We start from the raw sequence: 72089 nt of genomic DNA, 5'->3' as shown, positions 1-72089 counted from the left end.
GGAAATCAACTTCATAGCATAAACACGTTCGGATCTTCAACAAAGTACTTCAAAAGCAGAAAATATCCAAAAGCAAACAAGATCCAACGTAAGGAAAACGAGAAATTTAAAACTACGAAAGCAATGTAAAAGTGTTTTGCCACTCCGGGCGATGAGACTCTAAACTACGATCTTGCTGGCTGGAATGGACGATGACTGGAATTCTGGGAACATCTGAACGTCAAGTGATCATGGCTACGGCGAGGCAAGAAGCGGGACACGGCTGAAAGACTGAAACTACCGAGAAAACTTTCTACCTAAAGATGGTGGTGAATGAGTGAATGTGTATATGTCTCATCTTCCTCTCCAATTTGGCTTCCTTTTATAGGGAGGCTACCCTTGATTTTAGGGTAAATCCTTGTTGCAATTTGACTTCTTTGCCCTTAATTGTGGGTAATCCGTCCCAGCTATCCGTCTTCTCCATCTCAAGCCGTTTTAGCACGAATACTGATCAGTATGAGATCATGCTGGCGCCTCCTTCACCTGAACATTCCGAAACTTCCCTACTGGCTAGAATGCTTAACCTGCACACTTTAAACAACTGTTTTGCAAATATAATCAATTAAGCACATCATACTGACCCGTAACCAAGGCCTAGAATACGACTTATCATTTAGCAACTGGGGAGAAAGTCTCGTCGTAATCAATTCCATACACTTGAGTGTATCCTTTGGCCACCAATCGCGCCTTGTATCTCTCGATTGATCCATCTGCACGCCTTTTGATGGTGAAAACCCACCTACATCCGACTGGTTTCTTCCCTTCTGGTAGATTACATTTCTCCCACGTTCTATTCTTGATCAGGGCATCAACTTCCTTATTCATGGCTTCCCTCCAATGTTTGTGCTTAACAGCTTCTTGAAAAGATTGAGGAATTTCTTCTTCTTCATACAGGGCCGCCTCAAATGCTCGGGCCATTTCTGTGAGGTGCTTTTGAGCTATGTTTGCTATTGAATATTTTGTCTTTCTTCCTTTCCAATCTGGAGAGTACCTTTTGGGAGGGATTCCCCTTGTACTTCTGTGTGGTAGTTCATACCGCTTTTCATTGTCCCCTTCTTGGCTTATCCTGTCAGTGTTAGTGATTTCTAATGGAACTGTGTTGAGTTCAACAGAATCGTTTACCTCAGGATTTGAAGACGGAGTTGATGGTTGGGTGATGTCTCCAAACTCTGCGGCCTTACTAGTGGATTTTGATAGCTCCTCGTTGGCCTGGCTTGTTTCCCCGAATGGAACAATTTCTGTGCCAAGAATGGGTTCCTCTTCCCTTGACTCATCTCCCCCTTGCTCGGTTTCCCTTGGTATAGGTTCCGGATGATGGATTGTGTCCTTTGGGATATATAGCCAATTTAGTGGGTCGTTAATTGGACTATGTGGTTGACTCTTCCCCTGACCGCTAGATTGGCTATAGTAGTATTCACCCTCAACAAAATCACAGTTCATTGTAGTATACATGTGCTTAGTTATATGGTCATAACACCGGTAACCTTTCTGATTGACCCCATACCCGAGAAAAACACATTTAACGGCACAAGGAGAGAATTTGGTACGGTCATGTTTTGGGATGTGGACAAAGACTGAACAACCAAAGACTTTCGGATCAAGGGTGAGGTGTGTTGGTTTCTGTATGGCTTCATGGTTGATAAAAGTATCAATGGGAGTTTTGAAGTTGAGTATACCTGTTGGAAGACGGTTCATAAGGTACACCGAGGTGGCTATGGCTTCTGGCCAAAAGGATGCGGGGATTTTTTACTCTATGAGGAGAGCCCTGGTGATCTCTAGAATATACCTATTTTTTCGTCCTGCTACCCCATTCTGTTCAGGTGTATATGCACAAGAAGTTTGGTGGATAAGCCCTTTGTCAAGAAAGAAGGTTTTCATGTTGACATTTATATATTCCCCTCCATTGTCGGACCGTAAGACTTGGATATTTTGTCTATACTGGGTTTGGACCATACTGTAGAATTGGGTCAATTTTTCAAAAACCTCAGACTTATTTTTCAAGAAATAGACCCAAGTCATATGAGAAAAGTCATCGATAAACAGGAGAAAATAACGAAGACCTTGACCCCCAGTGATTGGAGCAGGACCCCAAACGTCAGAGTGAATCAGAGAAAACGGGGTAGACACTCGAGTATTATTCAATTTAAAAGAATGACGACGGCTTTTGGCCAAATGACAAGTTTCACAATCAAGAGAGTGCACACTAGAGACCATCGCAGGGAACATTAATATCAGATATCCTAAAGAAGGGTGCCCTAACCGACGATGTAAAAGCCAAGCCTTTGTCGTAGTTGCTTCACGGGTTAGTAACGCCGCACTTTGTTGAGCTATCTCATCCACATAGTATAGTCCGCGTCCTTCAGTGCCACGCCCTACTATCATCCCCGTCTTGGTATCCTGTAATACGCAAAAACAGGATTGCATCAGTAATTTGCAGTTTAATTCTTTTGTCACATGACTGACGGATAATAATTTGTGGGAGAAAGTTGGGACAAAGAGGCAGTTAGAGAGCCGAAGAGTTGGAGAAATATTGATAGTGCCTGCCCCCTCGACTCGAGCTAAATCCCCCGCGGCTGTTTGGACATAGGTTTTAGTCGGTTTGGACATTGTGAAGAAGTCATTTGGATCGAAGGAGATCATGTCAGTAGCTCCACAATAAAAAATCCATTGGTTCTCCTTTTGTTTGTCTATGGTGGATGAGGTAAAGGCTAAGGCTTTAAAAGAGTTGTGACACGGGATATTAGGGTGAAATAACTGATCGGGAAAATTTCTGGATTTTTCTGGGGTATTTTTATGATTTTAGAAGGTGTTGGGGTGAATTTGGGGTATTGTGGTGGTTTTGGGGTTAAATTGGGATTTTGTGGATTTTTGGGGGTGAATTCGGGTAGGGTTGCAAATTCGGGGGTTGGGGGGAGGATTTAGAAGAGTTTAGGGGAGGGAATTTAGTTTTAGGTGGGTTATGGGGGGACATTCAAGTTGTTTTGAATTGGGGGTGTAAATCGGTCTCCACCCACGAACCCTAATTCCATTCCCAATTTCATCCGCCTCCATCTTCTCTCCAGCCCTCAATTCCGCCTTCCTTCCTGTCGATGTTCCGTCGGTGACGGTGAAACTCGGCGCCGGGTTACCTTCTGACCAGACCCTTCCAACCGAGACGGAAGCGACGGCTTTCTCCTCGCCGCCGTTTCCCGCTGAAAGGACCTCAGGGCGCTTAGGTGTCGTTCAAGCAAGGATATATCCTACTGGTCAGGATAGAGATCCTAACTAAGCCTAGACCCTGGTTTCAAAAATTCCTCAACCCACTTCTACTGATCAGTATAGTGGTGGTAAGGGTCGAATCCCACAGAGATGGTGCGTTAAAACTATTGTGGTGATATTCTGGATGGTTTGGTTAGCTACCACGCTCGGGTTGAGTCTCTACCTAGGCAAGAACTTAAAGGTAATTTCCTACTGACTGGAATGAGGAAAGAAGTGTAGGGGTGCAGCTGTGTACGTGGAAATAGGGGGACATTTTTATAACAGAAAATATTTGGAAGGTACGAGATTCTATTTTGGGCTAGACAGAATATTCAGAGGGTAGTGGTAGTCATGGTGACTAGGCTGACAGATCTGCAGGTTATAACTAAAAGTAAAGGACAAAAAGCAAAAATCATCTAAAAAGCAAAGTGGTCCCCAACATTAGACATGGACATCATCTTCTTCAACAACACAAACTAAAATCAGAAAATGCTTCCAGATTCAACACGGAAACACAGTTTATCAATTCGCGAACACTGATCCACAAATAAGAACACCAAATCTGAAATCAAAACACAGAAAATGCAACTCCGCGTACTGGTAAGCAAGAAAACGAAAACGAACTCAAACAAGACTTCACATGCAGCGATTCACTCACGATCAATAGTTCCACATTTAACTAAAGGAATTTTGACGGAAACAAAGAAAGGAAAGTTTCAGCACTTAAACACCAAGGAACCTTAGATCTAAGCTAACTAGGCGGAATAGGAAAGAAAAGAAATCAACACCATAACTGAAACGGAAATCAACTTCATATCATAAACACGTTCGGATCTTCCACAAGTACTTCAAAAACAGAAAATATCCAAAAGCAAACAAAGGTCCAACGTAAGGAAAGCAAGTAAATTAAACTACGAAAGCGAATAAAAGTTTTTTGCCACTCCGGGCGATGATATCTCTAACTACGGTTCTGCTGGCTGGAACGGACGATCTGGAACTCCGGGAACATCTAGATCTTCAAGTGACCATGGCAGTGGCGAGGAAAGAGATTCAGGACTGGGCTGAAGGACTGAACTCCGAGAGAATTCTACCTAAGAGTGATGATGTCCCAAGCTAAGCTACCTTTTTCTCTCCAAGTGGCTTCCTTTTATAGGGAGGCTTACCCTTGATTTTTAGGGTAAGACCTTGCGGTGAAATGACTTCTTTGCCCTTAATTGTGATTGAGCAGTCCCAGCTATCCTCCTTCTCCATCTCGATCCATTTTTGCATGTATACTGGTCAGTACGTAATCGTCCTGACGCCCTTTTCACTTGAAGTGTCTGAAACTCTGCCTACTGGTTAGAACGCTTACCCTGCACGCTTAAGCAACTAGTTTTGCAGATATAATTCAATTATGCACATCATACTGACCCGTAACCTAGGCCTAGAATACGACTTATCACCCGCCGCGACAAAATCTTGGCAACCGCCGCCGCTGCCGTGTTGGACTGACCGATGTTGCCCGCCGAGTTCTCGGCGTTGGTAGCTCGGTCTCCAACCGTCACCGCTGCCGTTGCTCTGCTCCCTCCGCTCCGATTCCGGTTTTGTCTGTTTTTCTTCATGTCTTCCCACCAATCGGGGAATCCGTGGAGGTGGAAGCAGGTATCCGCCGTGTGCTTCTTCCTACCACAGTGGCTGCACGTCATTCTGTTCTTGTCGGTCGGAGCAGAAGATTTGGGTGGCGGTGGTGGTCGGTTTCGGTTGATTGCTGCTAATCCGGCACCTATACCGGATTCTTGTGCATCGTCTGCGGGTTTGTAGACCCGCTCATTAGCCGACTCGCGTCTCACCAGTCCGTATGCACTTTGTACAGTGGGCAGTGGATCTTTGTTTAAGATCTTTCTCTTTAATGTATCGTATCTTTCATCCAATGCCCATAGAAATTGATATAATCTATGCCTCTGAGTGTTGTTGTTGTATTTCTGAATAGTTGATGGAGTATCCATCGGATTTGGATCCATTTCGTCGATGGAAATCCAGAGCTTCTGTAACTTATTCCATAAGTTCTCGAGGCTCATATTCACCTGCTTCATGTTGTATGCTTGCCTGTGCAGGTCTGAAACTTGGAATGGATCGGTTCCACTTCCGTATGTAATGGCCAGACCCTGCCATAGGTCTCGGGCCGTTGCATATTGTGATACATCATTGACGAGATTGGACTCGATGTTGTTTATGATCCAGTTGAAGCAACAATGATCTCTTTGCTTCCATTTCGGGTAACCGGGATCACTAGTTGGAGGAGGATCTGTAACTCCATCGATGTGAGACGACAGGCCCTTCCCTCCGATTGCGTGTTCCATTAGGGTTGTCCATAGGGAGTAATTGTCTCCATTCAGTTTGCTTTGGAGATGTACCTCCCCCAATGATTCAAGATGATTTGAGGGTGGAGGGAGTGTTCTTGAGCTTTTGGTGGTATACTGATTTGCCTAAGGAGTTCGGCCAATTGGGCAGCGAACTCTCCTGAGAAATTCATCAGTGGCTGGTTGGTGTTTGTAGCTTCTGAGTCAGATTCTGATGGTTTTTTTTTACTGATTTTGCAGGTTTAAAAAGGGCCGGGAAAGGTATATCTGGGGCGGTGATGAGAATTTTCTGAGTCCCACACCGTTGCAACCTGCTCTGATACCATCTTAAAGATGGTAATCGAGAGAGGTGTTGTATTGAAGATAGACCATGGTGGCAAAGATAGAGGAATAGCTAGGATTGTATTTTTTGTTGTGTATTGTTTGATACAAGTTATTCCCTTTTATAGGGAGATTACAACTCTTAGGAACTCCCACTATTTAATTGTATGCCTAGGTAAACACTACCTAATAAATGTAATGTAATTACCAAGTGGTTGGTACTTGGTACTAGCCGTTTTTCTCATCTTGGTATTTGACAGCACATTTGTTCCTCCCTTTTGATCACCCTGATGTAATCGCAGGACAGGGAACAGTAGGCATGGAAGTTGTGCGACAGATGAAAGGACCCATAGAGGCAATATTTGTACCTTTTGGTGGTGGTGGACTTATAGCTGGCATTGCTGCCTACGTGAAAAGGGTCTCACCCGAAGTCAAAATTATTGGAGTTGAACCTTTTGATGCCCGTAACCTAGGCCTAGAATACGACTTATCAAACTGCTCACACTTACCACATGCTTGTCCTCAAGCGTGAAGAACAAACAAAAAGGAATAAGTCGAATTCTAGCCTGGTTACTCCCCTGACCGACTCTACCTAAACTAGACTCTATACTACAACGACGCAAAGAAAAACACTTGGTCAAACACAGAAAAAACACACAAACACAAATAAAACTAAAACACAAAGATTGGGCTATATTTTCAAACATCCCTTACCTCGGGATCTGGTGCAATCCGGCCTTAGACAGCCTTGAACTTCTGCCACCCCCCATTCCTTCCTGGTCAGTATATCCGCTTGTCAAGATCGCCCAAACTCTCGGCCAAACACTAGATTCACTCGGTCTCTCATACCTCACCAGAAATGTTGGGACCACATTCTCTCAATATGCTCAACCACACTTGCTTCGGACTTGGATCTCACGTGCAGCTACTGAAGGGCTTACAGGCTTGTAATGGGGCTATTGGGTTGTAGTGTTTTGGGGTAGATGTTCCTAAGGCTCTAAGTTTCAACATTTCTATTTTATTGATGTGGGGGGAACTGTGTGCATTAGGCTTCTGATCAGTTGCTTCTTAGCTGGCGCTTCTGGCTTGGGTTTCCAACTGGTTAGTATCATCTTGTGGCTTTGCCACCCTTATTCCTTCTCTTTTTTTTTGTGTGGTCAAGTTTCTGACCATTTTTCTCCACATTCTTCTCTCTCTCTCTTTTTTTTTCTTTTTCCTTTGTGGCTTCGCCACCCTTACACCTTCTTCTCTCCCCTTTTTTTTTTCTCTTTTTGTGGACCCGGGATAACTCCCTGGTCGATTTTCTTCCGAACTTTCTTGCCCAGTTGGAGTCTGCTCTCTTTCACATCTCTCTGGCCAGTAAGCTTCATTCGCCTCATGCCTTGCACACACACAGCCCCAACGGTTAGGGGTATTTATCTGGGTAAAAGAGTTGGGAAAAGAGGTTCTAAGGGTGGGTTTTTTTTTGGGGGGGGGGGTTTCCTACTGCCTTCAGTGTTTGCTACCCGTGGTCACTTCATCCTAGGCAAATTGTGGCAGCCTCTCCTTTTTTTTCAATATTTGTGGAAAGTGGTTCCACTTTAAGCTTATAACTCACATTTGAAGAGGGCTTTCGCGTTTGGCTCTAAGTATGGGCTTTTCTCTCATACTCACATCATCTATCCTGACTAGGAGGTACTAAGGAGGGTGGTTTCGGTTTCCCAGCATGTCTTATTTCCCTCAGTTCCCTTCACCGTCAGCTCAAGACGGTTGAGTTTTAAGCCCAATCAACACACAAATTAAAAAAAACTAAACTTAACAGGACACTAACACAAGCACGAACACAAAAACTACACATATACACATATACACATACTCATCATACTGGTCATTGCGTCCTCCCTCCCACTTCACAAGTGTCTGCCCTCAGATAAGGCTGTGAAGTGGAAAAGGTAATGGCCAGTATGATGGACACATAGACAAACAGACAAAAACAACAAAATAAAACTAAAACTTCTCACACTTAGACTTGGAATAGGCTAAGTGGGAGAAGTTTGAAAACCTAAACAGCAACCAACAAAACACATATATACAAAACTCCTCACACTTAGGCCGTGCAACGGACTAAGTGTGAGTCAACATGCGTACGAAACAAGAAAAAAAGAAAAAAAAAACAAAAACAAAAACATGCTAACACCAACAAAAACTTAAAAACAAACAGAAAGCTAAAAAAAACTAACTTGTCAGGGTGGGGGGTGGTCTAGCGAAGTCTCCTGCTCCTCCGTGGGGCAGGTGGTGTAGGCTGCTTTTCCAGGGTTTCCTCTTCCGTTCCAGTGTGATCCTCATTTTCCTTCGCCGGTTCCTCGGCCTCTGCCGGCACCTCCGCGTTCTCTTCCTCGGGCTCTTCTATCATTGTTTCTGGTGGGTGGGTCTCATCGTCCTGGCCTCCATGGCCGCTTGTTCCTGTAGCTGGTTCCTTCTTCCGGCTGGTCACTTCTTTCAACAACACATCTATCACGGATGCCATCCGGTCCATCTCCGTGATCAATCGATGGTTTTCCTCTCCCAAAGTAGTCACTAACGTCTCCATAGCGTCTTGCTTTCGAGCCAATGTCCTCTGCTCTGCAGATCTTTCCAACATCCGTTCCACTACTCCCGCTAGCTTGACCATCTCTGCCTTCAACTGCTTATTCTCCTCTCTAACTTCGTCCATTTCCTTCTCCATTCTGGCTTGACGCTGTTCCTGGTCTGATGCCAATCCGATCATTTCTGCCCTTATCTGTCTGCTTCCCTCCGCTATCTCCTCCACAGCTTTTTCCATCCCCTCTTGCCTCTGGTCGTGTGCCGGTGCTTCATGAGCTGCTGCCAACCGAGCAGTGGGTGTAGCTTCCTCTCCCATCGCGTAGAAGTGTGGCACGCCTTGCCTCATGTATACCGCATTCGTCCGGACGAATAAAGGGGTATCAAACAATCCTGGGGCGTCCACCATCGTCAAGGGGGTTAAGTCTTCGTCCTCTGAAACGGTGGTGTTGTTTTTCACAAAGATTCCTAATATATGGCATAGGGAAATATTCCGTGCTGGGTGGGTAGCGATGAGGTGACATGTGTATGCAGTCCAGAACCTTAAATGCAACTTCTTGCCTCTCTTGGCACACCACATAAGATACAATTCCGTCATCGATGTCCGGACTGCCGAATTCGACTGTCCTAAAAGGTTGTAACCCAAGAAGAGTTGAACCAGACGTAGATTAGGATCGTTAAGATGGATAGATCGGGAGATAGTGGACTGAAACTGTCCTGCCCCGGCGTGAGTAAGCTCTTCCCAAGCTACCTGGGGCTCAAAGTCCACATGCCTGCGGGGAATCTCCCGCTCCCTATCTCTCCACTCGGGCCCTATGGCCTCCTCCAAACTGCATATTCCTAGCCGAACAGTCCATTCAATCAAATTCATCCTAATCTCACCTCCAAATACTCTGAAACTGATACACTCTACATCCAAATCCGTCGTGACCTTGAATCGAAAGGTCGCGAAAAATTCTTTGGCCAAATCGACCGGAACATTCAAATTCTCATTTCTTAACAGCCATTCAAAACCCAACTCTTGCATAAGGGTGAGAAAAGATTCCCGAACCTTCAGTTCATCTAATGAGGGGAGATGAATTACCTTTCCACACTTAACCTTCTTGCCTTTTGCGTTCTTGGTGCGATAGATGGATTGGAGCTCCTTGGAGTCAAAAAATTTCATCTCCTCCACCACGTCATCTGTGAGCTCCACCGTCCAACGCTTATATCGGAGTGGTTCTGCAGGTGGATGCAATAGTTCCCGATGATCGTTAGGGAGTTGCTGCTCCTTGTACTCCTCATCTTCCATGGTCGTATCGCTATCGGATTCAGATTCTTCACTGATCTCATATTCACTGTCACTCTGTGTTTGCCGGTTTGATGGGGTCCTCGGGTCAGCCTCCGTGATCACTATGCATGTGTTCACGGTGCGCGGTTTTTTTGTACTCGGCTTGTTCTTCACAACGGCTTTTCCTTTCCTTTTTCTTTCCATCTGGTACCTGGCTTCCTCCTCAGCTTGGAGTAAGGCCTCGTCCTTCTCAGATCCAGCAGACCTTCCTGACTCTGATGTGAGGTTCAGTCCCCCAGCCATTCCTTCCGTTGTCGTGCCCGGTTCGTTCTGTACTGGAGACACCCCTGTGTCTTCCTGATCAGTAGCTTGAACAAGTTCACTTTCAGCCTCTTTCGGAGTGGCTCGCTCTTCCTCGCTTGCGATCTCTATGGGGTCCTCCGCCGTGTTCGGTTTGGCCCTGCTGGAGGCCCACTTACCTAAACAACGTTGCGATACCCTCTGCGGCTTGGGCGAGTCTGCCTTGGGGTCTGCTTTCACTACCAGTTTTCGCCTGACCGGAATCGGCTTTACAACCTGAGGTGCCACTGGGGTGGGTGCCTCTACTTCCGGCTCTGCTGTCTCTGTTCCTGCATCCTTGGCTTCCGTAGACGCAGTACCTTCCTCTTCTACTTGTACTTTATCATCCCCGGCTTTCACTTGGGGGTCTACTGGTTCTTTTTATTTACTCGGTACCTCTCCTTCCCCTCCTACCAACTGGAAAGGTCGGCCTTCCAGTATGGTTCCTGATGTGGCTTTCTCCCTGTTTCCTACTGCCCCCAATGCGAGGTCTAGACCCTCAGCCATTGGTGCAGTGTCCTCTTCTCTCCGGTTGACCCTGTTCAGAATCGAGTCAAATTCTTCGTCTGTCATGAGGCCTTGTTTTCTGGCCGATTCATTTAAATCTATTTCCGGCCTTCTCACTTCTTGAAATACCGGCTCCTCCTCGGGCGTCCTCTTTGTACCTTCGCTCCCCTCCGGAGTCGTCATGCCTTGGCTCGACTTTTTCTTACGCTCCTCCGAGTCGGAGTCGTAATGTGCGGCGATAGCGTCGAGTTCTGCCGATTCCGGTACTGAATCTGCTGCATGACTTACCGGCGCAGGCGGAGCTTCGCTGGATGTGGTTCCGACGCCCCTCGTTTGACCAAAACCAGTCAATGCCGCCGTCCAGTCCCTAGTTGGGTCCTGTTGGCGAAGAAATGCCATCATGGCATCCAAGGAAACCATGGGAGATGGCTGAGCGACGGGTGCTGGTGGGGTTGGCTGTGGTCGTGCCTCCGGGGTTTCTCGGCGGCTGGGTTTGTTTTTCTTGGCGAATGCCTTCTTACCCATGAGCGGAAATTACGATCTGGAAAGTAGGGTTGGGGGACGGCGGAGATGAAAAGGGATTTTTTCGAGAGAGAGTGTAATTGCAAAATGAGGGTTTGTGAGGGGAAAAGGTAAAGCGGTATGGTTATGTGGGAGAGAGAATGCAGTTCCAGGTGGTTGTAACCGGTTATCATGGGTAGCCGGTCGCGACGTTTCAGACGGGAAGGGCGGTTGAGGTTTCTGGCCTCTGATTGGTCCGCGCGTCTTTTCCCTCTGCTCACGCGCCATTTTTCCTGCTGCCACCCTGCAAAAGCTGCACAAGCTTTAATTCAAATTTTCGTCCTCTCCATAATTCCTCCTATACTTGCCTAAAAAGGGAACTAATTTAAATGGGCACTTAAATATAATTTTGAAATAGCACCAGATAAGTAATCCCTTGGTCAATGTGCACTTCAAATTAAAATTAAGGCCCGAAAATATTTTTAGATTTTTTTTAGGAATTATCTAGCGTGCAAAGATTAATTACGTATTTACAATATTTACAACTTCCTTAGGCAATTTGGAATTCAACTTGGCCAGTAATATGCAAACTATTTTCAAAGGGAAACTGGCCGCGCGGAACTCCAAATTCCTATCTTACTGATCAGTATGAAACCGATGGAAGTGGCTGTAGTGGAATTTCATCCACCACATCCACCTCGCTATTATCCCTGAATATTTTCAACCTATGCCCATTTACTATGAAAGGTTCAGAGTTAGAGAAACTCCCTGAAATTTCTACTGCCCCATTAGATCGGAGCGCAGTTATGATGTAAGGTCCTGTCCACTTGGACTTGAGTTTCCCTGGCATAAGCTTCAATCTTGACTGGAAGAGTAGTACTTTCTGGCCAACATGGAGCTCCTTAGTTCTCAGATTTCGATCATGCCATAATTTAGTTAGTTCTTTGTACCACATGGCGGAGTCGAATGACTCCAATCTAAGTTCCTCAAGCTCCTGCAGTTGCAGCTTCCTTTCCTCTTCACAGGCTGTAGCATCCATATTCACTTTCTGTACTGCCCAGTATGCTCGATGCTCGATTCCAACTGGTAAATGGCACATCTTCCCAAAAACAATCCGGTAAGGGGACATGCCTATGGGGGTCTTGTAGGCTGTTCGATACGCCCAGAGAGCATCCTCTAACCTTACACTCCAATCCTTCCTAGAAGTGTTCACCGTCTTCTCCAAAATTTTCTTTATCTCGCGGTTAGAGATTTCTGCTTGACCATTTGCTTGCGGATGGTAAGGGCTGGATAGTCTATGGTGCACACCGTATTTCTTCATCAAGGCTTCAATTGTGCGATTACAGAAGTGTGTACCTTGATCGGATATGATTGCCCTGGGTACACCGAATCAGCTGAAGATATGACTCTTTAATAACTTGGCCACTTCCTTGGCTTCACACGTGCCTGTGGCCTTGGCTTCTACCCATTTGGAGACGTAGTCTACAGCAACTAGGATATACAGATTCCCATAGGATGAAGGAAAAGGTCCCATGAAATCCATTCCCCATATGTCGAATAGCTCGCAAACTATTACGGGTACCTGCGGCATTTCATCCCGGGCAGATATTCCACCGGTCAGTTGGCAACGTTCACAGCTCCTGTAGAACTCGTACGCATCTTTGTTGAGGGTTGGCCAATAAAAGCCGCTATCCAAAATCTTCCTTGCCGTCTTCTTGGACCCAAAATGTCCTCCGCATGCTAATGAATGGCAGTGGGTTAAAACATCCCGCTGCTCCCAGTCAGGAATGCACCTCCTTATCACTTGATCGGAACCTACTCTCCACAGATAGGGGTCGTCCCAAAAGTAGTATTTCGCTTCACTCTTGATCTTCATTCTTTGGGCTTTGGTAACACTCGACACTTCTGGAAGCTCTCCAGTCACTTGGTAGTTGGCCAGGTCCGCATACCATGGCTCCTGCCCTACCTTCTCTTTTCCTTTTGTTGTATCATTCTGACCAGTAAGTTTCAACACTTCTTCCCAATCAATTTTTCTGGGCACAAAAATCACCTCACACAAATGTTCCTCTGGAAATTTATCGTGCACTTCGTCACCGTTTCCATCTTGCACTATTCTGCTCAAATGGTCTGCCACCTTGTTCTCGACTCCTCGCTTATCTTCTACCTCCCAGTCGAATTCTTGTAACAAGAGTACCCATCGGATCAAGCGTGGTTTGGATTCCTTCTTGGCAATTAGATACTTAATCGCCGCATGGTCAGTATACACTATTACTTTGGATCCCAACAAATATGGCCTGAACTTCTCGAAAGAATACACCACTGCCAGCATCTCCTTTTCAGTGGTATCGTAATTCCGCTGGGCTTGATTTAAAGTCTTGGACGCATAAAAAATTACGTACCTCTTCCCGTCGATCTTCCGACCCAGCACGGCTCCTACCGCAAAATCGCTGGCGTCGCACATTACTTCGAAAGGATGGTTCCAGTCAGGAGCCCTTATGATAGGTGCGGATGTCAACTTTTCCTTGAGAAGGTTGAAAGCAGCCTTGCATTGCTCATCAAAGATGAATTCCACGTCATTCTGAAGTAATCTAGTAAGGGGCTGGGCGATCTTGGAGAAATCCTTGATAAATCTTCGATAAAATCCGGCGTGCCCCAGAAAACCCCTTATTCCCTTCTGATCAGTAGGGTATGGTAATTTGGATATAACATCTACCTTGGCTCGATCTACTTGGATACCTCTTTCTGAGACCACGTGTCCTAAAACTATCCCTTCGGTGACCATAAAATGACACTTTTCAAAGTTCAAAACCAAACTCTTTGCTTGACATCTTTCCAAAACTATATACAAATGGTGAAGGCAAGAGTCGAACTAATCTCCGTAAACCATGAAATCGTCCATGAATATCTCTATGCAATCCTCAATCAAATCAGAAAATATGCTCATCATACATCGTTAAAACGTACCTGGAGCGTTGCACAGGCCGAAAGGCATGCGACGGTATGCATAGGTTCCAAACGGGCAAGTGAAAGTGGTCTTCTCCTGGTCCTCAGGATCTACGTAAATTTGGAAATACCCGCTGTACCCATCTAGAAAGCAGAAAAACTTCTTCCCAGCTAATCTCTCCAACATTTGGTCGATGAACGGCAGGGGAAAATGGTCCTTCCTGGTCGCATTGTTCAGCTTACGGTAATCGATGCACATTCGCCAACCCGTGACTAGCCTCGTTGGGATCAGCTCATTCCTCTCATTCTGAACTACTTGGATGCCCGACTTCTTTGGGACCATGTGGATCGGGCTGACCCACTCACTATCCGGTACTGAATAGATAATCCCTAGCGACAACAACTTCAAGATCTCCTTCAATATCTCTTCTCGCATGTTAGGGTTTACCTTCCTTTGAGAATCTCGATGTGCCTTCGCTCCTTCCTCCAACCTAATGTGGTGCATGCAGACATCGGAGCTAATTCCCACTAAATCTGTAAGACTCCAACCAATCGCCTTCTTGTTCTTGCTCAGCACGGTCAGTAGCCTAGCCTCTTGTTCCTTCGTAAGGCTGCTACTGATGATCACTGAATATGAGTTCTCCTCTAAAAGGAAGGCATACTTCAAATTCGGTGGCAACTTCTTCAGCTCAACTTGAGGTGGAAGTGTGTCTTCTGGTAGAGGGTTTTTCTCAATCTCTCCTTCTTTTTCTAAATCTCCCCCCGATGGTTCTTCTATACTGGCTGGTAGCTGAACCCCTGTGGCTCCAATGAACTCCGATTTCAGACAGAATTCCTTGATTGCTACTTCTATTTCTTCATCAGTCAACCCTTGGCTACTGATCAGATCACACCATGCAGCAGCTTCGACGTCAGCCTGCTCATAAACATCTAACGCTTGGAGTTTCTCCTGCAATAGTTCGGTCTCAATAAAATCTTGGACAAGGGGGTCAATCACATCAACATAACACAAATTCTCAGAATCAATCGGTTTCTTCATGGCTTCATTGATATCAAAAGTGAATTTCTCTCCATAAAATCAATGCAAATTGTACCCTCGGCCATGTCCACTATTGTCTTAGCCGTTCTATAAAATGGCCTTCCTAACAACACTCCACTAGATTCCCTAGCTTCATGCTCACTCATTTTGATCACATAAAAATCAGCAGGATAGGTAAAATTATGCACTCTTACTAACACGTTTTCTAAAACTCCTTCAGGACTTATGCACGACCTATCAGCCAGTTGGATCAACACCCTAGTATTCGACAATCTAACTCCCTTCAATTGGTTATAGATAAACAACGGCATGACATTTATGGATGCCCCCAAATCACACATTGCATGTTTGACCTTCACATCTCCTATAGCTATAGGCAGAGTGAACATACCTGGATCGACTCTCTTGGGTGGCAACTTCTCTTGCACTATTGCTGACGCTATCCCTTCCACCATAATCTTGCCATCCTTCTGGGCTCTCCCGGCTATGAAGTCCTTTATGAATTTCCCCAGAGGGGGTAGCTTCACGGCTTGGAGGAATGGTATGGTGACATCCAACTTCCCAAAAATCGACAAGTAGTCAACCGGGTTTTCTTTCTTCCTCTTTGTAACAAATCGGAATGGGAATGGTTTCTCCCCTTTTTTCTCCTCTACTGGTTTCTCTTGGGTAGTTCCTGGGTCTGGGCCTCCATTCTGGGCTCTACCTCTTGAGGAGGTTCCTTCCTGGTCAGTAGGGTGTCGGGTTCACCTCGTACACTTGGTGTATCATCCAAGAAGAATGGATCTTTCATCCGAGGCATAGTTCTCCCTAATTCTTCCGCTGAAATGGTATCACCTCTTATCTTCGTTCCATTGGATTCTCCACTAGGTTGTCTTGGTTGAGGCGCGTCATAAGTGGTTCTTGACCTCAACGTAACCGTACTCACATTTTCCTTTTCGGGCATTTGGACTGTAGATGGGAGTTTCCCTGCATTTCCCTTCAAATCACCCACCGAACTGGCCAGTTGAGCTAACTGCCTATTCATCATATCCATGTTCGCCTTATGTTCCTTCTGGGCGTTTTGCATCCCCTGCACGACCTCATTATGGGATTGCAATTCTCCTTTGATGCTCTGTTGTGACGCTAGCATTTCACCCATCATGTCCTCAACGGATCTCCTTGACCTGTTCGAGTTTTGGAAATGACTTGGCCCTTGGTGTTGATAGTTCTGGGAGTTTTGCTGGCCTTGATTAGGCGGGTATTGGTTATACTAGGCAGGAGGGTTGTACTGATCTTGAGGATATTGATTCTGGTGCTGGCCTTGAAATTGATTTTGGTTCTGATGGTTTTGGGGTCCTGGGTTTGGCTGATTTTGGAAGTTTTGGAAGTTTCTCTGGTGGGGTGGCACATAGACAGGGTTCGGGTTCTGGTTTTGTGGGTTTTGGTTTTGGGAATGTTGGTTTCTTCCTGACCAGTTGGGCTGGTAGTCTGGGTTTGCTGGTCCACGGTTAGGGTTTTGGTTCGGATGAGGGTTATACTGATTCTGACCTTGGTTCTGATTTTGGCTCCCGTCACCCCATCGGAAGTTTGGATGATCCCTCCATGGTGCATCCCGTTGCCTACCTTGAATCCAATGCCCACTAGAATTGAAGTACCCCGCAGCATTAACTTGCTCCATATTCCCGAAATCATTAGGCTGATCATAGTTCGGTCCTTGATTTCCCTGCTCTGCACCCTTGTAATTCCCAGCTGGGGGAGGTCGTGGAGTGCTCTTCTCGATCGCCCTCAGAAGTGACTTCTTCAACTCATCCATTTTCTGCTCCAGTGTATTTTCCTGATCAGTAACCGAGGCAACAGCAGCCCGCTCTCGGTTGTATCCTTCCCTTGAATGGTCATACTCTTTCTTTGCATTCAGCAGCTTTCTTAGGACTCTCTTTGCTTCGCTAACCCGCAATTGCGTGAAGCTTCCTCCTGACGATGAATTTGCCAGGTCCTTGGTTACCGCGTTCATGCCCTCGTAGAAAGTATGATGTACTTCAATGTCCGCCATGCGATGGTTGGGACATGATTCCAAAAGACCCATGTATCTTGCCCAATAATCACTCAAGGGCTCATCATACCCTTGCTTCACATTAGTTATTTCCCTCTTCAGCGCGCTTGTCTTGGATGACGGAAAAAACTCGCCCAGAAATGCTGACTTGAAATCGGCCCAAGTCTCAATAGAGTTGGGGGCAGGCGCATGAACCAGGTGTTAGCTTCCCCCTTGAGCACAAATGGCAAAGCCTTCAGCCTATAATCATCCTCAATTGCTCATGCTGGTCTCCTCTGCGCCCTACAAATTTTGCAAAACTCATGAAGAAACTCATACGGCCCTTCGTAGCTCTTCCCGCAGTACGTAGGCAGGATCGCGATCACATGAGGCTTCACATCGCAGGCGGTTTGCCCTGGAGTAACGACTATGGCTTGCGGGGGTTCTCCTTCAGTGTGCGCATTCAGCGTCCCGATCTCCGGGTCCTCATCTCCCTGGTTGGCCATTTCCCTTGGGTTGCCTTCCAACCGTGGTATCTCTTCTGGTATCGGTCCCTCTATGGTGCCCTTCTCTTCGTCACTACTCGTGCCTAGGTCAGACAAGGTGGTCGACAGGCCAGAACGAGTGGTTACGAGTATAGATCCTCGCTGAAGTATCTTCGGTCTCCCCTGGTCAGGAGCCGAACTGCTTCTCATAAACTCAAATGAAAAGAAAAGAAAAAGAAGATTATGCACAATATATACGCCAAAGTATCACACACAAAAGTAACTAGTAACGCCATCCATCCCGGGCAACGGCGCCATTTGAAAGGGACCTCAGGGCGCTTAGGTGTCGTTCAAGCAAGGATATATCCTACTGGTCAGGATAGAGATCCTAACTAAGCCTAGACCCTGGTTTCAAAAATTCCTCAACCCACTTCTACTGATCAGTATAGTGGTGGTAAGGGTCGAATCCCACAGAGATGGTGCGTTAAAACTATTGTGGTGATATTCTGGATGGTTTGGTTAGCTACCACGCTCGGGTTGAGTCTCTACCTAGGCAAGAACTTAAAGGTAATTTCCTACTGACTGGAATGAGGAAAGAAGTGTAGGGGTGCAGCTGTGTACGTGGAAATAGGGGGACATTTTTATAACAGAAAATATTTGGAAGGTACGAGATTCTATTTTGGGCTAGACAGAATATTCAGAGGGTAGTGGTAGTCATGGTGACTAGGCTGACAGATCTGCAGGTTATAACTAAAAGTAAAGGACAAAAAGCAAAAAGCATCTAAAAAGCAATGTGGTCCCCAACATTAGACATGGACATCATCTTCTTCAACAACACAAACTAAAATCAGAAAATGCTTCCAGATTCAACACGGAAACACAGTTTATCAATTCGCGAACACAGATCCACAAATAAGAACACCAAATCTGAAATCAAAACACAGAAAATGCAACTCCGCGTACTGGTAAGCAGGAAAACGAAAACGAACTCAAACAAGACTTCACATGCAGCGATTCACTCACGATCAATAGTTCCACATTTAACTAAAGGAATTTTGACGGAAACAAAGAAAGGAAAGTTTCAGCACTTAAACACCAAGGAACCTTAGATCTAAGCTAACTAGGCGGAATAGGAAGGAAAAGAAATCAACACCATAACTGAAACGGAAATCAACTTCATATCATAAACACGTTCGGATCTTCCATAAGTACTTCAAAAACAGAAAATATCCAAAAGCAAACAAAGATCCAACGTAAGGAAAGCAAGTAAATTAAACTACGAAAGCGAATAAAAGTGTTTTGCCACTCCGGGCGATGATATCTCTAACTACGGTTCTGCTGGCTGGAACGGACGATCTGGAACTCCGGGAACATCTAGATCTTCACGTGACCATGGCAGTGGCGAGGAACGAGATTCAGGACTGGGCTGAAGGACTGAACTCCGAGAGAATTCTACCTAAGAGTGATGATGATGAATTCCTCCCAAGCTAAGCTACCTTTTTCTCTCCAAGTGGCTTCCTTTTATAGGGAGGCTTACCCTTGATTTTTAGGGTAAGACCTTGCGGTGAAATGACTTCTTTGCCCTTAATTGTGATTGAGCAGTCCCAGCTATCCTCCTTCTCCATCTCGAGCCATTTTTGCATGTATACTGGTCAGTACGTAATCGTCCTGACGCCCTTTTCACTTGAAGTGTCTGAAACTCTGCCTACTGGTTAGAACGCTTACCCTGCACGCTTAAGCAACTAGTTTTGCAGATATAATTCAATTATGCACATCATACTGACCCGTAACCTAGGCCTAGAATACGACTTATCACTCGCCGCGACAAAATCGTGGCAACCGCCGCCGCTGCCGTTCCCTGCCGTGTTGGACTGACCGATGTTGCCCGCCGAGTTCTCGGCGTTGGTAGCTCGGTCTCCAACCGTCACCGCCGCCGTTGCTCTGCTCCCTCCGCTCCGATTCCGGTTTTGTCTGTTTTTCTTCATGTCTTCCCACCAATCGGGGAATCCGTGGAGGTGGAAGCAGGTATCCGCCGTGTGCTTCTTCCTACCACAGTGGCTGCACGTCATTCTGTTCTTGTCGGTCGGAGCAGAGGATTTGGGTGGCGGTGGTGGTCGGTTTCGGTTGATTGCTGCTAATCCGACACCTATACCGGATTCTTGTGCATCGTCTGCGGGTTTGTAGACCCGCTCATTAGCCGACTCGCGTCTCACCAGTCCGTAAGCACTTTGTACAGTGGGCAGTGGATCTTTGTTTAAGATCTTTCTCTTTAATGTATCGTATCTTTCATCCAATGCCCATAGAAATTGATATAATCTATGCCTCTGAGTGTTGTTGTTGTATTTCTGAATAGTTGATGGAGTATCCATCGGATTTGGATCCATTTCGTCGATGGAAATCCAGAGCTTCTGGAACTTATTCCATAAGTTCTCGAGGCTCATATTCGCCTGCTTCATGTTGTATGCTTGCCTGTGCAGGTCTGAAACTTGGAATGGATCGGTTCCACTTCCGTATGTAATGGCCAGACCCTGCCATAGGTCTCGGGCCGTTGCATATTGTGATACATCATTGACGAGATTGGACTCGATGTTGTTTATGATCCAGTTGAAGCAACAATGATCTCTTTGCTTCCATTTCGGGTAACCGGGATCACTAGTTGGAGGAGGATCTGTAACTCCATCGATGTGAGACGACAGGCCCTTCCCTCCGATTGCGTGTTCCATTAGGGTTGTCCATAGGGAGTAATTGTCTCCATTCAGTTTGCTTTGGAGATGTACCTCCCCCAATGATTCAAGATGATTTGAGGGTGGAGGGAGTGTTCTTGAGCTTTTGGTGGTATACTGATTTGCCTAAGGAGTTCGGCCAATTGGGCAGCGAACTCTCCTGAGAAATTCATCAGTGGCTGGTTGGTGTTTGTAGCTTCTGAGTCAGATTCTGACATGGTTTTTTTTACTGATTTTGCAGGTTTAAAAAGGGCCGGGAAAGGTATATCTGGGGCGGTGATGAGAATTTTCTGAGTCCCACACCGTTGCAACCTGCTCTGATACCATTTTAAAGATGGTAATCGAGAGAGGTGTTGTATTGAAGATAGACCATGGTGGCAAAGATAGAGGAATAGCTAGGATTGTATTTTTTGTTGTGTATTGTTTGATACAAGTTATTCCCTTTTATAGGGAGATTACAACTCTTAGGAACTCCCACTATTTAATTGTATGCCTAGGTAAACACTACCTAATAAATGTAATGTAATTACCAAGTGGTTGGTACTTGGTACTAGCCGTTTTTCTCATCTTGGTATTTGACACTTCTCATCTTGGTATTTGACAGCACATTTGTTCCTCCCTTTTGATCACCCTGATGTAATCGCAGGACAGGGAACAGTAGGCATGGAAGTTGTGCGACAGATGAAAGGACCCATAGAGGCAATATTTGTACCTGTTGGTGGTGGTGGACTTATAGCTGGCATTGCTGCCTACGTGAAAAGGGTCTCTCCCGAAGTCAAAATTATTGGAGTTGAACCTTTTGATGCCAATGCAATGGCATTATCGTTGCACCATGGCCGGAGAGTAGTGTTGGATCATGTGGGAGGTTTTGCTGACGGTGTAGCAGTCAAGGCAGTCGGTGAGGAGAGTTTTCGTCTTTGCAAGGAACTGGTAGATGGAATAGTTCTTGTTAGCCTTGATGCTATTTGTGCATCAATAAAGGTCACCCTACTAATTTTAAGGACAATCAACATCATATATATTGTAGCCAATATTATTTTCTGATGAGTGTTCTTATTTTTTGTATGTAACAGGACATGTTTGAGGAGAAAATGAGTATTTTAGAACCTGCAGGTGCCCTTTCCCTGGCTGGAGCTGAGGCTTATTGCAAGTACTATGGACTCAAGGGTGCTAATGTAGTAGCTGTGACGAGTGGTGCTAACATGACTTTTAATAGACTCAGATTGGTAACCGAGCTAGCAGATGTCGGTAGACACCGTGAAGCTGTATTGGCAACTTACATGCCAGAGGAACCAGGATGCTTTAACCGGTTCTGTGAGCTTGTGCGATTTTCTCAACGATCTTAGTTGTCATTCCTTCATAAACGATAAATCCCCGTTTTATTCTGTGATATTTTTTATTGAAGGTCGGACTTATGAATATCACTGAACTCAAATACAGATTCAATCCAGATAAAGAAAAGGCTCTAGTACTATACAGGCAAGGCAATACATGCATTTCACGTGTTTTCGAAAAAACAACAAATATTTTTGGTATACTTATTATGTTAACCCTTTTCTCTTTTATACAGTGTTGGTCATCACACCGAAGCAGAACTTGGTGCAATGGTGGAAAGACTAAAATCGTCGCAACTACATACTATTAATCTCACAAAGAATGACTTGGTGAAAGATCATTTGCGACATCTGGTATGGACTCATATTTCCAATATTTGGTGAAATATCTCACTCTTCTTTAACTTCACTTGAGTGGTTCAACAACAAGTTAGCTATTCTGTTTTCCTACAACTTCACTTAAGTTCCTGTTTGGCTTAACCTTTACTACTAGCGGCCTTCAAAAATATTGATTATATGTCTTGCTTGGTTACTTAACCTATCTGTGTGTGATTCATTTTGCAGATGGGCGGCCGATCAAATGTCAGCTTTGTTTTCCCTGAGAGGCCAGGAGCCATAGTGAAGTTCTTAGACGCTTTTAGTCCACGTTGGAATATTAGTCTCTTCCATTACCGCGGACAGGGTGTCATCCCAAGCTTTTCTTGATAGAATAGATTTTGGACTTTCCATTTCCGAAAACTTACCAATCTGTTCCATCTTTAGGGGGAAACTGGTGCTAATGTGTTGGTTGGCATCCAAGTCTCTGATGCTGAGATGGGAGAGTTTCGGGAGTGTGCACATAGTCTTGGTTACGAGTATGAAACGGAAACTGAAAACGAAGCTTTCCAGCTTCTGATGCGGTGAATATACAAGCGACTTATCTTGTGAGGTTTATAAGTTGTCGAAAATGTGTTTCCATTATCATGTATTTTATGTGACCGTGCAAGCATCAAGATATGACTCAAGTTCCATTTCTACTGAAAAGACCTTTTATATGTACATGAACTGTTTATAGTTCAATGATTATAAAGAGTATGAGGCGACTTGTTTATTGTGTATCAAAATATGACAATGCAATGAGTGATGCTCTCACATTGTGATCTATAACTAATTAACTAAATCAAATTAATAGTTTAAGCTCTTCTGTTGTAGTAATGTGTATTCGATTTCCTCACCTCCCTGCTGAGCATGTCGATATGCTACACTTTGGCAATAGTAGAAAACAAATACATATAATCCAGTTTACAATTGTGATTTACACATGGCAGAGTCTCCAACTCAAAATTTGATTTAATTATGATCTCTATATTCCTGATCAAGTGAAAGAAAATAAAATCGCCTTCAGATCACATATGTATTGCCTTCAGAAAGAGATGCATACAATATGGTGAAATTGATCAAATATGTGGTTGATGGAGTTGTACATTGATTCTTCTAAGCCACGCCGAATGCAGAATCATGTGAAACACATCATAGCGTTTAGGAGGGAAGTTAACCTCGAAATGGCGCCTCACTCTCACACCATTCCTCTGCATCTCTCGAGGTACAGCCATCAAAATCTTCTTCAACTTTGCAATCTCCTTCACCTCAACCTCAACTGCAAACTTAGTCCAGTCCAAAACGTCGTCGAACGGCTTGGCGTAGTGGTCCTTGAGCAGCACCGGTAAGCAGCCCATGTAGATGGCCTCCACCATTCTCGGACTGGCCACCTCCCACCCGCTCGGGCAGATGCAGTACTTGCTCCTCCTGAACATGCCGTCGTAGTAGGACATGTTCTCGGGGAGATACTAGTGGACTTGAACCTCGGGGTCCTTGTCCCTCCACTGCTCCATCAGGACCTGCCTGATGTAGCCGTGGACCCCTCCCTCCGATCAGCCCGTCCGTCCCCGGCTTGAACCCCTCCGAGGTGTTGGCGTTGCAGAGGACCCTGATCGAGTTCTTGTATAGATTTTCCACACCAATAGAAATTTTCGGCTGTCTGCAGGTTACAAATTTCATGTCACAACTCTATTCAATTTAAGAGAGTTAGAAGGAAGATGAATTTAGTTACCCAATCATGGAAGCCGACGATGAAGTGGTCGCGGCCGAGGGAGCGGTTCCAAGGGATCCCAAGCGCGGTTGTGCACGACGTAAGCGTAGTTGGGACCGGATGTTAGGATCGTCGACGGCAACATTAGTTTGATATTGTCCGTTTTGGGTCAAGCCCGCACGGATTTGTTTTTGGGTCACTCTCAAAAGGCCTCAAACTAAGCCTCAAACTAATTAGGGTTGGACATGAATTATATACGCCTTCCAACTTCCCTCACTCATCCAATGTGGATAGGTTTGTAACTCAACAAACATCCCCTCAAACCGAGACCACATTGGGAACGCAGTCGACACAAACATGGGTCGTTCCAACCCTGGCCCCTGGGTCATCCTGGGCCCGACTCTAACCCGAGTCCTTCAGGGCCCAACCCTAACCGGGGCTCATCCAGGCACAACCTATAGCCACCTGGGTTCTGATACCACTTGTTAGGATCGTCGACTGCAACATTAGTTTGATATTGTCCGCTTTGGGTCAAGCCCGCACGGATTTGTTTTTGGGTCACTCCCAAAAGACCTCAAACTAATTTGGGTCACTCATCCGACGTAGGATAGGTTTGTAATCCAACACTGGAAGCTGATCGGGAGGAAAAAAAGGTGGGCCCCACCCTGAGAGGGTCCGTGGTTCGGAAGCTGCTGATTTCGATTTGATGAAGAATGATGCCGAGGATGCCGATGGGGGTCTCCCTCCTCGTATACGTAAATCTTCAACGTTATCTCCATTTCCAAGTAGCTCCTGCAGTTGCACCATGTTTTTCAATACTATCATTTGTTGAATAGGGAGAATATATTTTCTAGTATATTGAACCGGTAGGAATGTACATGCCTTAATAGGCAGAGATAACCTTTACATATGGTAAGATACAATCTTGATTTACCCTAGCTATAATTGGGAAGGAATCATTGTAATTGATATTGTAATTTTTACATTAATTTCGTGAATATTTGTATATCTTCCAACACTCCCCCTCAAGTTAAGTAATGGGACTTCCCATTCTTAACTTGCCCAATACTTCATTGAAGCTTCTTGCATCCACCGCTTTTGTAAGGATATCGGCTAGCTGATCCTTCGACCGGACATATGGGAGATCTATCACTCTTTCTTCTATGTTCTCCTTGATGAAATGACGATCCACTTCAACATGCTTCGTTCGATCGTGTTGTACCGGATTTTCAGATATACTGATAGCTGTTTTATTGTCACAAAACAATTTACACGGCTCTTTTGTTATTAAGCCGAGTTCTGTCAGTAATTTCTTTAACCACAATATCTCTGTTATCCCACTCTTAATCCCACGGAATTCTGCTTCTGCACTTGATAGAGCTACCACCTTCTGTTTTTTGCTTCTCCACGTCACCAGATTACCCCCAACGAAGGTAAAATACCCAGCAGTAGATCTCCGATCATTCGGATTTCCTGCCCAATCTGCATCCGTGAAACCATGTACCTCCAAGTTCCCATGATTTTCGAACAGAATCCCGTGCCATGGTGTTCCCTTCAAATAGCGCACAATTCTCAAGGCTGCTTCCCAGTGATCAACTTGAGGTTTGTGCATGAATTGACTGACTACTCCCACGGCGTATGCAATATCGGGTCTCGTGTGGGAGAGATAAATGAGCTTACCCACCAGTCGCTGGTATCTTGTTTGATGTGTGAGTTCAGCTCCTTCGGTCAGTCGTAGGCCGTGGTTCTGCATCATCGGGGTCTCTGCAGGCTTGCAGTTGAGCATTCCTGTCTCAGCCAGGAGGTCAAGGACATACTTCCTCTGATTTATAAATATTCCCTTCTTCGATCTCATCACTTCAATGCCCAGAAAGTACTTTAGTAGACCTAGGTCCTTCATCTCAAACTCGGTGAATAGGTTCTCCCTCAACTGTTTGATCTCGTCCTCATCATCCCCAGTAAGAATCATATCGTCAACATAAATAATCAGACAGGTGATCTTCTCTTCTCTCCTTTTTATGAACAAAGTATGATCAGAGTTACTTTGTTCGTACCCATATTTCTTCATCACTTCTGTAAATCTTCCAAACCACGCTCTTGGTGACTGCTTCAATCCATAGAGTGTCTTCTTGAGTTTGCACACTTCTCCCCCTCTGAACTCTTCGTCGAATCCTGGTGGGGCTTCCATATAGATTGGTCGTGTCAACTCTCCATGCAAGAACGCATTAGTCACATCGAACTGGTGTAGTGGCCAATTCTTTGTCGCTGCAATAGAGAATAACACGCGGATCGTGTTCATCTTTGCTACGGGTGAGAAGGTCTCTGCATAATCCACTCCATAGGTTTGCGTATATCCCTTAGCCACCAGTCTTGCTTTATAGCGATCAACCGATCCATCTGGTTTCCTCTTGATTGTAAAGACCCAGCGGCACCCCACTGGTCTAGATCCTTCCGGCCTTTTACAGACTTCCCATGTCTTATTCTTCATTAGCGCCTTCATCTCCACAATCATCGCTTCCTTCCAATGTGGGATTTTAATTGCCTCATCTGCTGTCCGGGGAAGTTCCTCTTCTTCGTATAAGGCAGTCATAAAGGCCTTTGCCATCTTGGTAAGATTTGCTGATGCGAAGTCACCTACAGAGTATCTGCTCTGTTTTGATATACGCTCGGGACTGTATCGTTTAGGTGGAACACCCCTTGTGCTCCTTTCTGGAAGAATGTACCGTCCTGTGTCTCCATCAATTGCAGCACTCTCCGTGGGTTCTACATCAGCATTGTTAGGAACAGTTGTACCATTGACATTGGTTTCAGTGTTTACCTCGGATATCACTGGAGGAGGATGTTCAGATGTGGGTGACTGAGGAGGCTCTGCCGGTGACAAAACGGGCTCGGCGGCAGTGCTAGTTGACTCTGTTGGTTCCGTTACAAAGTCGCTTGGTGGTGGCACAAACCAATTTAGGGGTCCACTTGACCTACTCTCCCCCTGACCACTAACATTGGTGTAGAAATATTCGCATTCCAGGAAGTTGCAGTTCATTGTTGTTATAATCTTCCTAGACGATGGGTCATAACACCTATATCCCTTTTGATTTATCCCGTACCCCAGAAAAACACATTTTATGGCGCACGCGGAAAACTTTGTACGTTCGTGTTTAGGAACATGGACATATACTGAGCATCCAAAGATCTTAAGGGGTAGGGTAAGAGGTTCAGGTACGTCGGCTAGGGAAGACAAGAGGTTCAATGGGGTTTTCATGTTTAAGATTTTCGTAGGGAGTCGGTTCACTAAATAGACGGACGTAGCAACAGCTTCAGGCCACAAAAATTTTGGAACTTTTGAGTCAAAAAACAACGCACTTGTGATTTCTAATATGATCCTATTCTTTCTTTCGGCTACTCCGTTTTGTTCAGGGGTATAGGGGCATGAGGTTTGATGAACTAACCCGTTTTCTGTGAAAAAATTTGACAAGTCTTTGTTAACGAACTCCCTCCCATTGTCGGACCTAAGAATTTTTATCGTGGTCTGAAATTGAGTTTGGATAAGTTTGTAAAACAAAACAAATTTTTCAAAGACTTCGGATTTGTTTCTCAAAAAATAAACCCAAGTCATTCTCGAACAATCATCCACAAATAAAACAAAATATCGAAAACCATGATCCCCAATGACGGGCGCGGGGCCCCAAACATCAGCATGCACAAGTGAAAAAAGACTCTTAACACGAGTTTTAGTAGATTTAAACGATTGTCTGTGGCTTTTCGCCAAAACACACGACTCACAATCAAAATCCTTAATATGCGAAAAATTCGGATAAAGAAGTTTAAGATAACCAAGAGATGGATGACCTAGACGTCTGTGCAACAACCAAGCATCTCGGGTAGCAGATCCGTGAGCCAACATCGCGGCACTGCCTTGATGAGCCATCTCGTTGACATAGTAGAGGCCTTGACGCTCAGTGCCACGCCCAATTATCCTCCTCGTCCTGATATCCTGCAAAACACAGAAATTGGGATGCATCAGTAGCGTACAATTTAATTCCTTCGTGACATGACTGATAGACATCAATTTATGGGATAGCTTGGGAACATAAAGACAATTTGATAGTGTCAACGTCGGGGAAATTTCAATTGTTCCACTTCCCTCTACTGAAGTAAGTTCCCCATCGGCAGTCTGTATTTGGCTTTTCATAGCCCCACAAAAATCCACAAAATCCTGTCTATCATGGGTCATAGTATCTGTTGCTCCACAGTCAAAAATCCACCGATTATCTTTTTTTCCAGTCTTATGTTGTACCGTACATGCAATAGGTAGCTCATGCAAAATATCAAACCTATTGGGGCTCACATACAAGTTATCACACACTATGGGGTCTTTCTGCAATTTAGATAAAGTTTGGGGGGCAGGCTGCATGATATGGGGTTGAATGGGGGTCTGTTTCGAATTAGCCAAACATTTGGGGTCAGAATGCATAAATCGGGGTTCAATCTGCAGTTTCTTAGAAATATGGGAACCAAATGCAAAATTAGCATTATATGGGCTAGGTTTTAGAAACCCTAGCCCATTACCTCCTCCATCGGCGCCTCTCTCTATTCCCCCGACTCGTCCGGCGAAAGCCGCCTGACCGACCTCCTCCGCTCGCTTGTCGCCGCCGCCGCGTGGAGTGACGCTGTCAGTGCTTCGTCCGCGAGTGGTGCCCTCTGTTCCACCGGTTCCCTCCATTCCGATAACCAATTTCGCCCTTCCCTGTTGGCTTTCGTCCCACCATTCCGGGAATCCGATCAATTTGAAGCAGTTCTCACGGGTATGTTTGTTCCTCCCGCAATTTGAACACCATAGTTTCGATTTATCTGGCTTGGTGGCTCCGCGGCGGCTATTGGTGACTGTGGGCGGTTGGCTGGAGCGTGTCGGTGCTGGGTGTGTTGGTTGCGTCTGGACTCTGGTCTGTCGGGCTCCAAATCCGAGCCCTACGCCGTTCGCGGTTGCGGTCGTATCGGGGTTAGCCGATGGCATGATTTTAAGTCGAACGGCTTCTCGCTTGATCCATCCATACGCGACATCCACTGGAGGGGTTGGACTCTCCTTGAGAATGTCCCGTCGAGTTCCTTCGAATTGGGAGTTCAATCCCGCCAAGAATTTGTACAATCTCTTCTGATTTGTAATCTCTCTATACTCACAGATTCCCTTATCGCAGCATGTAATAGTCTTGGTTTGGCATCGATCGATTTCAATCCATATCCCGTGTAGCGTCCTCCAGTAAGTCTCCAAGTCCATGTCTCCTTGGACAACTCGGCTGACCTTGTCCTCCAGGTCATAAATCAGGTAAGAATCTGACGTGCTTTGGTACGTCACGGCCAGGCTATCCCAGATGGCCTTCGCGCTTTGGTGGTGTGCGAAGTCCGCCACAATCTCGATCTCCATGTTGTCGACTATCCAGGAAAAAACCACCAAATCGGTCTCCTCCCACTCCAGATACTCCTTATCTGTTGGCTTCGGGGGTTCTGGCACTCCGGTGATATGCCGTAGTGCTCTCCGGCTTCCGATGGCTACCCGCATCAGTCGGGCCAATAGAGCATAGTTTCTTCCGTTTAATTTGAATGCAACTGTTACATTCTTACTTGCTTTCAACTTGAGATCGCCAGTCTTGACGTCTTCCTTGTTGTCTGCCATTTCAGGTTTGGATTCGTCCGCTGCCGCCTTCTGGCCGGAACAGGTATTCGGGCGATGATGATATTATATTCTGAGCCTGTAATTTGGCTCTGATGCCATGTTGAATAGGGAGAATATATTTTCTAGTATATTGAACTGGTAGGAATGTACATGCCTTAATAGGCAGAGATAACCTTTACATATGGTAAGATACAATCTTGATTTACCCTAGCTATAATTGGGAAGGAATCATTGTAATTGATATTGTAATTTTTACATTAATTTCGTGAATATTTGTATATCTTCCAACATCATTCGTGAGCATAATTTGTTTTGAAGAAGCACAAACACCTGTGGAAAGCATTGGGATGTAGTCGGCGTCGTATGTTGATTCGTTGCTGGTTTGAGCTTCGTGGATGTTTGGCTAAACTGGCCTCCACCATCTCTAAATCCGCATATTTTCGCCTGCTCTCAACAACCTGCCGGATTTTGAGGAGAAAATCAGTACTAGTGTTTTTTTCAAAGTAAAGAAATCAAAATATGGATAATAAATATTAGTGGAGGCGGGGCGGCGGAGGTGAGAGAGATAGGTTGGGGCGGCAATGGGAAGGAAAAGGAGGAAGAAGGCTTGTGGTTGAATAAGGGCGGAGAGCATGATTAGCGGAATCACTACAAAATAAACGAATTTGGGAGAAGAAGAGAAGGAGGAGGATGAAGGATCCGCCATGTTTGTTTTCTCTCCTCCTCTTTTTCCTCTAATCTCAACAACATTAAAAGGAAGCAAACAGCAGCCATGTGCTCAAGGGGCAACAACCTTCTATTTCTTCGCTACACTACACATTTCGTAAATCTATATCTCGCCTGCGACACGACAAACGAGATTCACGTATATTTTCAATTTTAGATCCTCTATCCAAATTTAGTTGGGCCGAAATTACTTCGATCATTAAGTTAAATGGATTAAGTATATAAACAGTCTCAATGATTTACTTCCTTATTTAACACTAAGTCCTTTCATGATTTTTTGAACAAAAGGCATTTTTATATATTTCACATTTCAAATAATCACATAATAACACGTACCCATATATTAAATTTAGTTTTATTTCACTATCGGCTTTTTACCTTATTTGTTTTTCAACTGGTTGCTATTAAGGTCATCCACTACGCTGCCTCTATAACGTCCCTTAACTACTATTTGATCACTATTTGAGGGCCCCACTGTCCTTTTTTCCTCTATCCCTTAACTAAGGGACGGAATCTGCAACACTCCGTCCCTTATTCCGTCCCTTAATTACTATTCATTCAATTTCATTTTTTATTTTTTTTCATAACCCAATTCAATTCAAACAAACACACTTTATTAAAAAACACACTTTATTAAAAAAACACACAACATAAAAAAATACACAACATAATTTAAAATACAAAATTAGATGATAGGAAGAATAGATGTGTAGTTGTGTGTGAAATGAGGATGAGTTTAGGAGTATTTATAGAGTAAAAAAATTAATTAAAAATCAAAAAATTAAAAAGAAACAAAAAAACGGTATTATTACCGTTGGAAAATTTTTTTTCTTTTATTTTTATTTTACTTTTTTTAAAATTTGATTTTTTTTAAAAATATTTATTGCGTCAGCACGTGACGACGCCCACTCGCGGGCCGGCGAGTGGGCGTCACGCACGACGTCGGGTCGCGCCACGTCGCCTAGGCGCGTGGCGAGACAGCCCGTCTCTTGGCTCGACGGGACGCGGCGCGGGACGAGACGCGGGACGGCGCGAGACGGGACGACGAGCTGCAACGCGTCGCGCGGGGGTCCCGTCTCTCCGAGACGGGACGCGAGACGCCGGCGAGACCCGTAGTGGATGGTCTAACAAACAGCTACGCCTACGCAATACAAATGTGTTTATTTTCTTAGAAATGTTGAAAAATGCTCTCCTAGGAGGTATTTTGGGCCAAAAATTGACTCAGGTACCATAAATTAATTTTAAATTTTATAATTAATATACTCCCTCCATCCCACTTTAGCAGTCCCGATTATTTTTTTACACTCGTCTTATAAAAATAATAATAAATAGTTAAAGTGGAGAAATAGTAAAGGAAGAGAGAGAAAATATTGTAGATGTTAGTCTTATCTACAATATTCTTTTTCTTCCGTTACCATTTCTCAACTTTAACTACTCCCTTCGTCCCTAATAATTCATCATCATTTGACCCGGCACGAGTTTTAAGAAATGTAATAGAAAGTGAGTTGAAAAAGTTGGTGGCATGTGGGTCCTACTTTTATATATTAGTTATATAATACATGGTGAGTGTGAATGAGTTAGTGGAATATAGGGTCCACTACAAAAAATGGTAAAAGTGAAAGGTGACAAATTTTTAGGGACGAACAAAAAATGAAATAGGTGACAAATTTCCAGGGACAGGGAGAGTATTTATTATCATTTTTACAAAACGAATGTAAAAAAGTAACTGAGACTACTAAAGCGAGACGGAAGGGGTATTTAAGAATTTCATATTCTGTATTTTTTATTTTAAGTTTTACTTTCTAAAAGTTAAGAGAAAGAGAGAAGGAAGATTTGACATAAAGTGATTGAAAATGTGAAGTGAAAAATATCATGTTGGCACTCAAAATATAGGAAAATATCATATCCAATACTAGAGAAAAAGATAAAGAAAATATCATATCTAGTACCCAGTGGCGAAGCCAGAAATTTTACGATGGGGGGGCCAAATTACTATTAATAGTTATAGGATTTTTTCGATGTTCGTGACGTTGGAAGCTCGAAATAATTGATATTTTCAATTTTTACATATGTATAATGGATGGAAATGGTTTATTTTTAATGTTTAATTGTCACCATAGAAAATATCAACGAAAATATAAGTTATTATAACAAATAGAATACAATAATTATTTTTTTAAATTTTTTTATTATGAGTATAATAATGAAAGAAAACAACTACAAAGTGATAAAAAAATAATAATAATATAATTAATGACGTAAAAGAGAACAAAATAGAAATTATGTTTCAAAAAAATAGAAAGCAAAGAGAAACAAAGTATACACGTTATATTGCATAAACATATGGAAGAATAAAAAAGTTGCATTAATAAAAAGAATGAGGAAAATAAGTTGTATGAATAGAATTAAAAAGTTGCTTAATAGAAAAAAATAGACGAGAAATGTGGCAAGTGGGAATTAATGCCGGGCCTGCTGGACAAGAGGCATGAACTCCATTCCAACTGCGCTACCTAATCTATGAATAATTTTACGTTTGCATATAGATATATAATAAAACGATAAATTGATGGGGGGACCACACTGCTAGTACCTAGATATCTTATTTTTATAAGAGTCCACAAATACCCTCCATTTCTTGGTGTAAAATTATGACGAATAGTGAAAAGTACCACGAATGTGATTACATCTTAGTCTATGGACTATTGACGTGCAAAACGCAAAGTTTAGGAATCATTTGCGTGATTCACTTAAAACTATAAAATTCTTCGGAAATGATCTACATTTATAATTGAACCATAAAAAACTATTTATGTAATTCACTTAGTTTTTATATGCGTGAATATTTGAAATATATTTAGTAGTAGCATATTTTTGGGTAAAGTATAAATCCTGCATCAGATGGGTAAAATAGGGCTGTGACTGTGAAGTGTGAACCATGTGTCTTCTAGAATGAAAGACAGAGTTAGAGCATCCACAACGGTGGTGTCCGTCGCCACGGCGGTCCGCGCCGCTGGCACGGACGCCACCCGCCGTCGCTGCGCTGGCGCCGCTGGCACGGCGCTGCTCGACACAACGGTGGTGTCCGTCGACACGGCGGTCCGCGCCGCTGGCACGGACGCCACCCGCCGTCGCTGCGCTGGCGCCGCTGGCACGGCGCTGCTCGATGCATCGAGCAGCGCCGTGCCAGCGAGCAGCTGACGTGGCGCGCCCTCATTCATCAAAGGCATAGCCATTGTGTTTAAATTATTTTTTTTTAAAATTAAAAACCGATAAAAAATAAAAAAAATCAGTTTTTTAATTGTGTAATTTTTAGTTTTTAGGATTTTAATTATGTAATTTTTAATTTTTAGTATTTTAATTATGTAATTTTTAATTTTTAGGATTTTAATTATGTCTTTTTTATTTTATTTGTAATTTGTAATATTTATTGTGTTTTTTAATGAATTTTAGTATGATGGAAATGTTTTTGTGTAATTGAATTTTAAATTATTTGTGCTCGTCCTTGCGGAAGAGCACAGTTGTGGGTGTTGTGCTCTTGCCAGAGAGCAGGCAGAAAAAGTGGGGTCGGGCCCACAACCGTGTCGTTGGCAAGAGCACGGTTGTGGATGCTCTTATATACTACTACCAAATTGTTACTTAAGGGTAAAATTTGAACTGTAGATGATCAATGATAACGTGGTTCCACTCTTTGTTTCAAATCAAGTACAGTACTAAATTTCTTTAAAATGGAATTATTAAGACCATCCACAATGTTGCCCAGCCGAGCGCTGGCGCTGGGCGGTTCGCTGGGCGGTCTATTGCAGTCGCCCAGCGGGCGAATGGAGAGAGAAACCGCGCAGCGCTGGGCGGTGCGCTGGGCGATCCGCTCGGCGCTATTGCAGGGCCCGGATCGCCCAGCGCACCGCCTAGCGCGAAATTTAAATTTTTTTTTTTCCGAAACACTATATATACGCACTTTGCTCGTCATTTTCATTCGCACCACTTGTTTTAACGAGTACTCTCTCTATCTTAATTTCTGTACAAGAGCAACAACGCGAAATGAGTAACGCTGGTGGTGGTAGTGGTGGTAGCGGAGGGGATGCTGAGGAGTACGAACGTCGAATGGCCGAAGCGTTGGACGCCTATACGACCAACGCGATAAACCAATGGATGGAAAGGGCCTTGCAGCCGGCGATACCTCGACCTCCCCCAGTGGTCCACCGCCGCAGTGTGATTGATCGGGATCACGTAGCTGCACATCAGCGCCTATACGAAGACTACTTCGCACAGGAGCCTCGGTTCAACGCCAACCTTTTCAGGCGTCGTTTTAGGATGAGCAGGGACCTGTTTATGCGTATTGTCAACGCATTGGAGTCTCGATATCTGTATTTCCGCTTCAGGCACGATGCGGCTGGCAGACCCAGCCACACACCTATTCATAAGTGCACTGCAGCAATCCGTCAGTTGGCCTACGGAGGCGCGACAGACATGTGGGACGAGTATCTTCACATCGGTGAGACGACTGCCCTGCAATGTCTGAAGAATTTCTGTCTGGGAGTGATAGAAGTATTCGGTGATCAGTATCTCCGAACGCCTACCCCCGAAGACTGCCAAGATCTGTTGCGGATGCACGGAAGTCAGCATGGGTTCCCGGGTATGTTAGGCAGCATAGATTGTATGCATTGAGAGTGGAAGAACTGTCCCGCAGCCTGGAAGGGGTTCTACACGTCTGGCTACAAGGGAAAGAATCCCACGATGATCCTGGAGGCCGTAGCTGATTACCGGCTTTGGATTTGGCACGCGTATTTTGGGATAGCTGGTTCGAACAACGACCTCAACGTCCTCAACTCGTCGCCACTTTTCAACGAGCAACCAACATGATATGGGTTACTACTTGGCGGATGGGATATACCCTAGGTGGCCCGTCTTTGTGAAGACGATCTGATGCCCAGTAGATGAGAAGAAGGCCTACTTTGCGGCACGGCAGGAGTCGGCCCGCAAGGACGTGGAGCGCGCATTTGGTGTGCTCCAGTCTCGATGGGCGGCAATTAACGGTCCAACGCGTTTGTGGAATGTCCAATGCATTGCTGATATAATGTACGCCTGTATTATCATGCACAACATGATTGTCGAAGATGAAGGTGGCGAACTGACCAATTGGGTAAACGACGATAATGAAGTCGGTCCAAGCCACGGCGTGGCCGCCCCCAACGTACGGAGTGGGGTACCTCACGATGAAGCCGGCCTCCTACAAGCACATGCCGACATGCGCCAAACGACGGCTCATATTCGACTCCAAATGGATTTAATTGAAGAGTTATGGGCGCGGAGGATTGTCCGCCGTTAGTTTTTTTTAATTATGTATTTTTTTTAATTAATGTACTTTTTAAATTTTATTAATATTAGTGAATTTTCTTGTTTTTGTGTCGTAAATTTAATTCCGTATATTGTGTGATTGTTAATTATTTCATTTTGTATATATTTGTTAATAGTGATGTAGATAGTATGTGGCTGGGCTATTGCTGGGCTATTTGCTTGTTTTGATGATGTGGCAGGAGGATTTTTAGTGCTGATGATGTGGCAGTGGCTAGGCTATGGCTGAGCTATTTCTATTGTGGATGGCCTAAGAAAAGGATAACGTGACGATTTGGTTATGCGATATTAAAATGTGGAGTTGGCCAGCCAGATAATCCGGAATGCACGAGACGAGCTTCACCATTTGTATCCGCGTCATTTATCTCCTTGCTTTGCTTCTCTCTCCTTTTCTCCAAACTTAAATAAAAGACACTGATCAGAGATGATTACTTATCCAAATTCTCTTTCAATTTGACTAAGATAATAATTGGTGACTCTCTAATAAATTCTGCAAATTCAACATACCTTTAATTTTCAATGCACAACTTTTGTGTGCCCTGAAATATGCCAATTTTTTGGATAATAGATACCCATACTTTTTTGAGGATAAAAATATCAATATTTGGGCTATTATTTATAGAGAACAAGAGTATGGTGATGGTCGTGATTAGTTCTACTGTAGAATTTGGGGAGGATATGGATATGGATATGGATATGGTATTAATGTTATCAATTTTATTCTCTCTGATAACGGCCATTGTACGGACCTTCGACACCCATCAGATAGAGTGTGACTTTGCTTTTGAATAAGTGCTTCTTATGACAGCAATTAAAAGAGTTCGTAAATGTCTAAAATATGCAAGTGCTTGGCTAGATAAGTGTAATAAGTTTGTCCTCTATTTTTCTCACATTGAAAAGAACAAAACATTCAAGGATAGATAAACAAAAAATTGATTTTACATTTATAAATCAATTTTTTATTAAAAAATTGGAAAACTGTCAAAATCGGAATTAGAACCATCAAAACCCTTTAAAAAACCAGCAATTTTCCGGTTCAAAATCAGAACCATCAAAATGGTTCACACTCGGTTAAGGTTCCAAGTTTTTTGGAATCAGAACTGGCCTGAACCGGGTACCTCTAATAATCGCCTAATTAACCTATTTAACACAAATGCCTAATTATATACCCCCTCCCTTCCCGTCGACCATATTACGGAGCTGAGAATTTTAAAATAAATGGGTGAAATTACATTTTTTATTAAAAAATTAATAACCTTTCTTACCAAGGGTTTCCCATAAGAGTTTTAATACTGTGATTGACTTGATTAATAAGATGAATTGTAAGTGAATCCATTTGTATTGAATTCAAAAGTTAATAGAGGATTAAAATAGACAGGCAAATAAGTTGTGGAAGTATTGAAAAAGAAAATTATGGCAAATGAGTGTGGCGGGGGTTTAGAAATAGAAAAAATTGCAACCTCGAAGTCTCAAACTCAATTTGTACATGCGTGACTAATATTGTACACATTCGTAATGAATTATGAATTTATATGTCACCTACTTTTTTTTTGTTTTTGGGCTTCTTCAGATTCGGACCTTTACGTAATCAGCCCATTATTTATTTGAGAAAGAAATGTGAATATATAGCGGAAAAGGACATTGATTGAAGCGGGTTGAAGAATCGAATAAGGGGATGATAATGTTGTATTCTTATTTTCTCGGGGTTGAAGAATCGAATAAGGGGATGATAATGTTGTATTCTTATTTTCTCTTTATAATTACAAAGTCTACCGCCTTTTATAGGCTAATGACCTAATTTACATATGGAAATACAATCAAGGAGATCCTATTCTATTTACGGAGAATGATCAATTAGAATAAATCACATTAATGCTATGATTTCTTTCCAACACTCCCCCTCAAGTTAAGTAGTGGGATTCCCAACACTTAACTTGCCCAATACTTCTCTGAATGACTTGGAGTTCACCGCTTTAGTTAGAACATCCGCCAGCTGGTCTTCTGACATAACAAATGGCAACTCAACAATCTTAGCTTCAATTTTCTCCTTGATGAAATGCCTATCTACCTCCACATGTTTAGTTCTGTCATGTTGGACCGGGTTCTCGGAGATGCTAATAACATCCTTATTATCACAAAATAGCTTGCACGGCTTGGGTATGTCAAGATCAAGCTCTGTCATGAGCCTCTTCAGCCAAAGTATCTCGGTGAGACCACTTCTGATTCCTCGGAACTCTGCTTCAGCACTTGAAAGTGCCACCACTTTCTGTTTCTTGCTTCTCCAAGTGACAAGGTTTCCCCCAACAAAAGTAAAGTACCCGGCAGTGGATTTTCGGTCATTCGGGTTCCCTGCCCAATCTGCATCAGTAAAGCCATTGATCTCCAAATGCCCATGTTTCTCAAATAATATTACATGTTCAGCAGTGCCCTTCAAGTACCGGACAATCCGTAGTGCAGCTTCCCAATGTTCTTCCTGTGGGGAATGCATAAACTGACTTACTACCCCCACGGCATATGATACATCTGGTCTCGTATGAGATAGATAGATAAGCTTCCCTACTAGTCTTTGATATCTCCCCCTGTCTGTGAGTCTCGCTCCTTCGAGTATCTGCAGTCCATGATTCTGTATCATTGGAGTGTCGGCTGGCTTGCAATCTATCATTCCAACTTCAGCTAGAAGATCAAGAATGTACTTTCTTTGATTGATGAAGATTCCCCGTTCTGATCTCAAAACTTCAATTCCCAGAAAGTATTTCAGGAGGCCGAGGTCCTTCATCTCAAACTCATTGAACAAATTCTTCCTCAGTTCGCCGATTTCTTTTTCATCATCTCCTGTGATGATCATGTCGTCAACATAGATGATAAGACACGTGATCTTCCCATCCTTCTTCTTGATGAACAATGTATGGTCCGAGTTGCTCTGTTTATAGTCATACTTTTTCATTACTTCAGTGAACCTACCAAACCAGGCTCTCGGAGACTGCTTCAATCCGTACAATGTCTTCTTAAGTTGACATACTTCCCCGGGTTGGAACTCCTCAGTAAATCCAGAGGGAGGAATCATGAACACTGGCTTTGGTAACTCGCAGTGCAGGAACGCGTTTGTCACATCAAACTGGTGGAGGGGCCAGTCCTTGTTTGCCGCGAAGGAGAAGAGGACTCTCACTGTATTGATCTTAGCTACTGGTGAGAAGGTCTCTGCATAATCAACTCCATATGTCTGAGTATATCCTTTTGCTACAAGTCGTGCCTTGTACCTGTCAAATGAGCCATCTGGTCTTCGTTTGATTGTAACACCCATCTACATCCAACTACTTTGACTCCTTTTGGTAGCTCTCCCTTCACCCAGGTATTATTCTTCATCAATGCTTTCATTTCAGTGAACATGGCTTCCCTCCAATGTTTATGCTTCATTGCCTCTTCTGCGGTCTGTGGGATTTCCTCTTCCTCATAGAGTGCCGCTTCAAAAGCTCGAGCCATTTTATCAGATTTCCCTGTACAAAGTTTGCCACTCCATATCTACTTTTTGCACCAATCTTCTCGGGGGAGTACCTCTTCGGGGGAATGCCCCGAGTGCTCCTAGGCGGAAGAATGTATCTCCCAGTGTCATTATCCACGGTGTTATCCACATCTTCTGCATTATTAGTGACAACTGTAGTAATCTCCTCAGTCTCAGATTCGGGATTTACCTCGGATATTCTTGGAGGAGGATCGGGAAGCAATGGGCGAGGGGACTCTTGTGGAGGGGCGTGCTCGGCGGTAGTGACAACTGCCTCTGTTTGATCCTCATTCGAAGGACTTGGAGGTAGCACAAACCAACTTAGACAGTCCCTGTGATTAATTTTAGGATTTTGCTCCCCCTGGCTGCTAAGGTGGTGTGGGTAGAAGAACTCAGTTTCCAGGAAATTGCAGTTTATGGTAGTGACAATTTTCTTAGTGGACGGATCAAAGCATCTGTACCCTTTCTGGTTTACCCCATACCCAACAAAGACGCATTTGGTTGCACAAGGGGAGAATTCGGTTCTCTCGTGTTTGGGAATGTGGACATAAACTGTACATCCAAAAACTTTTGGTGTCATGCTAAGAGATTCGGGTATTTTAGCTTGGGTGGAGAGAATATCGAGGGGAGTTTTTTTGTTTAGGATTTTTGTTGGCAATCTGTTGATAAGGTAGACGGAGGTTGCTATCGCTTCAGGCCAAAGAAAGGTTGGAACTTTAGATTCAATCATAAGGGCACAGGTAACTTCTAGGAGGGTATGATTTTTTCTCTCAGCCACCCCATTTTGTTCTGGTGTATAAGCACATGATGTTTGGTGAATAAGACCTTTCTTTCTAAAAAAATCAGACATAGTGTTGTTAACGAATTCCCTACCATTATCTAACCGAAGGATTTTTATGGTGGTTTGGAACTGAGTTTGAATCATATGGAAGAAAAGGATAAATTTATCGGTCACCTCAGATTTGTGTTTTAAAAAATAAATCCACGTCATCCTAGTGCAATCATCAATAAAGGTAACAAAATATTTGTAACCATTCCCCCCAATAACAGGTGCAGGACCCCAAACATCAGCATGCACTAGATCAAACATAAATTTCATACGAGTATCTGAGGGTTTGAAAGATTGTCTGTGGCTCTTGGCCAGAACACATGTCTCACAAGAAAATTTTTTTGGAAGCGTAAAATCAGGAAACAAAAGCTTAAAATAACCAGGGGAAGGATGTCGTAGTCTTCTGTGCCACAACCAAACCTCTTCTTTCTTGGATCCTTGAGCCAGCATTGCACTACCATGTTGAGCTACCCCATCCACGTAGTAGAGTCCTTGGTTCTCAGTGCCACGCCCAACGATCTTCCTCGTCCGAATATCCTGCAAAATGCAAAAACTCGGATGCATTAGGAGTGTACAGTTCAACTCTCTTGTCACATGACTTACAGACATCAATCTCTGGGATAAACTTGAAACAAATAAGCAGTTTGACAATCGAAGATTCGGTGAAATCTCAATAGTTCCAGTCTCGGCCACTGTAATTAGTTCCCCATTAGCAGTCCAAATAAAAGTTTTATTAATTTCCCCAAAATCAATAAAATCAGCTCTATCTGGAGTCATAGTATCTGTGGCGCCACAATAAAAAATCCAATCCTTTCTATTTATTCTATCACCATTTTGCACATTAAATGCAGCGGAAACATTTATCAGAGGTGCAAAAAGATTTCCGATCCTAATTGTATCATTTTCTGGTGCTGATTTGGTATTATCAATTTCCGTGGGTGACTTATCATATTTCAACAAATCAGGGGGCTTATATCTAAAATGGGGTTTCTGATGTAATTTAGGCAAACATGGAGGACTAAAATGAAAATACAGAAAATTAGTAGGGTTTGGTGGGTGACCAAACCCTTTACCTCCACTGAACCCGCCGCCTCCCCAATTCGTCGCCTTCCCTACTCCAGTTCTTTCCACAAAATTCCCGACCCGGATTCCACCGCCTCCGCCGCCGCCGTTGTTACTGCCGCCACCTCCAGGATTGATTTCGAGGTGATGGGTGTTATCCCGTTTGTTCCCGTCGCTAATCGCTCCATCCCGCTGAGCGATTTGGGCTTTCTGCCTCTGTTCCGTCTCCGCGATGTTGGCGGCGGCGAACTTCGCCTGAGCCCGTGCTCTCTGCCTCTCGTCCCACCATTCCGGGTATCCCACCCGTAGAAAGCAACTCTCCTTTGTGTGTTATTTTTTCCCACAGTGGGAGCACCAGAGTTGCTCTTGTCCTGTTTTGCTCCGGTCTAGTGGCAGGCTCCTCTGGCAGGTGGCGGTCGCGGTCCGTTCCGGTTGTTTGGTCGATCTCTTTGCGCTCCAAATCCGTAACCTATCTCCCCCGATGATGCATCGGCGCTTCTCGCGCTAGAGAGGTCTCTGGTGAGTGAAGGGGACGCCGGTGGCATGATCTTCCGTCGAGCCACCTCCCTCTTCACAATCCCGTAGGCCTCTTCGACTGAGGGGTACGGCTCCAGCTTAAGTATGTCACTCTGAATCCCGTCGAATTCCTCATTCAATCCGGTGAGAAATTTGATTAGCCTTTTCTCGCTTGAGAATTGTCGGAACTGCCTAACTCCTTTATCACAACACGTTATCGGCGATTTTTGGGTTCTGTCGACACTCACCCAAAAACCGTGGATTCGACGGTAATACGTTTCGAGATCCATATCTCCATGTCTAATTGAGATTGCCTTGTCTTCCAGGTCATATATGAGGTAAGGGTCAGCCTTGCTCTCGTAGGTGACCTGTAAATTGTCCCACAATGCCTTGGACGTCTGATGATGGGCAAAATTAGCGAGAATATATGTTTCGATATTGTCGACGATCCATGAGAAAACCACGAGATCAGTCTCCTCCCACTCGCGGTATCCCTTGCTATCTGGTTCGGGCGGTTCGTCGGTGATATGGGAGTATCCCCTTCTACTCCCTATCGCGACTTTCATTAGTCGTGACCACAACGGGTAGTTCTTCCCGTTCAATTTGAACGCCACGGTAACATTCCTGGTCGTTCTTAATCTGGATTCGGTTGTAGGTTTCTCCTCCTCTGAGTTTGACATAATTGTGTATAAGGGTAAGGGTTGGTACTGTGTTTGATTTGGTTTCTTGGTCGAGAATTGGTTAGGCTATGATGAAAGATTTCTTAACCAGAATCTCTCCTGCTCTTGATGCCATGAAGAATCGAATAAGGGGGATGATAATGTTGTATTCTTATTTTCTCTTTATAATTACAGAGTCTACCGTCGTTTATAGGCCAATGACCTAATTTACATATGGAAATACAATCAAGGAGATCCTATTCTATTTACGGAGAATGATCAATTAGAATAAATCACATTAATGCTATGATTTCTTTCCAACAAGGGTGATAATTTCTTGTTTTTTATTTTGAAATGTAAGGTTTCAAAATTGAATGATACAGTAGTAGAAGTATATCATAATGTACTACGAGCATTTAAAAATAAATATTTACGTGTTATGTAATGTCAAATTTAAACACAAAATTTCGAATATTAACTGTGACACAAAATTGAATACTACTATTCAGTTATTACTCACTTTTGCTTGTGTGTCTTTTAAATATTCAGCATAATAAAAGCTTTCTTTAGTTTTTTTCTCCCCGTAACGTTGTATTTTATCACTCTGATGTACAGAAAAGAATGCCCGTTCATTTAATATAGTGTAAATGCACATAAACATTGTAGCATCAACATTACTTATCGATTTTAAAAAAAAGAGTGCTTTGGGGTGCTGGTATCGTTTTTAGTACTACTACCTGGAGTATTAATTAAGCTTATATATCGAGTAGCAATTCAATACATATAACTATTGAACCACAGCTCATTAATAGTGAATAATTAATTAAGCTATGACATGATTGAACCAATAATGATTTGTGTGGTCTCATACAATTAAATTTTTAACCTCACCACCTCTCAACCAACATTTTGGTGGTGATTAAATGATATTGATAGTAGTGATTAAGATTTAAGTGATATTGTGACAATTAAAATCGGTTAATAATTATTATGTTAAGCAGATAAAAATCATTACTCGTATTTTAGAATTTATAGGAATGAAAATCAACAAGCATGCAGAGTAAGGAGATAATAGAAGTTTTCAAAATCTTAATGAAGCAAATAATAATTAGTGATAAGTAACAAGTCTGGAAACATGCATATTGTTGTAACGTAAGGTGAAGATACCTAGAAAATCTAATTTCCCTGCGAACCAACTCTCCTACAAGAACCTTAATTTGTTAGGGGTTCCTAGAAAATTAGGGATTACAGTGATAATCTAAAAGTTTGAAGTAGTACTAGTTAATGATCATATGAACACAGCAAGCAACGTATAATTAAGTTGATCAAGGAAGAGCACCCCAATTATAAGGAGTCATTATCATTGGGCTATAGTCTTCAACGTTGAGCACATAGTTGCATTCTCCCACCTGATTGTTGCCTTCCCCTCTCCCCTTCCCCGAGCTCGTGCTTTCCACCGTCTCCTCTCCTGAAACCTCCGTGTACCCTGCCGACGCTTGCTTCTTTGCCACCTGATCCTTTAGTATCGCCCTCAATGCCAAAACCTAAATTTTTCAAAAAATAAAAAAATAAAAAAAATTAAATTCCTTTTTTTTGTGAGTTAAGTAACTAGATAGAGTACAAAATAACTTGACAACTTTATGCATATATGGAAACACAAAAAAGTTGTTCGTGCAGTTTTTTAGTTTCTCTTTGCATGAAAATGACATTTGTAATTGAGAAAAAAAGAAAAGAAGGTACCTCCTGCTGGAGCTTGTGCTTATCTCTGGAGACGGCGTCGAACTCCTGCTTGAGGGCGTCGTACAAGCGCTCGAGCTGCTTGCCCTTCCACCTCGCCCTCCGGTTCTGGAACCAGACGGCGATCTGGCGGGACTGAAGCCCTAGCTCCTTTGCCAGCTTCATTTTTCGGTCCGGGTCCAGCTTGATCTCCTCCTGGAAGCTGTTTTCGAGAGACTCTAGCTGCTCGGTGCTCAGGCGCTTCTTCTTCGGATCATGCCCCATTCCGTAATTCATGCTAATGCTGCTGCTGCTCTTGTCCATTATGGCCGGGAGCAACGCGGACGCCTGCTTCATCTCCATCCCTGAAGAAATAAATCATAGTCGTTTTTATGTGGCAGGAAAGATAAATAAACAAATCATAGTCATATAACTCGGACTTCTGAGTAAAAGAAAAGGCTTGCCTGGGAAGTGATCGTAGTTGTAGTTGTAGAGGAAGCTGAAAGAGTTATCGGCGGGTCGAGAGACGAAAGGGACTCGGAGGTTGCCGTTCCAATCCATGGTTTGTTAGTTAATAAGAGAGCAGAATGTAATGTAGTGTATATATGATGATGATGATGATGATGAGGAGGAGGAGGTGATGTGAGGGATTAGTGAATCAAATGGACCACTCTGTGTGCAGAGGTAGTAGACAGAGGGAGGGGGGTTTTTTTTTAGTTCCCTTTTGGTGAAACAAAGTGAATATGAGAAAGGGAGTGTGGATCTCTTTTGGAAGCTTTACTCTTACAAGAATGTTGTCCACCACAAGAGGAAATTGGACAAAAGGCCTTTGGGTTTTGTAACAATCCATGCCTCTTAACTTTGGATGCAACTCATAAATACTACTAACACCACAACAGTACCCACACTCACTGTGCTGTCTGTGTGTAAGAGAAAAAAACACACAGAGATCTAGAGAGAGATTAAAAATAGTAAAAGTAGGCTACTAGTATTAATTTACTGCAATGCAAGTCTTCCTTATCAATAAACACATGGAGTAATTGAAAAAAGAAGAATAAATAAGTATATGCCGTGTAATAATGGAAAAAGAGTGAGTATATGGGTGGGTGGAGATCTGGTCCCCGTTGAACCCCTGCCCCATACAACTGACAATATGCATCCTCTTTCGCTCACGCCTTCTCCTTCATCACTCTATGTTTCCTTCCTCTCCCTACACCTTCTCCTCTCTTCCCCCCCTTTTTTTTATTTTTTTTTTAATCTTTTATTTCTCCATGATCCAATTTCTTGTCCACTGGGTAATGTCTAACTCATGTTTTTTTGGATTGGAAAATATTTTTGTTGAGATTTAGGAGATCCAACTTTGGATAATCCATTCCTCGCAACTTTGGATACTCATTCTCCTTTTTTAGGATACTCATTCTCCTTTTTTAGGACAAACATTTTTTTATTATATCCGTATTCGGTTGGCATTAATTTCATAAAATAGGTACTGAGAAAATAAAAATAATAAAATTTTTACTTGAGCGCCTACGTACGAGGAGCTACATATAAGTATCAAAGTTGGGTTGACAATTAAAGCGTTTTCCGTTATGTAGGGCTTCGAGATTTTATTTAATTATCCACTAAATTCTTTTCAGCAACAGTTCTTGGATTCAAATACCGTTTATTTGCAGTGTAATAGGAGTATTTTTCATACATTAGGGTGGTGTGGATATCCCATCTACGTCTAGTGTTATGGTTTATTACTCCATCCGTCCAAAATTAAATGTCACAATTTTATTCACGGGTTACAAAATATAAAGGAAAGTAGAAGGAAAGGATTAATGAACTGTTAGTCCTATTTTTATATGAATTTTATAATAAAATATGAGTAAAATAAATTAATAAAATATTTAATTTATATTAATAATAAAAATGAAATAAAATAATTACAACGAAAATCTCAAAATAGCAATATAAGATACCATATTTAACAATGAAGGAAAGGAGTACATCTCGTCTAATTCTAAAATAATATCATTGAGCTATTCATTCCATAAAAGAAATCATAAATGCAATTGAGTGCCATATTTGGTCTTGAATGAAAATAGTACTCCAATAACTTAAGAGCGCGTTTCAAAAATAAATATCATCGCTATAAAAAATTTATCTTTCAAAGATACAAAAATTAAGACGATATTATTAGCATTCCGGAAATTTTTAAAAATCCCAAACTATAATAATATTTTACTTTTTAAGGATGCTTCTATTTGTATCTCTAATTTTAGTTGAGACATCAACAATAAGAAAACTTTATAAAGCATTGGTGGTATAATTAGACACACAAATTAATGTCCGGATTAAAAAAGTGTCCTACCTTGTTTTTTTTTCAGTGAATAAACAACAAGATATAGTGTTTGATTTTATATGGACCAATTCCTCTTGACCAGAATTGACGACCCGGAGTAGTATATACTATATGGAGGAAAGACGGAAATAGCATACACAGAGCATAGCTAGATTGGATTGGATTGGATTGGATTGGATTGTGTAAAAGAATATTTGTAAATAACTAGTATTATTAAGGTAGTGGGGAGAGAGAGAGAAAGAGAGATGCATGCATGCCATTTCTTAATACTTTGTGTTGCTTTTTAGATGAGTAATTAAATGAGTTAAGTTTTGTATGAAGCTCCCTTCTCTTTCACACTGCAACTGCGCGCATTTAGAGATTTGGGTAGGAATAGGATCTATGCAAACATCCAAATTCAATTACTGAACCCACCCTGCCCCCACTTACTTCCAAATTTAACCCTTCCATTTTATGTTAATACAAAATCACTCTTTTTTATTACATTACCCCTCCACGTCTGACGTAACAACTAACAATTTCAATTTATTATACTAAAAGAAGAAGAAGAAGCAAATCATTATGTTTGGTTAATATTTGTGTAAAATATGCCACGTGATAATCTTTTCGTGTTTCTTTAGCTGGCTACATGGAATTTTATATTATCAAGTATTTTGCGTTTTGCTCATAATGTTTATCTGAGCTCTCAATAAACAGTATGCTACTTGAAGGGTCAATTTGATTTGGTACACAAGCTAAGTATGATAGAAACATATGAAATTCTCTTTTTACATGGAAACTAATCCGTTTATCATAACGGGGAGGACACATAAATTTGTTTTGGTATGAGCTACTTCATATACCTTAAATTTTTATACAAAAACCAACTTCTATTTTCGGAATAATAACATAAAGTTTTTCACTTTATTTCACACAAAATACTGAAAATTTGACAATGCTACACGAATAGAAAAAGTAAATTTTAGCTTGATAGATCTTCAGCTGTTATCGTCAGTTGTACGAACCTTTAATTAAATTAAGATTAAATCAAGCATCCCACGTGGAATAATAATAGTAACAACAATAATAATAGTCATAGTAATGATTTTGTGATTCAAAATGATTCTCAGTAAAAAAAATCTGTAACTGCTGAATAAAAGAGTTTGCAAATCAAAGAAAGAGATTGGTCAAAATGTAGTTGATTCTGCAAAACGAAATGTAGTTCATAATGAATTCGGCATTTTCTTAGTAATTTGTCATTTTTTCAATAATTCGTAACTGATATTCTAAGGAGGCCGTTTTGTAGTATAACCATAAATCCATATTGTAGTTGATTTACATTACATATGAAAAATCAATTAAAAATATAAAGAACTAAATAAGTAAAACAACATAAGACGACGAAAAAAAATCATAACTACTTAATTAAATTTTTTTACTGCCTACATAGTCAAAATAGAGTATAGAGGTCCAATTGCAATTCATACAATTCCAAATAGTATTTTTACTCTAGCTATTTTATAGTATGGTTGGGATTGCTTTAATTAGTAATTTTATACACCAAATTTTTGAAGTGAAAATTAAATTATTAACATTGGAAGTATAAAGTAGATCCCTAATAATAGTGGTGGCAGATAAGAAAAGTCAAGTCATCAACCTTGACACAATATGGATTAAGTAGGGATTATAATTATTAAGGCATATGCATTAGGCGCCGATCCCTAGTTGTTAGTATTATTCAGTATTTGAGTACAACCAACTATACTTGTACCTTCACCGCCTGGAAATTGGAATCCAATACCATTATATTCATCCACGTTTTCATAATATATTCAAACTATTCAGAATAACTTATTATTATTTCATAAACTTTCATCCATGTAATATTATTTCTCGTCCAGAATTCTCTAAACTAAGATCATTTTTATTTTCCAGTTTTAAGGCACATTGAAATGATTGGAAAGAATTATCTGGAATATGTCCAACCCTTATTAGATAAAACGAGGGAGATGAATTTAATTTGATACGCTGTTGTAAAGAGAAAGTCCTGCCATACCTAATATAGCTAAATCAATAAATCTTGGTGGCAATAATTCATTATAGTATTGAAGTTAAGTAAATAGCCTTAAGTTAAGGGCAACTTCGATTTTGCAATTTGTAATTTCAAAATTCCTGTAATTAATTTATATAGTAGTAATTGTTTATTAGAATTAGTATGCTACGTTAATGAGTAGGAATGATACTGAATATTCTATACTCATAACTAATTAACAATCTCGTGATTGGAATAATATAACTTTGGAATTTCCTGAATCAGATAAATCAGCAGTATTCAATTTTTATAACTTAATAATTTAAAAATAAAGTAGTTAACAAACGATGAAAAAAATGGCAAAATATATATTTTCCACTATTTTCTAAAAAGAAATTAAATCACACCCTTAAAGAAAGGAGACACTGTACATATAATACTACTACTTCATGTCTTCTTGTTAATGCTAACGAATTACTTGCACATCACTAAATCTTCCTCTCAGTAACACATAGTCCCTAATAAAATAATATAATATCAAAATCAATTTGAAATAAATCTTCTATATGGATATAAACTATAAAGCTTAGACAACATGATGATAGAAAAATATTAGGAATATGTAGTTTGGGGTGCGATATTTAATAATTATTCAGAGAAATAATAAAGTCTCAACTCCCAACGTCGAAAGAAATAATGGAAACTCAAACCCTAGAAAATGAACGTTAACAATCATGAGTCATGATGAGACGCCGGCGATGTGTGTACGCATCCGTAAATGCACGGCCTTACAATCTCACTTTCACGGTTTTCGCATTTTTACAAATTCTCATCACCAAGTAACTAATGCCAAATTTATTAAAATAAGCACATTCTGGATGTGTTTTAACAATTATATTTGACAAATTAAAACACCCCACCACTCTGCACAGCCCCAATTTGAAACAGTTTTCTTCATCTTTCTATTCTATTATTCCATCAGTGAATTGAAGAAAATCCCCACTAAAGGTCAAGACTGGTCAAATCAAAAGAACTAGTTAGTTGTTATAATTCACATACAACTCATATCATCTTTGATAAATAAAAACTGTGTTGATTGTATAATTAGAATATATCCTAATTAAAAATTGTGTGATTATATTATTTCCTCATCCGTCGACAGTATATCTGAAATGCAAAATACGAATTAGGCTGACGAGTTGGTGTATTAAATTTGGAAGGCAAATAAATTATAATGGCGGAAATGAAATAAGTAAATAAGAGATGACGAAACAGCAAAGAGGTAAAAAAAGAATATGGCGTTGAGAAAGAGAGAGGCGGCGCCGCTTGGACGGAAACGGTGTTGGAGAATTGATCGCAGCACCTAATTCACCATAAATTGCCGCCGACATTACTCAATGTTACTACTCAACCACCAAACTCAATGTACGACCACCTCAACCTCAACTCCGACTCCAACACCACCTTTTTTTTATCAACTGCTGAATTCTGATGAGGAGTTTAATCTGCCGTTGCAAATTCAATTGATTTTAGGGGTTATCGGTATGAAGAAAATAGATAATGGATTGAAAATGCAAAACTTCTGCAATTTAATGTTGATTCAATTATTTAAATCAGACATCAAATTATAATGATCTTATAAGAGAGAAAGAAATTATGATACAAGTTCGAAAAATAAAAATATATAGGTTGCATATTTTGCAATTAGGGTTAGGTATATTCATTACTACTACGATTTATCCGAATTTGGGAGGTGAGTTTCAACTTTCAAATATCCAAGTTAGTTCATTCATTTTGTTTGTTAAAAACGTAAATACTTGAATTTTAAATCAACGGATATATGCTTTTGAAATTTTAATTTATTTTAGATGTACGTCCACTTCCAAAATAAATGATTATTCAACACTCACGACTGACGTCACAAAATCTCTCTCTCACACACACATAGATGCCCAAAATGCACATACTTCTGCTTCTGCTTGAGATATGTCCCTCGGTCTTTTGATTCTTATAGTTCCATTTTGCTATAAAAAACAATAAACTTTTTAAATAATCTATGTTTAAGAATGTGAGACAAAAAAACATACTCCCTCCATTTCATTTAATTAAGATCACCATTTTTCCCTTTTAATTTGTCCGACTCAAGATGTTTACTTTCTATATTTAAAAATAAATTTCTATTATTCTCTTTCCTCATTAAGATATATACAATATTATTTTTTCACTCTACTTTATCACATTTAACTACTCTACCTAAATTTTTGTTTCTTTAAAAAATGTGGCCATCTTTTGAATGAAACAAAATGAGTACTAGTACTCACTCAGTCCCCAAATAGTATGAACTTTGGATTCGACACGAGTTTTAAAGCATTATTGGTAAAGTAAGAGAGAGATAGATAGAGAGGCTTTTTAAATATTGTTAGTGGAGAATGAATCCCGCTTTATTAGAGATAAGCGAGTGTCCAAAATTAAAATGTTCATACTTTTTAGAGACGGGTGAAAAAGAAAATAGTGCATACTATTCAGGGACGGAGGGAGTATTAATTAAGTTCAACCCCTAATCACATGAAAAACTTGAGTTTATCACTCAAAACTGTATTAATATAAATTTAAAGGTTGTGCTACGGTGGACTCGAACCCGAGACGTTTATCACTCAAAATTGTATTAATATAAATTTAAAGATTGTGCTACAATGGACTCGAACCTGAGACCTTTAACCTCAGGTATTACCACTCTACCGCTTGGCAAACTCACACTCGCATGTTCTAACTTATTTTTAGACCAATTACGCAGGTCATACATTTAATCAATTGATAAGAATATAGAAAAAATAAGCATATACTTAGTGTAGAAACCACTCGAACCAATGTCACTCATTTGAGACTTGAGTGAGAGGAAACTAAAGCAATAGTACAAGTGAGAATATATTATTGTTAAAATATGGACACTCTATGGGTCTCCAACCCACAATCGCCGCCTCAGAGTGTCCACTATGGAGTGGACGCGGCTATAGCTGCGAGGGTGGGCGGTCGGAGGGCGGACTATAGTGGCGAGGTTGTCCGCCCCGGGGGCGGACGCGGCGGACGTGGCGAGGGTGGGCGGACGGGCGATCGCCTTGTGCAGGGCGAGGACGCGGCGGGGGGGACATACCCGCGCCTATAGGCGCGGCGACTATAGTGAGGACATCCGCCGCGGCGCGATTTTAATTTTTTTAATTTTTTTTCCTCTATAAATACCACTCCCCACCACCTATTTTTCACCATTTTCACAAAATCCATCCACGCACTATCTACACAACCACTCTCTAAAAAATGCACCGAGGAGACGACGAATCACCCGTCTCTCAGGAATCGGGATATGGCAGCAATCCATCAAACCCCTCGGCCTATCCTTCGCAGCCATCGGGTTTTGGCGGATATGCTTCTCAGCCGTCGGGCTTTGGCGGATATGCGCCTCCGTCCCAGCATTGGAGTTGGAATCAATCTCCCCCACCGTGGGCATCGAGTCCACCCCTTCCTCCATCTCAGTCGTGGAGGTCTTCTCCAACTCCGCCACCTTTACAGCAGAATCTGAGTCGTTCCGCATTTGGAGATTACAGACCCAACCTAGACGCGCTTCACCAGCCGCGTCCCCGTTCCCCTTTCCAAGCCAGCCAATCTCCGCACACCGAAGCAGGTCAAGACGCATTTGATACTATGATGGGTCTGCTCAGTTCTGGCATCCCAGATACGCCGGCAGCACGGGTGGAAACGCCCGTTCCGACCCGAGGAGGTAGCGGCAGTCGGGGCGGAGGCGGTAGGGGCGGAGGCGGCAGTCGTGGCGGAGTTTTGTAGTTGTATTTGTATTTTAATTATTCGTTGTATAATTTTACCGGTTTGCAATACAACGAATATTCAACCCTAATTACCTCGTTTTCTAGTTATTTACACTGTGATTATTTAAATTACATTTGATTGAAACTAAAAATATTTTAAAATGAAAATTGATTATAAAATTTGGGGGATATTGGAGGTGTCCACTATAGTGGCGGAAATAGAATTTTGGGGCTGTGGACAACAAAATTGGGGCTATGGACAAAAACTGGGATGAGGCTATTGGACGTGTCCGTCTTATAGTGGACACCCTTATCTATTTGGCCATGGGTGCTTCTTATTTTAATTACCAAAATTATATTATATGTAACTTTATTAGTTCTACGGAGTTTATTTGAGTAATGTTTTACAGCGTTTGGAATAGAGTTGTGGCAAACTTTGCATTAATTGGATTTAAAATTTTCCGTTTGAATCAATTTTATTAATCAAGAATAACTCAAATATAATTTTATCTGCAAAAAGGTCTTTTCCTTGAATGTAAGACCTTTTCCCCACCTAAAAGTTACAAAGATGGTCTAAGAAAACTAAACAAATAACAAAATGCTAGAGGTTTAGATTTCATTCTAATCTGCAGCAATTATTGCATTGAGTAAAGAGTTAAGATAGCAGAGTTGTTTCTGGAGAATAGTTTCCAGTTTGACACTCCCACTTGTTACAATTATATTTGTGGCATCTCAACTTGTGCCGCATTTCATCCTAAATTAGCAACAAGGAAACCAAAAAGGCTTATTTATCCGTTCGCCAGCACACGTATATGATCGACTATACGATGTGGCCTTCAGCAACGAGTTGGTGGCAAATCGGAGGCAGTGGCGTGTTTAATCTTCAAGTTCAATAATCTTTACCACAGATGCATCTCCAACCTTCTGGCAGACCACAACTCGATCGTGTGACTTGATCACTCCTGAGGCTTTTCCATGATCAAGAGCTACCTTGAGAACTGATTCATTAGTTGCGGTTGTAGACTCCGCCTATAAACCAAGCAGCGATGAAGACAACGCTCAAAAACCCAGACCGTAAACACTTTTTTAACATAACTTGTGTGAACAAACATTGCAACCTAAGATTATGATTTTCTAAAATATTGCAGCACATGAAGAACTTACAGGATGGCGAGGATCGGCAAGCAGGGGGAAGAGCCCTCGTACTATAAGTGATTGCCTTGCCTGAACATAATTAAATAGAATATATAAACAACTAAAGAAAAACATGTTTTTATATTTTTATGTTGTATGATCAAACTGATACCTCAAATGCACCACTGAAATTCCACTTTAACTGATTCGTCTTGAGCCTGGGAATGACGACTGATAAAACAGGCATCGTTGGCCTATACTTTGCTATCAGCCTGCACTTAACAGGATAGTTATTGAAGTCAGAGATGAATCAGAATTATAAAAAAAATTGATATACCATAGAAAAGGAACATTACTGATGGATTGATTACCTAGCAGCCTTTCCAGATGAGGTAAAACATATAATAACAGATGCCTTCACTTTAAGGGCAGCTCGAACCTAAACAGATTCCGAAAGATTTTATCTATACCATGAACTCTTGAACATATACCAACAATAGAATGCACTGAGTAAACTATCTTCCTTTCGATTCTTTATTGTTTTCTTTGTGAGAAACATACCGCTGAAGATGCAATAGATTCCAAGTGACTCATGGGCTGGCCAACATATTTTACAGTCCTCTTGAAGTATTGGTCTTGGTTGAAAACCTTCTCAGCCTGCATGTCAATTTAAAAACCAAGAATACTTTTTAAATACTATGATTTCCTACCAAAGCAAAAGCTTTAGATTGCATTATGATAAGCATTGACTGTCAAATTGCGAGGTACATAGCCTAGTCTTGTACAAGAAAGGCAATCGAGTTAACACGTGGCCTAGGTTGCCACTTTAAGCAATTAATTTCAAATATTTTTCATACAATTTGTTTGATTGGGTATCAAACTTGTACCAATAATATAGGAAATGTAACAAAGTTGTAAGAAGAAAGGGCACCTACGCCAGCCAAATGAAACTTATAAATGCAGGAAAATATTGAGGCATCAAAAACATTCAGATGCAAACGTGTACAAGTATCTTATGATAAGAACATCATGTACGCATACCTCAGCACAAATTTTTCCCACCGTAGAAATTGTTTCAACCGGGTATAGTCCACGTAAGGTCTCAGCACCAAGAAGAATTGCATCACACCCTGTAAAATAGTTACCGAGAATCAATCTCACCAGCTACCAGTATGGATTGAAAAAAGGAAAATTTAACAATGCCTTCAAGAAAATTCTAAAGGTAGATAAAAAGATTTCTTCAAAGATCTTAGTAAGCAAATCTAAAGAGAAAATAAGAAGAATTCTTCTGAGATTTCAGCAGAGTGCCACACCATCCAAAACAGCATTTGCAACATCAGTTGCCTCAGCACGAGTAGGCCTAAGATTGTCAGTCATACTATCCACAACACGAGTTACGACTGCCGGCTTTCCAGCCATGTTACACTTGTAAACAGCAGATTTCTGAAACAAGAACACCTGCAAGTAGAGAAGAAAGCTCACTAAGAAAAATAAACCAGGCAAGTAAAATAGCACCAAATTAATGAATCTACCTACAGTAAAGATGCATCATTCTGAGTTTTCTGTGTTATTTAAGTAAAGCCTAGACAACCTCAGAAATATACTCTAGGAGAGATTCTTATGACAAGAATAACCCAAGGAAATATTTGGAATGTGGGAAATGAGATAAAACTGAAAGATAGGTAAACATGCAAGGTATTTACACATCATGGCAGATTTACGGTAAAAAAATGAAGCCTATATTGGTTATATTGTAGTATAAATGTATCACGCTCCTTAAACAATGGGGCTAGAGAATGCATATTTATAGTTGTTGACTGCTCATTTACAGTAGTATATTGTCGTTGGTGGGGATAGACTGTGGCTCTTTGTAGCTTTTATTCGTAAATGTGTTGTTGTTAAATTCACACTAAGATGTAGTCTGCACGAGCCACTTCAGGGATTATATCTAGGCAATTATATACAAAAATCATAAAATCCTAAAGAAAGACTATATTTTGAACCTGGAAGATATTCATAGCTTAGAAATAATAACAACTCACCTTCTCAGGTGGAAGATCTACCCCAAGATTTCCACGCGAAAGAATGATGCCATCAGCTTCCGCTAAAATCTCATCAAACTGGTTTAAACCCTGCAAAGTGAGGGAGATGCTGAACTAAACTGTTTAACTCCCCTTAACTACAACATATCTCATTTTCTGGAACTCACACAAACTGCAACAACTATATGAAATGAAATATAACTTATGAAATCACCTCTACATTCTCAATCTTAGCAAAAATTTGTGTCTGACTTAGATCAGGATGCTTGGATAGAAAATTACGGGCCTGCATTACAAGAAGGCATCAGTAAGTTGGTGAGTCATATAATGCACATTAACCTGTTAAAACATTTCTTTTCATTTTCAAAGTTACCTCACGAACATCCTCTGCATGGCGGGTGTAAGATAATGATAGAAAATCAATTTTGTTTTGAACACCCCAAGTGCTGATAAGCTGAAATAAAAGAGCAATATTACTAGAAGCACAAGACAAATTATTTTAAAAAACCTTTTACGAGAGCACCAGATAAAGAAACCACAAAACATACATCGCCCTTTTGTCCTACACAAACCTGTTTGTCCTTGTCAGAAAGAGTAGGGAGTTCGATACGAATTTGAGAAGCGTGCAATGTAAATAACGATCCAGCCAATGTTGCAGAGTTCTTGACTACGCAAACCACATCATTGCCTTTTACATTATTTACCTGCACAGCAAAACCACCAATATCTAGCAATGCAAAGCCGCAAACAAGTGATAGAGAGGTACTTCACAAGCTAAAGAAGGGAGAAGAAAATCACCCACAAGCAGAACAAAAAGCCTCAGAAGAATAATGGATAAAAGGAGCCTCACTATGAATATTGTAAAATTTCAATAACTGAATTCCCTCTCTAGACATACCTCAAGCCACACTGAAGTGGTTTCACTTCCTGTAAATAGGTATTGGCCGATAAAAATGGTGTCGCCCGGCTTCACAGCCTGTGAGTATCCGAGAAATATTACTAAGTACAGACAAGGGAGACTAGTTTATAAAGAATGCAACCATTAACCATGAGGAATGAATTTACTCATCACAAAACGAAAGATCTGAGTGAGAAAAATGCAGCCTCAAATTTTGCAAGAACTCAAATCCACATTCATAATTCATAATCCTTTACATTTTTTTTTCTAAATCCAGCACTGGAACAAACATTGGAACATAGAGTTCAAGTTCACTGAGGTTACTGGCTATTTACAACTCATACATAGACAAAAAGGTCTTTTACTTGAAGGATTCCTTCATACTGACTAGACTGCTCCATCAAAAGTGAGTTTCTCTACATCTCTAGCATAATATTCTAGAATCAAGTTTCTCATTTGGTTGAAAATGAACTGCTCCTATATTTATGTACGGATTATATGTTTCTAAATGGTGCGCTTTTTCATTGACATCCTGGAAGATGTTAGCAACAGGAAATCATGCCCAGACGGTTGAAACGAGGTTGATAAATGTTTACAAGTAAAACAACCAGAAAATGACATGCTTACTAAAATCCCAATACATAAAGCCACCAGGCAATGATAAAGAGTGCAGATGCGTAACCTTGGCGAGTCCAGCAAAGTTGATCGGCAAAATTCCATTCGAAGCTCCTTGACCTTTATCGGGTGTTAGAGTAACATTTTCATCAGCCTCAAGTGTTATAGCCTTCTCTGCTTTATTAACCACTTGTAACTCAGGCCCCACTGTGTCTAGCATAACCTGCAAAGAAAGAAACAAAGTAAAATCAACGCTCTACGCTAAGGCATGTTTGGTTGCGAGGATTCTGTCCACGAAAGTAATCTGTTAAATTCATGTGTTTGTTTTGATTTTTAATAAAAGTAATATACATACAGCACAGAGTTTCTTAGTGCTCTTAATCGCAGTCTTCAAATTTTCCAGAGTTCCCTGATGATACTCGGCATCACCCAACGAAAAATCAAATCTCGCCACTGCCGAAACAGAGAGAGAATAAGAACATCATATAAATCAGAACAGTGACCTCATAAAAAAAAGGAAGTCGATCAAATTACCAGTCATTCCGGCTTTAAGACAAGCAGAAATAAGATCGACGGATCGAGAGCGCGATCCCAACGTCCCGACGATCTTCGCCATTGCAGGGAAGAAACTCTGCGGCAAATCGTTCATGCAAAAATCAAAATCATGCATGCGCAGATCCATACAAAATCTAGATTCTGCAACAGATACTAACCGCTTTGGATGGCTCCAGAATGGAGGCCATGCGGATTGGCTCCTCGAGCAGCAGGTGATTCGAATGATGCATGATTCCAAAAATGAATTTCGATTAGAATGGAAGACGATGAAGAAATTTAAATCTGCGCAGAGAAACACATGCCAACAATTGCACTTAACTCCTCTTATACTACTATAAATTTCCTATTTTAGTTGATATTTTTGTTTTAATTAGTCTATTCAATAAGAAATCACCACGTAATGAATGATCCAATAATAAGTACAAAACGTAGATCCAATTAATAGTAGTACAAATTTCAGATGCGCGAGCATATTCCTCTTTTGTTCCCCTTAACCCTCAATAAAATTAATTACTTTCCCCAAATTAACTCTGCTTATCATTTTTGTTATTTAATGGTGGAATATTGGGAAGTTTTGATGGCAAATACTGTAATCTGATGATGATGCCCCCAACATAGAGTTATACATGAAAATTTATCATATCTTCTTTTTGTTAATCCATGAGTGAGAGAGACTTACGTAAAAGAATTGGCAAAGTGTTAGCATAGGAAAGGCTAAAGGCCCAATTTGGTCCTTAACATATTGCGATTTATTGATTTTGGTTCAAAACATTATCTTTTGAATTATTCGGTCCCTCACAAATAAAAACGGGTCACATTTGGTCCGAATTTGATGGAACCGTTAAAAGTTAACGGTCAACGAATCTTACTTCGATTTTGACCGCATCTCCTCCGTCCGGCTCGCCGGCACCGAATTTTAGGCCTCCTCCCAATTCTACGAATTCGGACGGTTGGACCTCTGCCCAATTCTACAATGGAGGAACCACATTGCCGGAAAATCAACTACCATCAAATCGGCGAACCATTCTTCTAATGCGCCCCCATCGTCATTACTTACCTCAATCCCACCGAGCTAGTCTCCATCTCCTCAACCTGCAAAACCTTGCACCACCTCTCCACCAACGTAACTTCCCGCAAAACCTCTGACGCTTCCAGAGGTTTTGAGAAGCTTCCCATCCCTTTCCACAACCCCATCCCCGGCGACCCCCACACCTACTCCTACTTTCTCTACACTCCATCTCAGACCCTCCGCACTACCACCCACTTCCGCCAGCCATGGGGCTCCGACCACGATACCCCACTCGATCCCCCCTCTCATTTTCTATCCCGCGTCGACGGCGCCATTGGTTGCGACTGCACAAAAGGCTGCGGCGGCGATGATTTTTGCCCCTGCTTGAATCTAGAATGCGGACCGAGTTGCAAGTGTGACTCTCTGTGCAGCAACAGGGCGACTCAGTGCGGGGTGAATTTGAGGTTGAAGATTGTAAAACACGAGAAAAAGGGCTGGGGCCTCTATGCGGCGGAACTGATCCAGAAGATTTATCTTTGAATACGCCGGTAAACAATCATTTCCCCCAAAATACTTTCTGTTCACCAATTAGGGTTTATTGAAAATTTGTTGACTTCACCATTTTAGTTATGAATTGTTGGTTAATTTGTGTTATGCAATAGCTATAGAATGATCTGGAATTGATTGTTGTGAAGGTGATGAGGGAGGAGTAGCGGGTGTTGTCTTTGGGGAAGGTCCAGGAGATTACGTGAGGGGTGGGCTCGGGGATGCTGGTGCGGAGGAGCTCGGTGCCGGCGAGCCAGACGGCGGAGATGCGGTCAAAATCGAATTAAGATTCGTTGACCGTTAACTTTTAACGGTTCCGTCAAATTCAGACCAAATGTGACCCGTTTTTATTTGTGAGGGACCGAATAATTCAAAAGATAATATTTTGGACCAAAATCAATAAATTGCAATATGTTAAGGACCAAATTGGGCATTTACTCTATATGAAATCATACGAGTTCAATTAGATGGTCATTTCTCATTCATCTTGTGTTATCGTCAACTCTCAAGGGACAATTCTTCCCATCTACAACTACAATTACAATTCTTCATATCATTAAATACACTATATATATTTCCTTAATATCTGCTTGAATTCAAAGGCTCTTGAAAATGGTTGTTTTATAATCCTCACTATATATATTTCCTTAATATCTGCTTGAATTCAAAGGCTCTTGAAAAGGGTTGTTTTATAATCCTATTCAGTGTTGTTCGGTTTACAAGATAATATAATACTAAGATAAAATCTAGGATTGAGTTGTGAAATTATTTTAGTCATTATTCCATGATATAACCAAACACACTATAAATTTAATCTCGGATACAATCTTGCAAACCAAACACTCTCATAGGATATTATTAATGTACTTCTCGCAAAGTCATAAGTGATCATTTTTTGTTTAAATCCATATCCATCTTAGCTATCTAAAACGTTAGGGTTGATAAATGGGACCATGATAGCTTCACGGTGATCATTTTTTGCCAATAGGTGACCAAATGTTCAGTATTTATAGACAAAAATTCGAAAAAAATAAACAATTTTTTGGGGACTTGCGGCCCGGCCCGGAGAGCATCTAACGCTAGGCCGGGACGCATTCGTTGCAGCCCGGCCACACTTAACGCCGGCCAGCCCGGACCCCGTGAGCGTCCCTAGGCCGCAACTGCGGCCCCGGGACCGGCCTGAGCCGAAACTTTCTCCCCTCCAATGCCACGCACGGGCCGGGACTCGCTCATTGCGGCCCGGCCCCGCGCGTTAAGGATGCTCTAAAACAAGGAGTACTAACTTGCTTTGTTTGTCTTTAGTTTTCCGATCGCCAGTTGGTTGGTCGGCCGGCGGCTTAGTATTTAATTTCTATGTTCTGAGTTGGGGTTTTAGTTTCGAATTTCATTTTTTTATTACTAGAATAATTTCAACTGCTTTAAAACAGAGTCATGCTATAGATTCTATAGTTACAAGTAGGCATGCACAAACCGAACCGAACCGGCGGTTAACCGCTGGTTCATAACCCGGAACCGGAACCGACGGCGGCGGTTAGACCGCCGGACGGTTCGGACGTTTCGGTTCAGGTTCACGATTTTTAGAAACCGGAACCGCCGATTCAACGGTTCGAACCAACGGTTCAAATAAAAATAAAAAATTTATTTATTATTTATAAAAATAAATTTTTATATTTAAAAATTAATTTTCACAAAAAAATAAATACAAAAATTTCAGAATATCCCATATTTATTTGTTGGGCCTCTGAATTCTAAGAAACCATTCTTGGTTGTTTCTCTTTTATAAAGACATTATTGAATATTTTATGTTTCACTTTCGATGTAGGATAAAATATGTTGAAGTATTTCTTTTATAACTATATGTTTAGATAATTCATTAATCTTTTTCCAATGTAGAAGACAAAACTTTCTTTATTTTTTACATTTTATTATTTACTATTTTTATATTTATTTTTGTCATAATTCCTTTTCTAAGACAAATTTATAGCTAATAATAGCATCAACTAGAATAGTTTAGTTATAATAGTTTAATTAAATTTGAATGTGGCATGTTGCTCATAATTTGTATATTTATAGAATGTGGACATGTTCAAATAATTGGATTTAAATGTAGGTATGTTACTCATTTTTTCTCAATGTATTGATTAAAATGTGCAAAAAAGCAATAATTAATATAATTTGTATAAGAATGATAAAAAATAGACGATTAAAAAAGTAACCAATATTTAAATTTATTGTTTAAGACTTCAAGTCTTTAGTGATTTGTAATTGTTGTAACTTGTAGTCTCGTTTAAATTTATATCAATAAAACAATTTTCTTCGTGATTTTTAAATTTTATTTACGCACATTTCATAGATAAATAAAGAAGAAAATGAAAAAAAAAACAAAAAAACAATTGAACCGCCGAACCGGCGGCTTTGAACCGTCGCCCGAACCGGCGGTTTTTTTAACCGGAACCGCCTAAACCCTTGGCGAGCCCGTTCAATTTCATGATTTTTTTGAACCTTGAACCGCCGGTTCCGAACCGGAACCGCCGGTTTTTTAACCGTGTGATGCCTAGTTACAAGACATCGTTCTGAACTGTATTTTCTAGAAGAGGGAACATCTTTTTTAGTACATCAACTATCTCAAATGACCAAATTTGGTCCGTAACATTTCATAGTATCTTTTAATGTCCATCAACTATAAGTTAATATCCTTTCAAGTACTTTTTGGCTATTTCCAATATTTTCATGACCAAAGTATCCTTAAAGCCAATGGGGCAATTCAATCTATTTACCCTCTCATTTTTATTAAAGTATGTAATTTAGGATAATTAATGTACCAAAAAGATGTTCCCTCTAATTTTAATCTCAAAATAAAAATATCTTGATGATATATTACTATTAATTATTTATGTTTAGTTTTACTTATTTGTAATATTTTAAATCATTGTACTATATTAAATATTAATAGTGAAATAACTTAGATATAAATATATGTAAACATTATACATATACAATATTTGTACATAAAAGTAGTTCAATTTATTAGATGGAAGATTAATTTTTCAATCTTAAAGCTATACATAGAATATATTATTTTTAAGTGCAATACAAAATTGATAATTAAAAATAAATTAAAATTGATTAATATACATAGAATCTTAAATAATTCAAAGAGCTAAGTTTTATTTTATCTACTCTTATGTAGTAGTAATTGTAGTCTAAAAAAAATTAGTTGAAATTATCAATAATCAATTTAATAAAAAAGACAATGACATTCTTAGTTGAATATATGATTAATTTAAATCTATGATTGTTTAATTAAATAAAAAATCAATAGTTGTTATCAATTGTTTAATATCACAATGTCGCTTCTTAATATTATCATTAGGCCATTTACAACATCATGAAAACCGTTCATAGTTCTCATATCTATTCCCTTGACTATTCGTGAATCATATTTTTTCTATTTTATTAATTTTTTTTATTTCAATGTAGTATATATAATATATTATGATTAACATAAATTTTTAGTTTAATAAAATTACGAGATTCATTAAAATAAAATATTTATATTAGTTTTATTAAAATAATTGAGAATGTAACCATATAAAAGTATTAACTAGCACTAGAAAGTAATATCATAATATTAAAATAAGTTATGGTATATATTAATAATAATAGTATAAGATCTATTAAACTTAATCCCAAATAAATTAGAAGAAAGAAAAAAGTGGATGAATAAATAGATTGAATTGCCCTTCATGGCCTTAAGGGTATTTTGGTCATCAAAATATTGAAAATAGTCAAAAAGTAGTTGAATTGATATTAACTTATAGTTAATTGACCTCAAAAGATATTATGAAATGTTACGGACCAAATTTGTTCATTTAGGATAGTTGATGTACTAAAAAGATGTTCTCTCTTTCTAGAAAAACTCTGTTTCTCTAATACTCAATCGGCTATTCAATCATTTAAAAGTATTAAGGGCACCCGCAACGCGTCTCGTTGCGGGCTCTATCTCGTCTCGGAGAGACGAGACCGCATCGAGACAGCTTTGCGGGCTCCATCTCGTCCCCATCACGTCCCTTGTCTTGCCGCGGAGGGAAGTCTCGCGAGACAACTCGCCACGCGCGTTGGCGACGTGGCGTGCTCCGGTTCGTCCGTGATGCCCACTCGCCGGCCCGCGAGTGGGCGTCGTTTTTATCTGAAAAAAATGTTTTTTTTTGTTTTTTTTTAAATTCAGGAAAAATTCAAAAATTAAAAAAAAAATCCCAAAAAAATATACTAGCTGTTTTTTTTGCAATTTTTTTTTAATTTTTTAAGCCCCCAATTAGGGGTGGCAAATCGTGCGTGTCGGGTCGTTATCGTGTCGACACGATAACGACACGAACACGATAACAACAAACACGGACACGACCTGTTAAGAAAACCCCAAACACGAACACGAACACGACCCGCTACCCTCAAACACGAACACGACACGAACCCATTAACGACACGAACCACTTCAGGTCAACACGACACGATAACAACACGTATTGGAAAGTGATAAAATATTTAAATGATTTAAATAAGATACGACCATATGAGACTATGAGAGTCAATTTAATAAATATTGAAAAATTAAAAAAATAAGAATTAATAATATTAAAATATTATTTGTTAACGGATAACACGAACACGACACGAACACGTATTGTTAATGGATAACACGAACCCGACACGAACACGACACGAAATTTTCGTGTCCTTAATGGGTCGACCCGATAAGGACACGAACCCAATAAGCTCTGATCCAAACCCAATTAATTTCGTGTCGTGTTATCGTGTCGTGTCAAAAATTGACAGCCCTACCCCCAATCACTTCTATAAATATCAAATCATTCCCACAAATTAATCCACCATAAAAAAACTCTCTATTCTCACTCAAACACTCTACATTCTTCATCTCAAAACATTATTCTTCTCTCAAATTTAATCCATTCATGGATCCATTTGAGCAAATGCGTCGAATAAAAAAATCAAAACCCTGAATTTTCAAATATCGTTGGAATCCACAGACTAAAAGTTCGTCGGAGCTCTCTCCCAAATTCAAAATAAAATCCTTCAACCCCCCATGTCTATCGCTGCGAATTTTTGTTGCCTTGAGCTTTGATCCCACGGAATAAGACGTCGCAACTGATGATATCTTCTTCTGCTTCTTTGAGTTTTGAGATTTTGAATTTAGAGAGAGTGAGCGGAAGATTTTGAATTATGTAATTTTTATTTTTTTAGGATTTTATTAATGTGGTTTTTTATTTTTTTAGAATTTTAAGTTGTAATTTTATTTTATTTAATGAAGTGTGTTTTTATTAATTGAATTTGTTGGAATTAAATTGAATGAATAGTTAAGGGATGAGATGGTTAAGAGATGGAGGGATGCATGTGCTGTCTCTTAGTTAATAGATAGGGTGAAAAGTACCATGGGGCCTATGAATAGTGAAGAGATGAGACGGTTAAGAGACGGATAAGAGACAGCGTTGCGGATGGCCTAAGCATATAGAAATTGGTTCTATTTTATTAGAGATGTAGTTAAAAAAGATAAAGTATTATTAAAAAATTAATAAATATTACTCCCTCCGTCTACGAAAAATAGGATACATTGTGAATGGTACGGATTTTAATGTGGAATTGGTAAAGTAAGAGAGAAGTAGTGTTAGTGGAATGTGAGTTCCATATTATTAGTAAGACAGAGGTATTATTAGTGGAATGTGAGATCCATATTTTTAGTAAGAGAGAAGTTGTTGAAAACTTTCCCTTTTTAAATATGCTCTATTTTTTGTGGACAACTAAAAATGACAAATGTGCTCTATTTTTCGTGGTGGACGCAGAGAGTATAATTCATCTGATATGGAAATTAAGTGTTTCAGCTGAAAAACTTGTTTATTGCATAAGAGCTTGAGCATGCATGTCCGGTGTTCCAAGGATACAAAATGCTCATATACTAATGGATTTCGATCGTATGGCTATAGAAAAGCTACATATGACTGAACCCAATTCTTTATGATTGTTCGTCCTCTTGTTCTGTGAGTGTTGAACGGTGACGTTAACTTCATGAATTTCCATGTGAAGTCCATTAGTAGGTCCAACCATTTGTGTTTGATCTGCTAAGTCGGAGGAGACCTGACAGTTTCTAAGAGATTTTGAGAGCTTCCTGGTGTTCTTGAGGTTTCTGTCATGCTGTGAGTGAAGCGGTGCAATTGTGTGTTGAGGTGGTGGTTGTTGTGTTCGTCGGTGAAACCTATGGTTTCTGATGCGAGCATTTCGGGTGTTCTTCACTAGCTTATTTTGCGACTCGTGTGGTATGTGTTGCGGACTCAGCCATTTCTGATTTTGCATATTTGTATGTTCCTTTTTTGTTTTTGTGTAGTTCTATTATCTTGCTATCATGTAACCCATGTATTGAAGTATGCAGGCGATATTGTGAACCGTTTTGCCTTAGATTGGTGAATATCTAAATGTAGCTAGGGTTCTTTCTGTATGCTACTACTCTACTCTCTTCGTCCCTTCAAATAAGAAATACATGCTTTTCGACATGAAATTTTATACACTGTTATTTTGTATGTTATTTTATGAATAAAGTGGAGAGGAAATAAAGTAAGAAAGAGAAAAAGTAGAGATGGTGTTGTTCCTATTTTATGAAACGTTTCACTTTTTAGCAGAATACCCAAATAGAAAAATACTCCCCCTATCCCTTAAATTTTGTCACATTTTTTCATTTCCGCCCGTCCCACAAAATTTCACATTTCACTTTTTTACCATTTTTTGTAGTGAACCTCATATTCTACTAACTCATTCCAACTCATATTTTATTATAAAACTAATATATAAAAGTAAGACTCACTACTTATTTAATCTTTTCAACTCACTTTCCATTATATTACTCTTAAAACCCATATCCAATCAAAGTGTAACAAAATTTAAGAGACGGAGGGGAGGGAGTATTTCATTTTTAATATGACAGAATACTTCTTTACTTGTTTGCTTCTTTGATCGGTCTATTAACCGAGATTATAAAAAGGCCTCGATTTAGGTAACCCTTGGTAGTCTGATCCCCACAGTGTAGAAAGAGGACACGAAACACATATGAGTAAAAGAAAAGAGCAGAAGTAATCATTCAACACACATTAAAAAAATGAGAGAGAAAGAGATCACCGAGTTAGTTTTCCATATTCATGCGTTTTAACTGCTGAACAAAATTTTCATAATGAATTTAGATCTTTGTTTTTGTGTACATCATATCATTACAAAATTTTGTAACACTATTGTATATGATCAATTGTATCGTAGTACATGTTATACCTTGGAAATAAATAATCATCATATGCCCTACTGCACGAAGGCTCTCGAAAATTTGCATTTTTGGCAAATTGAAATAGGTAACTTAGCCTCATCAGAAGCTCTGTGATTGCTTCCTCCGTGTCCGCCTGGTTTGCAAAGTGAAGTGTCTGCACAAGTAGTATGTTTGATCCACAAACCACCCTCTCCCTTTCGAAATTCCGTTCAGATTGCCATCGGATCATATTCCGAGCAAGTGGAGACAGCCATTCCAAAATCCCGGAAATTTCTGAGCTCAACTCAGCTGCCAAGACAGCATTGTACTTGAACGAATCCAGTGTTGCGGTAAATGCCTTCAGCTTCGCCTTCAGACGCCTTCTGATAGACGAAGGCAACATATCATAGAGATCGTCCCTTGCATCGAGACTGATCAAGCGTGGAGACGAAGCTAGCTTCTCCATCAGTACAATCACATGAGCATAGTGAAGAGCCAGAGCCGCATAACCAAGAGTTGATGGTGGAGCATTCAACAGACGACGTTTGGCGAGAAAGAAAGACCTATCACTGGACAGTATGGCAAGACGCCTAGAAACAGGGATTTCCCTGCACGCCTCTTCTATATCATTAGCATCGTTCTCAGACTCTGCATCCGAGCTGCCACAAGAGTGTGTGTAATACTTCTCCAAAACAGGAGACTCAATCCCACCACCTGTCATGCATCCTGTCAAGCCAAGACGTCTTCCTATCACCTGTTGCTGCATCCCACAACGAATGGACGATGGAGCCCGATCATACCCCTTCATTTCTCTCTTGCAAGCCCGCGAGGCAGAATTTGACCATGTCCTCCTAATGCAAGAAGATGCTCCCTGACCATTGCTCTCAGAAGAATGAAAAGATGTTTGGTCGAGGCGAGGCATTGAATTACAACAACTACGGAACCAATCACTCCCAAAAGCATACTTGATCCTCTCAATGATGGTGAAGAGGGATCTGAGGAGAAGTCGAACCACATAGTCGTACGTTCTCACCCAGGGGGACATCTCCTGAAGGGCCTTGACCTCCTGGCGTTGCCACATGACTCTGTGTTGGCACTCAATCAGTTTCATCTTTCCAAAGTTGGCACCAGCGCGCATCCGCTTCAGGCTCTGCTCGGTATCCACCAGCAGCTGGAGCTCGGTGTGGAGCTGCTCCGTTGCAGCCACAAACTTGTCCATCTTTTTAACCTTCCTGTCCATCTTTTTCAGCCTGTATTGCCAACCGTACCATTTGGGATGAGTGGCGCTGGGATCGTTGAAAATGGGTTCGAGGTTATGGTAGGTGGAATCAGCACACTTGTTCCCGAGCACAGCAACTGATTTCCCCAAATCCATCAAGTTATCAATGATCTCAGCGACAGCAAGATCCAGAAGGTAGTCGTCGTCGTCAGAAACAAGCCTGTGGATTCCGATTGAGTTTGCGATCTCAACTTTGAGTCTGGCAACGTGTCTGGCACTGACGGAGTTCCAGATGTTAACCACCTTGGACATCATCCTGGAGATGTCGAATGCCAGAATTCCAACAATTGGCTCGCGCCTGCTTGAACTCCTCAAAACTCCTAATCAAAACATTATTATCTGGTGTTTTAATACGAGTACAAAAAAACATAAAGAAACAAGTATAGCATGAAAAACACTGAATCATACTGTGAACTAACATCTTCTCCGCTACCAAATAGAGCATGCAAACTACAGTTGAGTCACATCAACGGCAGCAACTTTCGCATGACGATCTCCTAGCTCTCAATGTATATGATACAGACTCAATTTCCACATCGATTGTGAGAACAACTGTTATAGAGTATATAGACTAAATGAGTTCTCTCTCCTAACAGACTAATCTTTTGGAATGAGTTCTATAACAACATTTTACGCTTTTATCCATACAATTGAGAGAGAGAGGGGGGGAGAGAGGAGAGGGAGAGGGAATTTGGAGATTTGTTTGTTCAAATATATAGTGATATACATATAGTGCATAACGATATGGGGAGAGGGGTGCGTGTGTGTGCGAGCGCCGGCGACAAATGTGACTATGTGAGTACAAGGCGGGTACAAAACTATTGTCGCGATGTAAACGAGGTCAAAGCAAAAGTATGGTTATTGTTCAAGGACACGTGTCAGTTTAAGGAGGATTGGTCGTTATTGTTGCTTGGCATGGTGGGAATAGGGTGGAAATTGGAATATGATATGGGGTATATGCTTCTTGCTAGTAAATAGTTATATACACTATTCCTATTTTATTACATTTGAGCTTTGTAATTTGCTCCACCTAGATTGACAAAACTTACAAACAGGTGAACTTGAATTTCAAAGACAACAAAACAAATAGAAGTCATGTTGCCGCTCAGTTTATGCTACCATGAACACGGCGCCGCCGATCCAACCACAAATATACAAGAACAAGAGTGTGAATATTAGTACTACTTATTTTTATAAGAGTGTGGAGTATTATTTTTTTTAAGTCTATAATAAATCGCATTTAAGTACAGCAGAAGATTAAGGCAGGAGAAGTTGGACATCAAGAGTGTGAATTATAGCCGGTACTCCCTCCGTCCCACAAAGTTTGTCCCAATTTGACTTGGTGCGAGTTTTAATAAATTGTTTGATTTTATATTAAATAGAGGTGTGTAGTAGAATAGGGTCTCAATTCAAAAGGACAAATTTATTCGTCGCTATTTAGATGCTACTCTAAATTTAGCTAGGGTACGTTCCAATTAATATACTACAGGAATAAAGATCACAATATATTCCCACTTCAAATTAACTTTCCATCATTTAACCATTTATTTTGTCCTAATATATATGGTGCTCTTCATTTTCAACCTTTTCTTTCTTTATTTATCTCCCCTTCCTGCATAAAATACATTTGTCTTTTCCCTCCATAACAAATATAGTGTTGGTGCTTTAGTAATTTCTTGTGTTACTTTTGTCCGAATACCAATCAGGAATTGGCCAATTTTAATAAAAGGCTCTAACAACCCAATTTATAAACAGAAAAATCAACATATGGGGCAGTCGGTGAAGAATTATTTTGTGGTGAATGGAATAATCAATGGTGGTGATTCTGTTAATCTTCTTGACCAAAAAATTTTTAATGTATAAAAGCTAATTATTTATGCAGAGAATCAAGAATTGCTTTTACAAATATTCCATCAATGTGATGTAATCGAGTTGATTATAAGATAACTTTTGCTTTTAATTTGTTTTTCCTTTATTTTAATTTGTCGATCTACTTAACATATAAAAAACAGGTACTCACTAGGATGGATGCTTAATCAAAAGAGAACAATATTGAAGTAAGTGTTTTTGAGTTTAATGAATATTTTTTAAAAAAATTTACTACTTAATTTGTTACTCCTTCTTAGACCTATAGTATACCCATATAGTTGTACCTCCAAAATATTCTGGACTTGAGCAGTATATATATCTGGGCTAAAAGTTCAAACAAAATACTCGTAATAGTAGTACATTATTTTTAGTGCCTTGACAAAAAATAATACTAGTACTATAAAATTGTACTTTAATAAAATGATGATGGATACACAATTACACAATCCTACTACAAAACAATACATTCAAATTAAATTTAAGTATAAAAGCCACGAAACAAAATTACAAAATACAGATAAAAAAAGCATACAATTTAAAACTCTTAAGTAATGAGAAATAATAAGTGTTACAGAAGAGATGAACATGGGATTGTGAAAATAATTCAATAAAATCCAAATATTGAACTGACAATATATAGTATTGTCTGGAAAACCATTGACAAAAGAACATACTATGTTTTTATCCTATTTCTTTTTCGTTGGGACCTTATTCAGTGATTTGTTTAATAGAACAAAGATTTTGTAAATGAGAACAAACATGCGAATTGCCAAAAATAAATAAGTCTCGACATTCACTACTAATTAAATTAGTTTCTATTACTACTATTTTTTTCTGTTTTTATTTTTTCTCTACAGGATATATATATGCATTTATAATTTAAAGATAATTATACATTGGGTGCGTCATGATGCTAACATTTTTTAAATTGTTAACTTGTTAACTTATCAACACAGTATATAAAAAATGTCAACACGATCATATTAAAATGTCAATACAAATCTGTGTTGACATTTTAAATATCAATATAAACACAATGTATTAAAATATAAACTAAGTTTAGGTTGATATTTCAATGTCATCGTGTTGACATTTTTAATGCATGAATTAGCAGAGTTAAGTGTACCATGTGATAAAATAATTTAAAATATTATACGTATGAATTACTATATATTTAAATCAGGGTATGCATTGACAATATTTAATCACATTTTAATACACTGTGGTAAATAATTCATACGTATAATATTTTAATACACTGTGGATGAATAAATCAGGGTACGTAGAATTAATACGTAAAATATTTTAATATATTTTAACTCAAAGTGGAAAATATTATATTAATGATAGGTTCAAGTATGCACCGTTGACGCCTCAATTAAATAATCACATTATATTCTCTCTCAAGTTTTAGTTAAACTCTAGCTATTTGATAATTAGGATTAGGGCTCAAAGCAACGCCTTTGATTTTCAAATAATTGGCTTTCAACTTTAATATTTGTTGACAACTTAATGAGTTTAGTAAATCCCGAAGTGGAAAGAGTTAGTATAGATAAATAACTATTTATTGCAATTCACTGAATTATTAAAAAAATAATAATAAAGCAACTGATTTATGGACCCGGCGTGTTCGCATCTAAAGAAGATCAATAGTACTAATCAGTAATCACACATTTAGAACTCAATTTGTTTTTGTTTAAGTTTTGTTTATTAATGAAGTACGCCGCCGACAGCTTGTTACGGACGTCCTCCGTAACGAGGCCGGATGATACGATGATCATTATTATTATTATTATTTAGTTAGTTAGTTAATTATGGATTTGCATATATTTTCCATATCTTTTGTCTTGCTCATTAAGTTAGTATCCACTATTATAAATAGTGGACATTGTTATTCATATTATTCATTCAAGAAATAAAATACTCTTTTTACGCTATTTATCGTTTTTCTCTCGTGCACAAAGCACGAACCCTAGATTTCGACGCCGGATTGATCGACGGACAAAGCTTCTGCGACGTTCGACGCGATTTCCTATAGTTAAGGAACTTTATCCTTAACAAGTGGTGCTCTCATTGAGAGCCCAAACGGCTCGGAGTGGTGGCCGGGCAGCGAACTCGCCGTGACCAACGAGTACGTTTGGGGCCGCTCGGAGTGGTGACCCACGGAGTGGTGGCCGGGCAAAGAATCCGCCGTGACCAACGTGGCCGTGACCAACGAGAACTCGGAGTGGTGGCCCACGGAGTGGTGGCCTGGCAAAGAACCAGCCGTGACCAACGTGGCCGTGACCAACGAGGACGTTGGCCCTTAAAGGAGGGTCGAATGTTACGGACTCAATTCCCACATCGGTTGTGAGAACAACTGATGTGGGGTATATAGACTAAGTGGGCTCTCTCTCCTAACAGGCTAGTCTTTTGGGATGAGTTCTCTCCTTAACACCGGATGGCTAACTTCTCGGAGAGATAAGGTGATCGAACCTTCGACGTTCTCGAAAGATAGACCACGGATTGCTGATTTTCGGACGTTCTCCGACGAACAACAATTGGGAAACGAAATATGATATTCTTGTTACTCAAGACAAGTTTGTGGAAAATAATATATTCATTGAATAAAGTGATAACAATAACTCCTATTTATAATGCTACTAACTTAATGAACAAGAAACAAATATCTAAACAAATATGGAAAATATATGGTAAATCAAATATGCAACTAAATAATTGGGATATGGATATGATCGTATCAACTCCCCCACGGTTGAAATACACCTTGTCCTCAAGGTGGGAACCACGAACCACTTATGAGAGTTGAAAGCCAAAGCTTTGGCGAGGCGTCTCCTCCTGGATCAAACACATATCGAACAACTGAATATCTCCATTTATCACCTTTGTCAAAAATCAACAAAGGAGACCCGATTTTTTTGGAAAAATTCCTTGCC

The 72089-nt window shown here is 40.7% G+C and overlaps 3 protein-coding genes, 1 long non-coding RNA gene and 2 pseudogenes across 4 annotated transcripts in view; 3 read left to right on the top strand and 3 right to left on the bottom strand.

Moving 5' to 3' along the window:
• Positions 1-22547, top strand: part of LOC121771333 (threonine dehydratase 1 biosynthetic, chloroplastic-like) — a 50174-nt gene extending 27627 nt beyond the window's left edge. Inside the window, exons 4-9 of the mRNA XM_042168119.1 lie at positions 20915-21291; positions 21384-21632; positions 21716-21789; positions 21881-21998; positions 22209-22328; positions 22407-22547. Coding sequence (XP_042024053.1) covers positions 20915-21291; positions 21384-21632; positions 21716-21789; positions 21881-21998; positions 22209-22328; positions 22407-22547 — 1079 coding nt within the window. The remainder of the gene's footprint in view (positions 1-20914; positions 21292-21383; positions 21633-21715; positions 21790-21880; positions 21999-22208; positions 22329-22406) is intronic.
• A 533-nt stretch (positions 22548-23080) lies between these two features.
• Positions 23081-30138, bottom strand: LOC121778336 (annotated as a pseudogene).
• On the top strand, positions 24539-29659 carry LOC121770467. Its single transcript, XR_006043759.1, has 2 exons — positions 24539-24624; positions 29383-29659. It is a non-coding gene; the product is annotated as an uncharacterized LOC121770467 (long non-coding RNA).
• A 12975-nt stretch (positions 30139-43113) lies between the features above and the next one.
• LOC121770449 (putative homeobox-leucine zipper protein ATHB-51) lies at positions 43114-44569 on the bottom strand. Its single transcript, XM_042167182.1, has 3 exons — positions 44201-44569; positions 43761-44101; positions 43114-43564 (listed from the first exon to the last, which is right to left on the bottom strand). The coding sequence occupies exons 1-3, from the start codon at positions 44295-44297 to the stop codon at positions 43346-43348; spliced, it is 657 nt and encodes a 218-aa protein (XP_042023116.1). The 5' UTR covers positions 44298-44569; the 3' UTR covers positions 43114-43345.
• An 8014-nt stretch (positions 44570-52583) lies between these two features.
• On the bottom strand, positions 52584-57439 carry LOC121768713 (pyruvate kinase 1, cytosolic-like). The gene is made up of 16 exons (XM_042165254.1): positions 57312-57439; positions 57133-57229; positions 56954-57051; positions 56666-56821; positions 55984-56061; positions 55658-55789; positions 55459-55539; positions 55300-55371; positions 55086-55175; positions 54357-54501; positions 54085-54173; positions 53605-53700; positions 53415-53482; positions 53216-53315; positions 53074-53133; positions 52584-52938 (listed from the first exon to the last, which is right to left on the bottom strand). The coding sequence occupies exons 1-16, from the start codon at positions 57381-57383 to the stop codon at positions 52786-52788; spliced, it is 1587 nt and encodes a 528-aa protein (XP_042021188.1). The 5' UTR covers positions 57384-57439; the 3' UTR covers positions 52584-52785.
• Positions 57440-58126: 687 nt separating this feature from the next.
• LOC121778326 lies at positions 58127-58702 on the top strand (annotated as a pseudogene).
• The last annotated feature ends 13387 nt before the right edge of the window (positions 58703-72089 follow it).

The sequence above is a fragment of the Salvia splendens genome, chromosome 2, assembly GCF_004379255.2.
Source record: "Salvia splendens isolate huo1 chromosome 2, SspV2, whole genome shotgun sequence".
NCBI lineage: Eukaryota > Viridiplantae > Streptophyta > Magnoliopsida > Lamiales > Lamiaceae > Salvia > Salvia splendens.
The sequence above is the reverse complement of the archived record's forward strand: the minus strand, read 5'-3'. Positions and strand labels throughout refer to the sequence as shown.

Coding starts and splice junctions, on each gene's coding strand:
- LOC121770449 (XM_042167182.1), bottom strand. CDS start 44,297: ATGGATTGGAACGGCAACCTCCGAGTCCCTTTCGTCTCTCGACCCGCC. Junction 44,102..44,200: donor CAACTACGATCACTTCCCAG/GCAAGCCTTTTC, acceptor TTATTTCTTCAG/GGATGGAGATGAAGCAGGCG. Junction 43,565..43,760: donor AGCACAAGCTCCAGCAGGAG/GTACCTTCTTTT, acceptor TGAAAAATTTAG/GTTTTGGCATTGAGGGCGAT.
- LOC121768713 (XM_042165254.1), bottom strand. CDS start 57,383: ATGCATCATTCGAATCACCTGCTGCTCGAGGAGCCAATCCGCATGGCC. Junction 55,372..55,458: donor ATGCAGAGGATGTTCGTGAG/GTAACTTTGAAA, acceptor CTTGTAATGCAG/GCCCGTAATTTTCTATCCAA. Junction 53,701..54,084: donor TGGGAAAAATTTGTGCTGAG/GTATGCGTACAT, acceptor ATTGACATGCAG/GCTGAGAAGGTTTTCAACCA.